At 38.9% G+C, this 72,089-nt stretch overlaps 2 protein-coding genes and 1 long non-coding RNA gene across 8 annotated transcripts in view; 1 reads left to right on the plus strand and 2 right to left on the minus strand.

The window, feature by feature from the left end:
- Positions 1–6,498, minus strand: part of PRKAB2 (protein kinase AMP-activated non-catalytic subunit beta 2) — a 17,023-nt gene extending 10,525 nt beyond the window's left edge. The window contains exons 1-5 of one of the 4 annotated variants that reach the window (XM_036859004.1): positions 6,387–6,498; positions 5,944–6,126; positions 2,243–2,409; positions 1,354–1,447; positions 997–1,117 (exon numbers count right to left, since the gene is read on the minus strand). In XM_036859004.1, the coding sequence (XP_036714899.1) occupies positions 997–1,117; positions 1,354–1,447; positions 2,243–2,409; positions 5,944–6,099 (538 nt within the window). In that variant the 5' untranslated portion in view covers positions 6,100–6,126; positions 6,387–6,498. The other 3 variants (XM_036858993.1, XM_036859012.1, XR_005020715.1) reach the window with 3 other exon arrangements.
- Positions 6,499–6,525: 27 nt separating this feature from the next.
- On the plus strand, positions 6,526–13,965 carry LOC118898536. Its single transcript, XR_005020722.1, has 4 exons — positions 6,526–6,912; positions 8,722–8,775; positions 8,852–8,961; positions 13,797–13,965. It is a non-coding gene; the product is annotated as an uncharacterized LOC118898536 (long non-coding RNA).
- A 12,543-nt stretch (positions 13,966–26,508) lies between these two features.
- On the minus strand, positions 26,509–56,494 carry LOC118899550 (flavin-containing monooxygenase 5). Of its 3 annotated transcripts, none has more exons than XM_036861333.1 (9): positions 56,430–56,494; positions 56,022–56,199; positions 45,455–45,643; positions 43,327–43,489; positions 41,027–41,169; positions 38,048–38,247; positions 34,527–34,879; positions 28,799–28,871; positions 26,509–27,230 (listed from the first exon to the last, which is right to left on the minus strand). In XM_036861333.1, exons 2-9 carry the CDS (start codon positions 56,154–56,156, stop codon positions 26,885–26,887), a joined length of 1,602 nt encoding a protein of 533 aa, XP_036717228.1. In that variant the 5' UTR covers positions 56,157–56,199; positions 56,430–56,494; the 3' UTR covers positions 26,509–26,884. The 3 variants fall into 3 exon arrangements, with proteins under 3 accessions (XP_036717228.1, XP_036717223.1, XP_036717233.1); XM_036861328.1 differs by having other exon boundaries at positions 56,354–56,489; XM_036861338.1 differs by lacking the exon at positions 45,455–45,643 and having other exon boundaries at positions 56,354–56,489.
- Positions 56,495–72,089: the final 15,595 nt, after the last annotated feature.

The raw sequence follows: 72,089 nt of genomic DNA on the forward strand, positions 1-72,089 counted from the left end.
TGAGTATGGATAGCAAATAACTTTTCTGGTATTATAGCTAAGGTAAGTAGAGATGAAGGCCTTGGAAAAAGCATTGGGAGAAACAAAAGGATACAGGTCTTTTCCTCTACGAAGGGATTTTTTTTTTAACCCAAAACTTACAAAACTTCAGTTAACATATAGACAAAAGAAATGTGAGGTTTTGGAACTTCCCTGGTGGTCCAATGGGTAAGACTCCATGCTCCCACTGCAGGGGGCCTGGGTTTGATCCCTGGTTGGGAACTAGATCCTGCATGCATGCCACAACTAAGAAGCCCACCTGCTGTAATTAAAAGATCCCACATGCCACAACAAAGAGCCTGTGTGCCGCAACTAGGACACGGCATAGCCAAAATAAATAAATTAATTTTTAAAAGAATTAAAAAAAAAAAAAAGAAATGTGAGGTTTTTATAACCCTTTTTCCCCCAAAAACTGCCATATATGTAGGGCCCTATAAAATTATAGAACTGCCAACTGAGCTATCAAACTGGCAGGATTAAGCTGAGGCAGCTAAACAAGGCATATGAGACACAGCTAGCCCCTGCTAGTTGATACTCTCAAAGGTCAATGAAAAACTTGAAATATTACTAGAAATAGCTTTTTAAACTATAGACCATAGCCCATTAGTGGTTTATAAAAAGAAGGATAAAATAGAAAATAGAGTGCTTTACATGCAATAAAGGCAAACATTATACTGTAAGACTTGTGTTACTGTTGTGTGTGTGTGTGTGTGTGTGTGTGTGTGAGTGTGTATTGGGTTACAGTGTAAACCTACTGGTTAAAAAGTTTGAAATCAAATACACTAGACAGATTTTTTTCTTGAAGACGGGGACCTAATGTTTATGGGAGAAACATATACATACAATTCATAGGATTCCTAAGGAGAAAATGAAAAAACACAAACAAAAACCACTCTTGGGAAGAAACATGCATTATAAGAAAAACAGATCAAGAAAGAGCAAATACTACAAAATTACCTCGACAAGATGTCTCTGAGCTTTCCATTGAATCTAGCTTTAAAGCATCAAACACCTCAAAATCAGATTTCTTGACATGGATCAAATTGTTAATTGTGCCAAGCTGACTGGTAACCACAGGCTGAAACAATGAATGGAAAAAAAATTCATGAATCCCCATTTCAAATACATCTGTTCTATTCAACTCTCCTCTTTTTAAAAGGGATCATACTTGGCCCCACCATCTTTTATCAAGAAAGAAATCCAACAGTATAGGAGCCTATCAATCCTGACTGCAATGATGTTTGACACCAAGGGGAATGATAGTTTAAAGGAGACTGTTAAGTCAGTGGTTACCCTCAGAGATCAAGGCCTTACCTCTGATGGATCATGAACCCACTGTCCATCCACAAAGAACTTGTACTGGTGCTCTCCCTCAGGGAGGTCCAGGATGGCAACAAAGTCATTATGGCTATAGAAGAAAACAGAAAGTTAAATAGGCCAAATTTCTATTAGAAGACAGAATATAAATGTAAAAACCACGAGGCAATCACAATATCATACCAATGATCTCCCGCATTCTTAAGTGACTGCAACCCCTGGAGTAAAAAATAATTTATAAACCCATTCTCCTTTTTTATATCACCTTGAGCATGTATTTGCTAGCCCCTCCCAATAACTTTAGTTCTTAACTAATATCTGGAAAAGAACAATAAAGATGTTAATCCTCCCGAATGTTCCACCTTAGTACAACTATTTTGCTTCAGCAAAACGGATCCCTCATGAATGTAAATAAGATAGCAAGTAGGTTCAGGATAAGAAGTGCCTCAAGGTACCCTTCCATATTTTGGGGAGCAGATTCTAGAAAATTACCTTTATACAAAGGGCCATAACCAGTTACATAATTCACTGTTGCTCTGCAAGCAACAAACAACATTACTACCTAGAACTTTACAGTGTGTTTTGTTTCAGTGCAGAAGTCAAGAGCAACTGGACTCAGGCAGTTATGGAAGACTTCCCACAAGCATAGAAAGGACTTGTAGTAACACAGTCCTAAAGAAAATGACATTCTAAGTGGTAAAACATCTCTGACTCACTATGAGGTTAGAAAAAAATGTCACAGATATAGTTATTGGTCACAGAAAATGTTCTAGAGAGAGTCCCTAGCAGGTAGAGAGGAGTAGTCCAGCCAGGTCTCTCTCCTGAGAAAGGAAATCAAGTCTCTACTCCTGGACCCTGTAGACTCAACCAAGACACTTGTCTTCACCTCTTAATCAGTGGAATCTTGGTGCTCCAATTGTTGAAGGACCCAGAGATGAAGACCTCCTTGCCTCCTTCAGACCAGCGGATAACAGTGGGCCGGGCCTGCTGGGTGGGCTTTACGGAGTCCTCCAAATCCTGCTGCCATGATACAAACTCTTTGTCCCCAGGGAGCTGTAAGAAGGATTAGGTCATCCCTAAATTGTGACCCAGGAATTCTGAAAAGGTCACTCTCCTCCCCAGGGCAGAGAGGGGTGCTATGTTTCTGCTAAGGACTAATAAGCCTTGAAATTAGCAACTAAATCAGATTTTGAACAAACTATAGAAAAAGAACTCATCTAGGACCAAAATGGTCAACTGGCTTATGCTCAAAGGCTACCCAAATCACAGCCTAACTTCTGAGTCTGCATATATCACTCATTCTTTCAGAACCTTAGGATTTCCCTTAAGAAACAAACAAACAAAAAACCTTACTTCCTCTTACCAGATTAACTCATAGGCAGACAATTATGATATGCTTCTGAGTGTCTCTTAAGAGAAAAAATATGAAAATAAAGTATGGTTCTACAAAAAATAACTAAGTTAACCATGTATTTTTCACATGCAAATATGAGCAGCTCTCAATTTATCAGTTATAATAGAAATTAGAGATGCTAAAATTCATAAGTAATTCATAACCTCCACTTTAGTTAATAGGTTACAAAAGGACATTAAAAATGTAAAAATCAGATCATTGGTTTCATAAATTTTGAGAAATGGTTATGAAATCTTACTTGTTCACCTATGCCAGGTTTATACTAGTTATTTCAGGAGTAGGGATGAAAATTCTGGAGCTCAAGAAGCATCATATCAAAAACACAGTTTCCTTTAAAAAAGTGGTTCCAATATCAAATGAAGTATGTAGGGTTCCGGAAAAAAAACTGACTCCTTACTTAGTTTCTTTTCATTACCATCCTTCAGAACAGGAATTGGCAAACTATGGCCAGTGAGCCAGGTGCTTTTACAAATAAGGTTTTATCAGAAAATAGCCACACTCATTCACTTACTCATTTTCTACAGCTGCTTTCATGCTACAATGGCAGAAGTGAGTAGTTGTGACAGAGACCGTATGGTCCGCAAAGTCTAAAATATTACCTATCTGGCCCTTTATAGAAAAAGTTTGCTCACCCCCACTTCAGATTGGCTTAAATGACTTTGGTAAATAAGACTATATGGTACCAAGCCAAAATATTACCAAATAAAATAATGTGGGTTAAAAAAAAAAGGACTAGTTTATTCATTTGGGCTTTACTTTCAAAATGGCTGAGGCAGACTACCTTCCATACTGTCTCTCAATATTCCTCAAAACTACACTATGAGATACCAGTAGCAGCATAATCCAAAGCAAGCAGAGAAAGAGAATTGAAGGAACTTTCACATTATATAAGGAAGTGGCTTAAGAGAAAAGTTTGATCTCCATTTTCTCAAAGCAATGAACTCTTATTTGTCAGGCTGCATTAGAATTACAGAAATGTTTACATATGCCTAACAATTACATATGCCTCAGATTCTGATTCAGATATAAGGCCTGGGAATCTATTTTTAAAAAGTTTCCCAGACAATAATACTGAAATTATATTAAAAATAAAGAAAGAAACCTCATCTTTAGAGATACATCCTAAAATATTTACAGATAAAGTAATATTTGATATGATGGTCTGGGATTTGCTTCAAAATAATTGGTGGGGGAAGAGTGGATTGGGGTATAGGTGACATAAATTCATTCATGATTTGATCATTGTTTAAACTGGACGACAGTTATATAGGAGTTCATTACACTGTTCTCCTGACTTTGAAACATGGAAAATGTTTCAAATTTTCTATGCAGTGTTCAAACAAATCTCAGGTGAGTCTAATGTGCAAATAGGACTGAAAACCATTGAATTAGTCCACCGAAGAAGGCTGGCATTTGAAGCAATGTAGGCCCGCCTGCCACTGTTTCTATTATTTACTTGTATGATTTAATAGTTTCAGTTTAGAATTTGAAAGCTACAAACTATTAATATGCCTAGCTTTGGAAGAAAGCCCTTCCACGTATGACATGACATTTCTGTGGTAGGCATGAGTGCAGCTGACTAGCAAAAAGATTGTTTACTCCAAGTTAAATAGTCAGCAAAATCATCAGGAAAAGAGGCAAAACAATTAGAATTATAATTGAAAAATGTTTAAGTGAAACATTGAGGGAAGAAATAGATTGAGAACTATAAAATCTTAGATTTGGAAGTGACCTTGGGAATTATTTGAACCAATTTTCTTATTTCACAAATGTCAAGATTGAGGTAAGGGAAAGAATGATCCAAAATAGGCTCCATTTCAGATAGAGCAACCTGGCTTTTATTCAGGACGCCGATTACTGCAGTCACAGCTTGACAAATACACTGTACTTAAATCCTGAGTCATCAATGTAGGAAATTGGTAAAAATACAATCACCTTGAGAAAGCTCTGAAGAAGTAAATTCAGATGGCTGAGGAGAGGGCCCAAATGTTGAGGAAGAAGTCCTGAAGTGGGAGAAGGAAGAAAGGAACGAAGAAGAAACCCCAAGAAATCACCCTCACTTCTCTTTGTGATTATGTTCTCAATTGTGATCCAAGAAAATAAACAGTAGAATCCACATTTCATGTGTTATCAACCTGGCAAATTATTCTCTGTTTACAAGAGTAAATAAAATAAAACCCCAGATGGGTGGGACAGGATGAGTGATAACATCAAACCTACCCCAATCTCCCCAACCCCTCCATTTTTCTACTTCATTCTAGTCAGACTACTAGGAGGAATTAATGTATTTAATGCCTACAGCTCTGAAAGTGATTAGAAACATTCGAATGGTAATTACATTGCTGTCAGCTCCATCTATCCTTTCTGTAGGGTGAATACAAGTTGCCACTTTCCTGAAAGTCCTTGATTGACAGCAAGGTCTTCAGGGCAACTGTGGGTTGTCCATTTTCAGCCGCGGTAACATTATGAAGTACTACCGGAAATTAGAGAAATCCTGGAATTATTTGCTCTCCCACTTGAGAAGCAGCTGGATGTGAAAGAAGCAGCTCAGCCAAGACAACTGTAAAGTATGAGATGAAAACTAAGCAGTCAACCAAATAATGTCCTTTATTGATCCCCAAGACTAGAAGAAAGTATTCATATAAGCAAGTGGTTGCTGCTCGCAGCCGTGCCAAAGGGGAAGAGGATCTGAAGTGATGAGCTCTCAGAAGGGCAAAAATGATACTGATACACAACAGTTATCAGGAAAAAGAAATTCATTTACCTACCTCAAGGCAAATGTGAGGAAATGCCGCCTATGGTCAGCAACTCGGGTAACCTACCCTCTGAAGTTTTTCACCAGGGCTCACAACCTACAAATTCATCAGTACTCTAGAAGAGGGCACCCGTGCCTGTTAGGAGAACCAAGGGCGACCGGGCGGAGGTTTGTTGGCCTCATCCTAAAAATGTGGCCAAAAGAGTAGTCGAGTAACAAGAACTCCGCCTCTATCCTATTTTGAGACAGCACCGCGAAAGGAATTACCACTCAATATCTCCGTCCCCGAAAAAAGCCTTTAATTCTAAAAACCGTAACCCAGGTCAGTGTGATAAGAAAAAATCAAAATAGGGAGGAGGAGCCCTGACACCCAGACTACTGCAGCATCGCCACCAACTGGGGGCGTGGGGACACTCACCTTGGAATCCGGCAGGCTGAAGACGCTGGGGTCATCGGTGCTCCCCACCATGATCTTATGTTCCTTGCCCGGGGCATGGCCGCCGGCGCCCTCAGCGCGCGCAGCCTTGGCGCTGTGGCGCTCCCCGGCCACCCGGTCGCTGGTGGTGTTTCCCATGGCGGTGCAGCTCAAGTCGGGGGCCACCTGCCGTGGGGAACAACACGGGGCTAGGGACACCCCGGCGGTCGCGTCTGGGGAGCCCCTGGCCCCGCCCCTGCGTCTGGGGACCCGGGCAAGGGAATCCCCGCCCCAGGAAAGCCGCGCGCGGGGGAGCCCTCCCTCCCTGGCCTCCAGGAACCCCCGGAACCCCCAATCCCAGTTGCCTGCTGCTCAAGAAACCCGCTTTCGGAAACTCCCCCGCACGCCCCGCGCTCACTGCCCAGGGGCGCTCCCACCCCAATCACCTCCCGCGATGCTGTGCCTTCTCCCGGGACCAATGGTGATAAGGCTGTTCTGCAGATAAGGCCACCAATAAAGTTATTGAAATTGAAGCCACGCCCCGGGCTAGCGACCCGTGTTTCCTCCTAAAATGGCTACAAGGCCAGAGGCGCGGGGTCGCCCCGCGCGCGTTCCCTGCGGCCGCGCCGCGGCAGCGCCCGGGGCCCGCCGGCCTCTCTAGCCACCGTCGCCTCGATGGTGGGCAGCCGCGCGCAGCCTCCAGTGCCAGGCGGGGGCGCCGGTTCCGCAATCCGCTGCGTGCGGGGATGGGACTGCTTCGCTGGCAAGACTGCGCCGAGATCTTCGGTTGCTTGAGCCTCAGGGATTGCCATCTGGTGGGGACGGTCACCGAAGGACACGGGGTCCCCTCACGGGCTCTGGTGCTCCGCACCCGGTGGAGCGGCATTGCTTTTTCCCCCGCCCCCTCACCTGGCCTCAGGTTCGCCAAACGTTTTCATTTTGTAGCGTCTTTTCGACAGGCATCCCGGAGAGGTGAGTTCCTATAGGGAATAAGAAAACGGACTTGCAACTGATAGCTAAGGAAGTAGTAGTGGTAATTGCTCGAGGTTAAAACTAAGTGCTATGGGGAGCAGTCAGCCTGACTGGGTCCCCAGGGAAGAGGGAATAATTAGGAGATAAATTTTTTTTTAATTTATTTTCATTTATTTATTTTTGGCTGCATTGGGTCTTCGTTGCTGTGCACGGGCTTTCTCTAGTTTGGGTGAGTGGGGGCTACTCTTTGTTGTGGTGCGCGGGCTTATTGCGGTGGCTTCTCTTGTTGCGGAGCATGGGCTCTAGGCGCATAGGCTTCAGTAGTTGTGGCTCTCCGACTCTAGAGCGCAGGCTTAGTAGTTGTGGTGCACGGGCTTAGTTGCTCCGCGGCATGTGGGATCTTCCCAGACCAGGGATCGAACCCATGTCCTCTGTATTGGCAGGCAGATTCTTAACCACTGCGCCACCAGGGAAGTCCCAGGAGATAAATCTTGACAAATTGTTAAAATTAGTATAAGGAGAAGGAGAAAGCTATTCTAGGCTAAGAAACAGCACTTGCAGTGAGCAACCCCAGAAGAAATGAAATTCAAGAAAGAGAGCAACAGAAGCATCAGAAGGAATACTTAGGTAGAAAAGGGCAACGACAGTCTTGTTGGAGCAGATTCAGGTTTCTACTGATAATTAATGGGACTTCTGTGGTATTTACTAATTCTTACTTTGTATTATGACTATAGGCATGTCTCACTACCTACTAGAAACCCTTGTCACTCAGCATGTGTTATAGTGACCAGCAGCATTGGCATCACCTGGGAGCTTGTTAGAAATGCTGAGTCTGAGGCCCCATCCTACAGAATCAGATTCTGCATTTTAACAAGATCCCCAAGGGAATGTGTATACACATTAAAGTGTAAGAACCACTGCATTGACAACTGGCAGAGAGCAAATCTAGGTTTGATTCTTCTTCATGTTCTTGCATGCACCTTGTACAGAGTAAACTTTAAATTAACATTTGCAGAATGAAGGGTACATGAATACTGTTTACTACATTTATAACAGGATAATTGCACTTAGTCTTAGACACAGCCAGTAATGGGGAACCCCAAGTCACAAAAGGCCACCCTTTCTGCATGAGCAGCTCTGTTAAAAAGTTCATTTTATATTAAGTTGAAAACCCATCCGCTTAAGTCCAACAAATCCGCTGCTCCCCCTTTTGTTTTTGCTCTGCCCCTAATAAACTCAGTTATTCTGTAGCTCTTAACCAAAGACAGTTTGCAGAAAAAAAGGTACATTTTTTTTACTGCAACCTTTTGCTCACCCCTCCAAAATCATTACTGTCTAGTTACTTCCTTCTTGGATAATCTTACCCACCCCCCCTTATTCCCCGAGTTCCTTTCAATCTTTCCACAGGACTCTGAAGCAAGGCCCTTGAAGGACTAATACAATAAACATTAACTTGTGTACTGTTCAGCTTTCTAGCCCCAGGGTGGTTTCTCCATGCCAAGTAATATGTCCCTAGTACGTATTTCCTTACAAGCGTCAAATCAGCATAGGAGAAGCAAATCTGCTTTGGGGATTATTCATGACACTGTTCTGCTCTAATAGCATTTATAAATCGGTCAATAGTTAATAATAAAAGTCAACTTGGCATATTGTGTATTTTAGACATAAGACAAAAGTAATTTGACACTGTAGGAAGGATTAATTGCTTCTCCCTAGTCCCATGTTTGTTTGTTTTTTCCTTATACTCAGGAAAGACTAGGTAAAGAAACATGATCTCTTAACCAACACCAGTATAATTTCTCTCTTCAGGCTTAATGCTGTTGCCCCAGTGTCCTTCCTTCTAGAGGGAAGGAAAAGAAGAAGGTAATAGGCAAAATAATTGGTGGGGGTTCTCTTGATGTTACTGTATCTCAGATGTCATTGCCACTTGTCTCCTCAGATAAGCCATTCTGCCTGATAAACTGAGGCGAATAATGGAGAGCACAGGAGGCTTCACAACACAGTATACTTGTATGCATGCTGCTAAAGGTGTCCTACTTCCTCTGAGAGGTGAGGATGGGGGAATGGGGGAAGAATATATCGATTTTACAGAACTGGATGACAGGTTAGATTAGGCATCTGGAGCTGTACTTTCCTGTCTGCTCCCCAGTTTGCATCCCCACTTGTGATCAGGAATGAGTGTGACATCTCATCTTGGTGATTTCCATTTCAAAAACAATCTGATCTTTTTTATAAAGTTAAACATACACCTAACATGCAGTTTAGTAATCCCACTCTTAGGTATTTATTCAAGTGAAATAAAGACAGGTTTACACAAAAACCTGCACATAAATATTTATTTGTACAAAACATATGTGGCTTCACTCATTTTCACCCCAAAAGGTAAACAACACAAGTGTCTTTTGCCTGGTAAATCTATAAACAAAATGTGGTATAGCCATAAATGGAATACTGCTCAGCAATGAAAAGGATTAAACTCTTGATACACACAACATGGATGAATATCAAATGCATTATGGGAAGTGAAAGAAGCCAGAGTCTATTTACATGACATTCTGGAAAAAGCAAGACTTAGGGTCAGAAAACAGATCAGTGCTTTCCAGGAGTTGAAGGTGGGAAGAGGGGTTGACTACAAAGGGGCCTGAGGAAATTTGGGGGAGTTATAGAATACTTCTGTGTCTTGATTGTAATGGTGTTATGCATCTGTCAAAATTTACAGAACTGTACACTAAAAAGGGTGATTTTATTGTATGAACATTATACCTCAATAAAAAATAAAAACAATTTAATACCATTTAAAATATCAGCTTTAGGAAGAGGAATGATACAAGTTTATACACAAAAGAGACTACTCAACCATTGTGGAAAGTAATTATTTTTAAAAACAAATACCATTGATATTAACTTTTTCCAGCTTTATTGAGGTATAATGATAAAATTATATATATTTAAAGTATGCAGCATGATGACTTGATGTATGTGAACACTGTGAAATGATTCCCACAATCAAGGTAATTCACATCTATCACTTCACACCTCTGTGTGTTTGTGTGGGAAAATGCTTAAGATTTACTCTCTTAGCAAATTTCAGGTATATAGCACAGTATTATTAACTATAGTCACCATGCTGTGCTTATTCATCTTATAACTTAAAGTTTATACCCTTTGACCAACATCTTCCCATTTCCCCTAACTCCTGACCCCTGGCAACTATCATTCTACCCTCTGTTTCTCTGAGTTCAACTTTTTTTTAGATTCTAGGTATAAGTGATACAATACAGTATTTGTCTTTCTCTGACTTATTTCACTTAGCATAATGCCCTCAAGGCCCATCCATGATGTTGCACATGGCAGGATTTTCTTCTCATGGCTAAATAGTATTCCATTGTGTATGTATATGCTACATTTTCTTTATCCATTCATCTTTAGACAGATACTTAGGTTGTTTCCATATCTTGGCTACTGTGAATAATACTGCAGTGAACATGGGAGTGCAGATGTATCTTCATTTCCTTTGGATATATACCCATAAGTGGGATTTCATTTCCTGTGGATATATACCCATAAGTGGGATTACTGGATCATATGGTAGTTGTATTTTTTAATTTTTGAGGAATCTCCATACTGTTTTCCACAGTGGCTATACCAGTTTACATTCCCACAAAAGCATGCAAGGTTTCCCTTTTCTCCAAGTCCTTGCCGACTCTTATCTCTTGTCTTTTTGGAAATAACCATTCGAACAGATGAGGTGATGATATCTCATTGTAGTTCTGATTTACATTTCCCTGATGATTAGCAATGTTGAGTGCCTTTTCCTGTACCTGTTGGCCATTTGTATACCTTCTTTGGAGAAATACCTATTCAGGTCTGTGATATCATGGTTTATAATAGGAAACATATATTTGGTCTTTGTCCCTCTTTCTGAAATCCCAAAACCCTTGGCATTTCCTAAGTGATGAGAGCATTAAAGGTGTTTCTTGTTAGGTTAATGAAATGCCTTTTGGACTGAACCTAAGAATGGGGGCTGTTGTCAGGAAAACCAAACACGTGATGAGAGGGTTGGAACTTTCAGTCCCACACCCCGACCTCTGGGGAAGGGAGAGGAGCTGGAGGTTGAAACAGTTGCCAATGGACAATGATTTAATCAATCATGCCTGTGTACTGAAGCCTCCACAAACCCCCAAAAAGGACAGGAATTTGGAGAGCTTCCAGGTGGGTGAACACATGCAGATTCATGGAGAGTGGCTCGCTTGGAGAGGGCATGGAAACTCTGAGCCCTTTCCCCATACTCTGCCCTCAAGGAGATGGATCGTAACTGTCTACTCCTTAGGTATGGGCGGAGCATATTAACTTCCTTCCAAAGAATACAATATAGAAAAGGGGAAAAAAGGATAACTTTACAGTGGAGAAACTTAATAAACACCACCTCAGCCAGCTTAACATCATTAGGGGAAGTCAGTAGCAGTACCTTTGATATAAGGTGATGAGAATAGCACTTTACCTCTCTAGTTTTCCTCCTGACAGCCCAAACCCCTAGACTAATCATGAGGAAAAAATATCAGACAATCACAAATTAAGGGATAGTCTACAAAATACTTAACCAGTACTCCTCAAAGCTGTCAAGATCATCAAAAACAAGGAAAGTGTAAGAAACTGTCACAGTGTAAAGCAGCCTAATGATAAGGAGTAATGTGATACCCTAAGTGGGAGCCTGTGATAGAAAAAACATTAGGTATAAAGTAAATAAATCAGAATAAAGTATGGAACTTAGTTCTTTTCAAATTGTCAAGGTCCTGAAAGAAACAAAACACTGAAGAACTGATGAAGATTAGAGGAGATTAATGATACATAACAACTAAATGCAATATAAGATCCTGGAACAAAAAAGGGAAATTAGTGGGAAAAGTGGTGAAAATTGAATAAGTGATTTAGTTACAGTTTTATATCAATGTAAATTTTCTTGTTTTGATAATTGTTGTAATGTTATGTGAAGTCTTATCTTTAGGGAACCTGGGTAAAGCTTATACAAGAAGTCTTTGTATTATTTTTGCAACTTTTCTGAAAGAATGAAATCAGTTCAAAATAAAAAGTTTAAAAAATTACTAAAGTAATCCAAATAGCAAAACACATGAGGAAGCCCAGTGACATGATCTTGAGTCAGAAGACTTTTTTTTTTTTTTTTACTTTTTGGCTGCGCTGCGCAGCATGTGGGATCTTAGTTCCCCGACCAGGGATCAAACCCGCATCTCCTGCATTGGAAGCGCAGTCTTAACCTCTGGACTGCCAGAGAAGTCCCAGAAGACTCTTCAAATGAGAGCATTTGCACCCAAAGAAATAGAGAAAAAGAATACTCTGAAGAGAGCTTTAAAATAAGTTTATTTAAAATCCTCAAGGAAGGGAAGATGCTAGTTTGAATACACCCCAGCTCCACACCACTCTCATCCCAGCCCAATTTTCATAACTCAGCATCTGTTGGTTCTGGTAGATAGTAGAGACCTCAGAATCTGTTCAAGTCCTGACAGAAAGAGCAATTACAGGTCTTCCTCACCTTTTGGCTAAATCAGTGGTTCTCAAACTTTACCATGCATCAGGAGGGCTTACTAAAACACAGATGACTGGTGACTGGAACTTCTGATTCAGTAAGTCTGGGATGGGGTCTGAGAATTTCTATCAAGTTCCAGATGATGCTGATGTTTCTGGCTCAAGAACCAAATTTTGAGAAACACTGGGGCAGGCAACAGTCTGGAGACTAGTATGGGAGATCCCTAATAAAAGGCAGGGTAAGGAAAGAGTTAGCCGACTCTTGGAACCATAATAGTGCTTCCCATATCTCCAAAAATAAAGAATTAAAACCAACCAGAATATGGGGAACAAATCTATACAGAAAAATCCCACATGTATGTATATATTGCCTTCTCAAGGAGGTGGAGCATAACCCCAGGCCTGAGGTTGCTTGTCCTTCGGAAGGCCACCTCGCATCTTTGGCCGATGGCTGGTGTCTGGGAATTTGGATTTTGGGAGGGTTCTTACCACCCCAACTGGTAAGAGTGGCTCTCTGTGCCTATACTGTGTAACTGTGTGGTTTATACTGAACACCTGCTCTCCTTCTGGGAGTCTGGAATTTTGATATGTGCTGGCAGAGGGTGCCTATGTGACTAGCCCTCATTACAGACCTTGGGCACAGAGTGGAAAGCTGTGAAAGTCTTCTGACTGCTTCTACTTTCTTAGAGAAAAAAGAAACAAGGTTTAGTGGTCATGAATTTAAGACGTCAAATGAGCACAGTGATATTTTTGTCTTGCCATATTTAAGTGTTTTAATGCAGGCACATAACTAAAGGTAATGCTTAGCCAAGCAAGTATGGAGGAAAGGGCTAAGGAATTGAGAGTGCATGGTAGGATATGATTATGATGTTGGACCATGGCTTATAGACCATGTAGGCTAGGAAGTGAAGATGGAGCAGGTTGATGGAGGGCATGAAGTGGAGTCAAAAAAGTGGAGTTAGAGTACTGGAGTGAATGTGCTGAAAAGATAAAAGGTTTTGGAGAGTGGGTTGCTTGAAATCGAGATTTTGGTGGTAATGACATAGGTAGATTATAAAATCATTGGAATGAGAAGGTCATTGAAGTGAGAGGCCAAGTGGTAAAGGTCTGCCTCAACACTCATACTCATTCTCCCCTCCTCCTTAATAACAGAACCTTGATTTTCCCTGGACACATTGCCTCTCCGTATAAAGACACGTTTCCTAGCCTCCCTGGATATATGCTAGATATATGTGACTAAATACTTCCAATGAGATCTAAGTGGAAATGTTATATGGAACTTTTAGTAACTTTCCTTAAAGGGGGCGTGGCCTTCTTCTATATTTCTCTTTTCTTCTGTGTAGAATGTCCATATAATGGCTGGAGCTCCAGCAGCCGTCTTGGACCATAAGGTAGAAGCCACATGCTGATAGTGGAGCAGAAAGAGATGCTGTGGAGCTATTATACCATTTCAGGACTATCTTCCTCCAGACTTTTTCATATGAGAGGGAAATAAACTTTAACCTTGTTTAATCCATTGTTACTTTGGGTTTTTCTATTATATGCAGTTGAATCTAATCCTAACTAATACATTGGATTGGTGAAAGTATTACCTACATAGATGTGAACTACAGAATAATGCTGCACATCCATGTTCATAGCAGCATTATTCACAACAGCCAAAACATGGAAACAACCTAAGTGTCCATCAGTGGAGAAATAGATAAAGAAAATTGTGGTGTATATACACAATGGTATATTATTCAGCAAAGAAATGAAGGAAATTCTGCCTTTGCAACAACATGGATGGACCTTGAAGGCATTATGCTAAGTGAAATAAGTAAGACAGAGAAAGAGAAATATTGTATGCTCTCACTTCTATGTGGAATCTAAAAAACAGAACAAAGCACCTGAACTCATAGATGCCAGAACAGATTGGTGGTTGGCAGAGGTGGGGGGTGGGCAAAATGGGTGAAGGGGGTCAAAAGGTAAATACTTCCAGTTAAAAGATAAACAAGTCCTGGGGATATAATGTACAGCATGGTGACTACAGTTAACAATACTGTACTGTATATTTGAAAGTTGCTAAGAGAGTAGATCTTTAAAGTTCTCATCACGAGAAAAAAATTTGTTAACTATTTGTGGCCATAGACATAAACTAGATTTACTTTGGTGATCACTTCATAATATATATAGAAATTATTGTATGGTACACCTGAAATTAATATAATGTTATATGTCAATTATATATCAATAAAAAGTTGAGGTTAAAAAAACTGCTGAAAAAATTAACTACAGGAGTAGTTATATATAGAGAGAGGTGGAAAGCTTGGTGCTAAAATCTTCACTGAATGAAGAGGAGTAAACGGGAGGTCCGTAAATAATTTCAAACAGGAGAGGTAGTGGGTGCTTTAAAGAAGCTGGGGAATTTGAGAAAGCAGGGAGAAACAGCAGTGAGGACCAAGGCAGCAAGGAGGATCAAGGAAGACACGCACCCCACCTTCGTTCCTGCGCTAAGATATTGCCTTTTTAAATCCTGTGTTTGACTGAGGAAATAAGTTATGGATAGGACATGTCACTTGTGTTTCAAACCAAACAGAATATTAGCGATGACATACTGACTCAGATCAATGATCTATCCCAGAATATTTTGTGGAAGAACATGCTTGCCCCACAGACATTTCAAAATGTTAAGTACCCCATAATCTCAATAACTTTTTAATAAAATAGTGAAGTATTATTCTCTATTTTATTTACTCCTTTAAAGACTCATCCATATTTTTATCTCCCATGTTGAACTTAATTAATTAATCGTTTAATTAATCATTGATTTACTGAGGTCTTACTGTGTTTCAGGTACTATATTAGGCACTAGGAACATACAGATTAATTACAAAGTATCTTCCTCAAAGAAATTTACTAGTTCAAGGAGGAACTAGGTGACAGAAACAATTGACATTATATAGTGTGACAAATGATAGTCACCACATATAATTGAGCAATATACCAGGTGCAGTGTGAAGCATAAAGATAGGTCACCTATTTCATCCTGGAGATTTCTAGAACAGATAACAGATTACGTGAATCTTGAAGGTGAAATAGGTTGGGCAAGTGGAAACATAAGAATGTATGTAGAAACATGGAAAAACACAGCACTTTGGGAAATTCCAAGTAGGCAGCTTGGAGGATGTTTGTATAGTATTATACATTATATTACTACTGACAAAAGTAACCATGCACAGATCCAGTATTGAGTAAAATTATCTCATTCATGAATGTACTTGTTATTAATATACCATACATTTTGCTAGTGGAGACTATTGGCTTAATGTGCTCAGCTATAAGAACTTATTTAAGTATTTTAAGAAAATGTGTCTTTTGACCTCATATTACCATTTTCTCCTCTCTATAACTGTAGTCTATACTTATTCAACAAAGGAACAAAATTGCTATAGTAAGTAATAGTATGCTTTATTAGAAGAACTTAATTTGTAGAGTAATCAAGGGAAAAGAGAGTAATTTAAATGAATGGTACTATCCTATATTCTTCCTCTTCTGAGAAAATTCCACTAGACTATGCCTCTGGGTCAAATCCTGAACCAAAAGAATACATTTCTTTTTTTTTTAAATAATTTTAAAATTTTAGAATAGTTTTAGATTTAAGAAAAACTTGGGAAGTTAGTACAGAGTTCCTGTATATCCCACACACAATTTATTTTATTGTTAACATCTTACGTTACAGTGCTACATTTGTCACAACCAATAAACCAATCAGTACATTGTTATTAACCAGAATCCATACTTTATTAATATTTCTTCAATTTTTACTTAATGTCTTTTTATGTTCCAAGATCCCATCCAAGGTACATTGCATTTAGACATCAGGTCTTAGGCTCCTCTGTACTGTGACAATTTCTCAGACATTCCTTTTTCTTTGATGAGCTTCACAGTTTTGAGATGGTCAGGTATTTTGTAAGATATTCCTGAACGTGGGTTTGTCTGATGTTTTCCTCATGGTTAGACTGGGTCATGGTTTTAGGGAGGAAGACCACAGAGGCAAAGTACCCTTCTCATCTCATCATATCAAGAGTACATACTATCCACATGACTTTACTGTTGATGTTAATCTTGATCACCCAGTTGAGGTAGTGTTTGTCAGATTTCTCCACTCTAAAGTTATTTTTCTCCCTTTACCGCTCTTTGGAAGGAAGTCACTCTATACAGCCTACACTTAAGGAATGGGGAGTTATGCTCCAACTCCTGGAGGGCAGAGTATTTATATAAATTGTTTGAAATTCTTCCATATGGGAGTTTTCTCTATTCTACCCCACTTATTATTCAATCACTTATTTATACCATTATGGACTGATGGGTATTTTTTATACTTTATATTATAAACCAATACTAAGTTATTTATATTGTTCAAATTGTTCCAGCTTTGGCCATTGGGACCACTTTCGGTTGGTTCCTGTGTCCCTGTGACATTCCCCCATCGATTTGCTTTTTGAGCACTTCCTTACTTTCTGGCACTACAAGAAAGCATTTTTCTGTATAATATAATTGGGAAAATGATACAACCTTTTAATATAATTACAAAAGTAAGATGTGGTAAATTGATGATTAATACACATTCATCAGTAACTAGGGCTTTGTATCTTGAGTTGTTTTGAGTTCACTTTCCTATTCACATCTTACTTTTACCTTGGTTTAGAATTTAACCAATGATTTTTTTTTTTTTTTGGTAACTTTTCATATTATAAGGAAACTGAGAGAGTCAATGAGCTTAGAATTACATGCTTTTTATTTAAAGAGGAGACTGGGGTACTTATTACTGATAAGTAGGAATTACATTATCAAAGGACTTTAATTCAACAGACTTACATGCTGAAAGAGGCAAATTTATACGTTGAAAGAAGGAAATGGAAAAGAAGCGGCTTTCAATTTAATTTTGAACTAGAATAGTCTGCAGATTAAAAGATACTAGGTCCATTTTAATAGAGGGTAAATCCCCAGTATCATAAAGATTATGGAAGAAAAAAGACCTTCCAATTCTCAAAAAGCATGTCCACAGGCAAAATTAGGCGAAATAGCAGGGAATTCTACAAATAGTTATATGATTAGGAGGAGGTTGTTGTTCTCACGTTTCTGGTTCTCTTATTTACTGTACATTGGGAAAGATAATGATTTCTAATGTTGTTCTTTCAGTTGTTCGAATTTATTCTTGGGTAAACAATAGGTAGCAATCCCAAATGTATTACACCACAGCTTATTTATTAACACACTTGGCTGGTAAATCCAGTTCCTTTCTTCATGAAATTAGGTGTGCCGGACATCTAACACTTAGTTAACTACTCTGACAGACAAGAACAGAGCAAAACTTCTAGGGATGAGAAAACAGAATCAACAGCAGCACTTGGACATAAACTGGAGTCCTTGGTTTCATTTCATTTGCTTTGTCTTTCATAACTACAGTGTGCGACACAAGAAGAACTATTATAAGCAGAATACCCCTATATTTAGTTGTTATCAATCCTAATTTATTACATAACTGACCTCTTTGAATACTTATTACTTAGACTCTCTGTGTGGGAGGGTGAGGAGGGGAGAAAGTAGGAGTTGGGGGGAGAAAATCCAATCACATTTGTAGGCTACACCACAGCAGTTGATGACTACTTATCATAGTTCCTAAGATAAAGTCTTGTATCCTATTATAGGAACTAAGAGATCAAAAAAGACTGGACATCTCATTTAAAATCCCAATTTTTCCAGCCAAGTTGAACCTGCTGGAAGCTGCTAGATTGTTAAAATGATCCATGAGCCTAGGAAGTTGGAGGTAGTTTCTTCATTGAGCAAATAGAGATGTGTTGCTTAGAGGAAAAGAGTGAAAATGACCAGGTATCAGACACACTAGTGAACAGCTAGTGAAACAAAGTGTTTAAGTATCTATATATCTTATCTTAGATATATACAACTGTTATAAGACCATTATTTCTCTTATCTCTGAGGAAAAATACATTTAGTTACAATATTAAAAACAAATTAAAGATTAAAAGTCTAGTAGAAAACCAAATCCTGTCAGAAGCACAGTTACATGGAATCTCCCATTTGTTATGTAGATATTGGCTTATGCTCCCCACCATAATATTTGATAAATGACAGCAAACATTTATTAAGCACCTACCACAAGGGTGGAGTCAAGATGGCGGACTAGGAGGACGTGGAATTCACATCTCCGCATAACTAGGGCACCCACCAGACACTGGTGGGGGACCACAGACAACTATGGGGAATGGGAGGAACCCCCAGTGATGGGGTAGGATGTGGGGCTTGGGGGGGGGAGTGAGGGAGGAGGAGAAGTGGAGGTGGGACAGGACTGGTGCCCCTGAGGGGTGGCTGGGGGAAGGGAAGGGATCCCATGCCCGAAGGGGGAAATTGGGGGACCATTGGAAGGGCAGAGGATCAAAAGGGAGCATGCCCAAGTTTCCCCTGCCCTCTTGGGCCTCTGGGAGCCTGCTGAGATCCCGGGCCTGATCCTCTGCCCACCGAGGCCCCCTCCAGCCATGCGGGTCCTGACGGAGTGGGAGGGAGGGAAGGGGGAGCAAAAGTAAAGGCTGGACCTACAGGACCGGCACCCCTGAGGGTTGGCTGGGGGAGGGGAGGAGTTCCTACTCCCAGTGGGACCGACCCACGGTTAGGGGGATGGCAGTTGGGGGGACACCCTAGAGGGTGGTGTGGAGGAATGGAAGGGAACGTGGCCAGCGCTTTCCCTGTCCCCTTAGGCACCAGGGAGCCTGTTGGGCTCCCAGGCCTAATCCTCTTACTTCGGAGCCTCCTTCCTGCCGTGCAGAGCCCAAGCCTGGCCCCTACACCCCACCCAGGGACCTACCTCTACACTCGGAGACCCCCTCTGAGAGCCCCTCCAACCGCACTGGGCCTAAACCCCACCCACACACCCTCACCCAGGGCCTTACCTCCAAACTCTGGAACTCCACACTCCAGACGCCCCCCTTTGGATGTGCTGCCTCTCCCCTTCTGCGCAGACCCTAAGCAGAGCCCCTGCCCCACGTTTGAACGTAGCCCGCCTAGGCCCCGCCCCCAAGGCCTTTTCCAGCTACATGGGTCCTGAGCCTAGGCCCTGCCCCACGCCCAAAAGTCACCCATCTCTCGCCTAGTTTCCCCCCCCCACCCTAAAGCCCACCACTGCCTAATTTCCACCTGCGCCTAAACTCTGTGCCCCATAGCCAAGGCTTTTTTCTTTTCTCTTTTTCCTCTTTGAGATTGAGGTTCCGTTTTACCTTGATTCATTCTTGTTGATTCATGTATACTTTTATTTTTTCTAATAAATCTTTTATTTAGTTTAATTTTATTCTTTATACTTTGTTATTGTTCTGCTCCTTTCGGCTTGTTCCCCCCTTTTTCTTTCCCTTTCTTTTTTCTGTTGTGGTTTTGTTTTATCTTGCTGCAGTTGTTTCAATTATATTTTTATTTTTCCTAATATATTTTTTATCTTTCTAATTTTATTTTGTTTTTTATTCTTTGTTCTTGTACTGCTTTTTTTTTTTTCTTTTTTTTTTGCTGCGCCATGTGGCTTGTGGGATCTTGGTTCCCAGGCCGGAAGTCAGGCCTGACCTCCTGAGGTGGGAGTTCTGTGTCCAAACCACTGGACTAAGAGAGAACCTCAGACCCTAGAGAATATTAATTGGAGTGAGGCCTCCCGGAAGTCCTCATCTTGTCACCAAGACCCGGCTCTATCCACCTGCCCGCAAACTCCAGTGCTGGATGCCTCAGGCCAAACAACCAGTAACACAGGAATACAGCCTCACCCATCAAAAAAAAAAAAAAAACAACACACACACAAAAAATGTGTTACAGACGAAGAAGCAAGGTGAAAACTTACAAGACCAAATAAATGACGAAATAGGCAACCTACCTGAAAAAGAATTCAGAGTAATGATAGTAAAGATGATCCAGAATCTCGGAAACAGAATGGAGAAAATACAAGAAACATTTAACAAGTATCTAGAAGAACTAAACAGCAAACAAACAGTGATGAACAACACAGTAACTGAAATTAAAAATCCTCTAGAAGGAATCAGTAGCAGAATAACTGAGGCAGAAGAATGGATAAGTGAGCTGGAGATAAAATAGTGGAAATAACTGCCAGGGAGCAGAATAAAGAAAAAAGAATGAAAAGAATTGAGCACAGTCCCAGAGACCTCTGGGACAACATTAAACGCACCAACATTCAAATTATAGGGGTCGCAGAAGAAGAGAAAAAGAAAGGGTCTGAGAAGATATTTGAAGAGATCATAGTCAAAAATGTCCCTAACATGGGAAAGGAAATAGTCAATCAAGTCCAGGAAGCACAGAGAGTCCCATACAGGATAAACCCAAAGAAAACCATGCTGAAACACACATTAATCAAACTATCAAAAATTAAATACAAATAAAAAATTTAAAAGCAGTAAGGGAAAAGCAACAAATGACATACAAGGGAATCCCCACAAGGCTAACAGTTGATCTTTCAGCAGAAACTCTGCAAGCCACAAGGGAGTGGCAGGACATATGTAGAGTGATGAAAGGGGGAACACCAACAACCAAGATTACCTGGCAAGGATCTCATTCAGAATTGATGGAGAAATCGAAAGCTTTACAGACAAGCAAAAGCTAAGGGAATTCAGCACCACCAAACCAGCTTTACAACAAAATGCTAAAGGAACTTCTCTAAGTGGGAAACACTAGAGAAGAAAAAGACCCACAAAAACAACCCCAAATCAATTAAGAAAGTGGTAATAGGAACATACATATTGATAATAACCTTGAATGTAAATGCATTAAATGCTCCAACCAAAAGACACAGACTGGCTGAATGGATACAAAAACAAGACCCTTATATATGCTGTCTACAAGAAACCCACTTCAGACCTAGGGACACATACAGAGTCAAAGTGAGGGGATGGAAAAAGATATTCCACGCCAATGGAAATCACAAGAAAGCTGGATTATAGAGAAATGGAAATAAAAACAAAAATAAACAAATGGGACCTAATGAAACTTAAAAGCTTTTGCACAGCAAAGGGAACCATAAACAAGACCAAAAGACAACCCTCAGAATGGGAGAAAATATTTGCAAATGAAGCAACTGACAAATGATTAATCTCCAAAATTTACAAGCAGCTCATGCAGCTCAATAACACAAAAACAAACAACCCAATCCAAAAATGGGCAGAAGACCTAAATAGACATTTCTCCAAAGAAGATATACAGATTGCCAACAAACACATGAAAGAATGCTCAACATAATTAATCATTACAGAAATGCAAATCAAAACTACAATGAGATATCATCTCACACCAGTCAGAATGGCCATCATCAAAAAATCTAGAAACAATAAATGCTGGAGAGGGTGTGGAGAAAAGGGAACACTCTTGCACTGTTAGTGGGAATGTAAATTGATACAGCCACTATGGAGAACAGTATGGAGGTTCCTTTAAAAAACTAAAAATAGAACTACCATACAACCCAGCAATTCCACTACTGGGCATATACCCTGAGAAAACCATAATTCAAAAAGAGTCATGTACCAAAATGTTCATTGCAGCTCTATTTACAATAGCCAGGACATGGAAGCAGCCTAAGTGTCCATCATTGGATGAATGGATAAAGAAGATGTGGCACATATATACAATGGAATATTACTCAGCCATAAAAGGAAACGAAATTGAGTTATTTGTAGTGAGGTGGATGGAGTTAGAGTCTGTCATACAGGTGAAGTAAGTCAGAGAAAAACAAATACAGTATGCTAACACATATATATGGAATCTAAGGGAAAAAAAAAAGGTCATGAAGAACCTAGTGGTAAGACGGGAATAAAGACACAGACCTACTAGAGAACGGACGTGAGGATATGGGGAGGGGGAAGGGTAAGCTGTGACAAAGTGAGAGAGTGGCATGGACATATATACACTACCAAATGTAAAATAGCTAGTTGGAAGCAACCGCATAGCACAGGGAGATCAGCTCGGTGCTTTGTGACCACCTAGAGGGGTGGGATAGGGAGGGTGGGAGGGAGGGAGATGCAAGAGGGAAGAGATATGGGAACATATGTACATGTATAACTTTGTTATAAAGCAGAAACTAACACACCATTGTAAAGCAATTATACTCCAATAAAGATGTTAAAAAAAAAAAGCTGGATTAGCAATACTCATATCAGATAAAATAGTCTTTAAAATAAAGACTGTTACAAGAGATAAGAAAGGACACTACATAATGATCAAGGGATCAATCCAAGAAGAAAACGTAACAACTATAAATATTTATGCACCCAACATAGGAACACCTCAATACATAAGGCAAATGCTAACAGCCATAAAAGGAGAAATCAACAGTAACACAATAGTAGTGGGGGACTTTAACACTCCACTTACACCAATAGACAGATCATCCAGAGAGTAAATAAATAAGGAAACACAAGCTTTAAAAGACACAATAGACCAGATAGACCTAAATGATATTTTTAGGACATTCCACCTGAAAGCGGAAAAACACACTTTCTTCTGAAGTACACATGGAACACTCTCCAGAATAGATCACATCCTGGGTCACAAATCAAGCCTTGGAAAACTTAAGAAAGCTGAAATTGTATCAAGCATCTTTTCCAACCACAACGCTATGAGAGTAGAAATCAATTACAGGAAAAAAACAGTAAAAGACACAAACACATGGAGGCTAAACAGTGCGCTGCTAAATAACCAAGAGATCACTGAAGAAATCAAAGAAGAAATCAAAAAAATACCTAGGAACAAATGACAACAAAAACACAATGATCCAAAACCTATGGGACGCAGCTAAAGCAGTTTTAAGAGGGAAGTTCACAGCAATTCAAGCTTGCCTCAAGAAACAAGAAAAATCTCAATAAACAATATAACCTTACACCTAAAGCAACTAGAAAAAGAACAAAGAAAACCCAAAGGTAGTAGAAGGAAAGAAATCATAATCAGAGCAGAAATAAATGAAATAGAAACAAAGAGAATAGCAAAGATCAATAAAACTAAAAGCTGGCTCCTTGAGACGATAAACAGAGTTGATAAACCTTTAGCCAGACTCACCAAGCAAAAAAGGGAGAGGACTCAAATCAATAAAATTAGAAATGAAAAGAAGAGATTACAAGTGACACTGCAGAAATACAAAAGATTATAAGAGACTACTACAAGCAACCCTATACCAATAAAATGGACAACCTGGAAGAAATGGACAAATTCCTGGAAAAGTACAACTTTACAAGATTGAACCAGGAAGAATTAGAAAATACAAACAGACCAATCACAGGTAATGAAATTGAAACTGTAATTTAAAATCTTCCAACAAACAAAAGTCTAGGACCAGATGGCTTCACAGGCGAATTCTATCAAACATTTAGAGAAGAGTTAACACCTATCCTTCTCAAACTCTTCCAAAAAATTGTGGAGGGAGGAACACTCCCAAACTTGTTTTACGAGGGCCACAATCACCCTGTTACCAAAACCAAACAAAGATATTACAAAAAAAGAAAATTATAGACCAGTATCACTGATGAACATAGACACAAAAATCCTCAAGAAAATACTAGCAAACAGAATCCAACAACACATTAAAAGAATCATACACCATGATCAAGTGGGATTTATCCCAGCAATGCAAGGATTCTTCAATATATGCAAAACAATCAATGTGATACACCATATTAACAAATTAAAGAATAAAAATCATATGATCATCTCAATAGATGCAGAAAAAGCTTTTGGCAGAATTCAACACCCATTTATGATAAAAACTCCAGAAAGTGGGCATAGAGGGAACCTACCTCAACATAATAAAAGCCATATATGACAAACCCACTGCAAACATCATTCTCAATGGTGAAAAACTGAAAGCATTTCCTCTAAGATCAGGAACAAGAGAAGGCTGTCCACTCTTGCCACTATTATTCAACATGGTATTGGAAGTCCTAGCTGCAGCAATCAGAGAAGAAAAAGAAATAAAAGGGATACAAATTGGAAAAGACCTAAAACTGACTTTGCCAATGATATGGTACTATACATAGAAAATGCTAAAGATCCCACCAGAAAACTACCAGAACTAGTCAGTGAATTTGATAAGGTTGCAGGATACAAAATTAATGCACAGAAATCTCTTGCATTCCTATACAGTAACAACGAAAGATCAGAAAGAGAAATTAAGGAAACAACCCCATTTACCATCACAACAACAAAAATACCTAGGAGTAAACCTACCTAAAGAGGCAAAAGACCTGTACTCAGAAAACTATAAAACACTGATGAAAGAAATTAAAGATAACATAAACAGTTGGGCAGGTATACCTTGGTCCTGGATTGGAAGAATCAATACTGTGAAAATGACTATACTACCCAAAGCAATCTACAGATTCAATGCAATCCCTATCAAATTACCAGCGGCATTTTTCACAGAACTAGAACAAGAAATTTTACAATTTGTATGGAAACACAAAAGACCCCAAATAGCCAAAGCAATCTTGAGAAAGAAAAATGGAGCTGGAGGAATCAGGTTCCTTGACTTCAGACTATACTCCAAGGCTACAGTAATCAAGACAGTATGGTACTGGCACAAAAACAGAAATATAGATCAATGGAACAGGATAGAAAGCTCAGAGATAAACCCACGCACATAGGGTCACCTTATCTTTGACAAAGGAAGCAAGCATATACAGTGGAGAAAAGACAGCCTCTTCAATAAGTGGTGCTGGGAAAACTGGACAGCTACATGTGAAAGAATGAAATTAGAACACACCCTAACTACAGACACAAAAATAACCTCAAAATGGATTAAAGACCTAAATGTAAGGCCCAGATACTATAAAACTCTTAGAGGAAAACATAGGCAGAACACTCTATGACATAAATCACAGCAAGATCCTTTTTGACCCACCTCCTAGAATAAGGTAATTAAAAACAGGAATAAACAACTGAGACGTAATGAAACGTAAAAGCTTTTGCACAGCGAAGGAAACCATAAACAAGACCAAAAGACAACCCTCAGAATGGGAGAAAATATTTGCAAATGAAGCAACTGATGAAGGATTAATCTCCAAAATATACAATCAGCTCATGCAGCTCAATAACACAAAAACAAACAACCCAATCCAAAAATGGGCAGAAGACCTAAATAGATATTTCTCCAAAGAAGACATACAGATGGCCAAGAGGCACATGAAGAGATGCTCAACATCACTAATTATTAGAGACATGCAACTCAAAACTACAATGAGGTATTGACTCACACCCATTAGAATGGGCATCATCAGAAAATCTACAAACAATAAATGCAGGACAGGGTGTGGAGGAAAGGGAACCCTCTTGCACTGTTGGTGGGAATGTAAATTGATACAGCCACTATGGAGAACAGTATGGAGGTTCCTTAAAAAACTAAAAATAGAACTACCATATGAACCAGCAGTCCCACTACTGGGCATATACCCTGAGAAAACCGTAATTCAAATAGAGTCACGTACCACAATGTTCATTGCAGCACTATTTACAATAGCCAGGACATGGAAGCAACCTAAGTGTCCATCAACAGATGAATGGATAAAGAAGATGTGGCACATATATACAATGGAATATTACTCAGCCATAAAAAGGAATGAAATTGAATTATTTGTGCTGAGGTGCATGGACCTAGAATCTGTCATACAGAATGAAGTAAGTTAGAAAGAGAAAAACAAATACCGTATGTTAACGCATATATATGGGATTTAAAGAAGCGGTACTGATGAACCTAGTGGCAGAGCAGGAATAAAGATGCAGACATAGAGAACTGACTTGACACCGTGGGGAAGGGGAAGCTGGGATGAAGTGAGAGAGTAGCATTGACATATATACACTACCAAATGTAAAATGGATGGCTAGTGGGAAGCTGCTGCATAGCATAGGGAGATCAGCTCGGAGCTTTGTGAAGAGGTAGAGGGATGGGATAGGGAAGGTGGGAGCGAGGCTCAAGAGGGAGGGAATATGGGGATATATGTATACATATAGCTGAATCACTTTGTTGTATAGCAGAAACTAACACAATATTGTAAAGCCTTTCTACTCCAATAAAGATGTGAAAAAAAGAAAAGAAAGCACCTACCACATGTCAGGAACTCTGCTAAGGACAAAACAAAGATGACTAAAAGAGTATCTGAGCTCACAGTCCAGGAATGACTGAAAGGAAAAAGTGATGGGTCCTAAGAGTAAGGGTGGTAAGTCAGTACAAATGAAAAGGTGGGATTTCACTGTAGGGAAAAGAGGAAAAAGGATTAATGCTTTGGAAAGAGAAATAAAAGTAGATTTCTGGGCAATGTGAAGCTGAGAGTTGTTCAATCTTGTCAGGTTCTGAAGGCATCTCCAGATCCAGCTTTCAAAGAAAACTGGGACAATGACAATGGAACAGCTAAAAATAGGTCATAATTATAGCAAAGAAAGCCACAGCCAGCATAAACCTGGCCATTGTTATTGTTGAAGTTGTGGAATTGCTGCTTTCAATTACTCTTGTCATTAGCGGCTTCCTGATACGATCTTCTGTGGTGAGGATAGCTTTTCGAGCTCCATCCCACTTTCCAGGGCCTTGTAGCCGATACTGGATTGGAGTACAGGGTCCCCAAAATAACTGTAATGCCAATTTGGGGTCAGTAAAGGCCAGGGACAGTAGATTAGGCCTGACGCCCACCAGATCAGCAAGCTCATCCATGGTATCTATATAGTCTCCCTGAATGGTATGGCGTTGGCTGTCCACATACCTGAAGCAGAGAAGACAGAAGGCATGCCTATTAACAATTCAGTCACTCCATCAATTAATCAATGCTTTCTCTCTGCTCTTGGCTCAATTTTGGGCTAGGAGCTGTAGAAAATAGAGAAGAAAGAAAAGACATGTCTATTCTTAAGGGCCTTATAATCTACTGAACTAGATAAGATAGATACACATGAAACAGAGAAGGTAAGACTTCACATGAAACAGACAAGAATATAAGACTTACGGTAAACCACGTGGTTTTAGACTGCTAAATAGAAATGTAGAAGTTGTTAGTTAACATAGAGCTATGATAAGTCCTTGAAGGATGTGGAAGAAATAGATAAGCTGAGAACAAAGAGGAAAGTATTACAAGTCAATATATATAATGTAGAATATATATTGTAGAAGTTTGGCAGTGAAAGGAAGGAGGAAAATAGGAGAGCACCTAGAAAGGGTATCAGGGTTAAGTAAAAACTGTCTTTCTCCTCCTTGCAGAAGGGAGAGTTATGCTGGTATAATCAGTTGAAGAAAACCACATCTTTGGGCATGGGATGGTTGTGCCTCTGACTTCTCCACAAAAATCTAGGAACTTCATCAACATCAACTTTGTTCAAATAAAAATCACCAGTGAATAAGCTCAAGTTCTGAAATTCAGATTGCTAAATGTGTCCACCCAATCACTAAAATACTAGCTGATGGTACCACCTTCCCAGATCCTATAGATTACTCATACTAAGAGCCACTGTGACCTAAGTATGCTGTCACATGACAGCCAGTAAAGTGGCCTCTGCAGATTTGTAAATCTACCTACAGATTTGTAATTTAACCATATCTACCTCTCATTAATTCATCATTGCCCTTCCTCTGGCAGCTCTAATAGCCCTTCATGTAATCCTTGCCAAAATAATATACCAGGTTTTCTCTCCATGTGCTTTTTCCTACTTGAGTTTTCTTTTAGGCCCTAAACGTAGAATTTTCTTAAGGTTTTCTCTCCTTTCCCATCCATATTCAAACCACTTGGTGGTAATTCTCTATTCTATTGTCACAAACTATTATTTCCTTTTCCTTCAAAATATAATCTAAATCCTTAAACGAACACAAGGACAATAAATACAGTACAACATTGCTCTTATTAAGAAGTAAGTTGGGGGACTTCCCTGGTGGTGCAGTGGTTAAGAATCCGCCTGCCTATGCAGGGGTCACGGGTTCGATCCCTGGTCCAGAAAGATCCCACATGCTGTGGAGCAACTAAGCCTGTGTGCCACAACTACTGAGCCCGTTTGCCACAACTCCTAAACCCCATGCACCCTAGAGCCCATGCACCACAACTACTGAAGCCCACACGCTCTAGGGCCCACATGCTGCAACTACTGAAGCCCACGTGCCTAGAGCCCATGCTCCACAACAAGAGAAGCCACCACAATGAGAAGCCCATGCACCGCAAAGAAGAGTAGCCCCCTGCTCTCCAGAACTAGAGAAAGCGCACACACAGGAACGAAGACCCAATGCAGCCAAAAAAAGAAGAAGAACTAAGTGGGGAAAATTAACCACCTGTCTTCCTGGGAGTACTCTTACCTTTTGCCCATATCCTCTTGAACCTTAGCTATTTCTTTTATCATTTCATTTTGTGAGGGTAATGTCTTTATCCCTAAAGAGAAAAATCAAAATTTTAAGTGTAAAATGACCTCAGTATGAACACTAATCCTATTAACAATTACCATGCTATGGAAAATTCAAAGAAATACAGGCTAGTTGTCTGTAGCAAGGGGGTTACACCTTCACTTGATCACCTTAGCCTACCACCACCAAAATATAATCATATTAACCTCAGTAACTTACTCTTTTCTACTTTGTCTTTGAAAGATATTTCTCCTAATCTGCTTTCCAACCAAAAGCTGCCTCCTCCCTAACATAGTCTTTCAATTGGGAAATGAAATCTGGACATGAGGAAATGATAAATGGCCTTAAAAGTATATGGAAAATGAGGTACAAAGTAAAACGAGGGGGGAGGATTGGAAACACACATGTACTTGTACTCTTAATAACAAAGAGGCTTTATACCACAGGGAGAAAGAAGTAAAAGTAAACTCTCAGTCCTATTGTATGCCTAAAGTTCCATGGAAGATAAGCCTTACTTTCTAAATTTTTTATTTGGTGAGAGTGAGGGGGAAGGTCAAAGGCAACTCATAATACCCAATTTTAACAAATAAATTTAAGCACTAATGCACAAACAGTTCCAGTAGCAGGAATTTAACACCAAGGACATGGCTAGACAAAGGTAGAATAGTATTTAAGTCAACATAGACAACTCTTAATTTAAATGATTAGCTTTATGCCCGGATTTACAATCACTATGCCATGTAGAAAACTTTAGCCACACCCAACTCTAAAGTGTTATTCCACAAAATTCTGGAACGTGTAATTTTAGAATGGGAATATATCTTACCTAATACGATCCTTCTCTCTACAAGTACTCTCAAGTGGTTATCTCATTCCTCCTTAAATATCTCTGGTGATGGGGATCTCATCACCTGAGGAGATGATTTAATTGTTTGGCTGCTCTACTTGCTGGAACATTATTCTTTTCATTGACCCCAGAACCTGGCTCCATGCAACTGGCACCAGTGGACTTAGCTCTGCCTTCTGGAGCCAAGGAGTCTAGTATTAACAAATGACAGCCTTTGAACCATTTGAGAACCACTGTCATAACTTCTTTAAGTCTTCCCATTATCAGCCTTAAAGCCTTAACAGTTCCCCATATAACAGGTTTCACGTTCTCTGCCCCACTGTTTGCCTTTCTCTGGGCACACTCCAGTAACTATCCTGGTGTGTCCCTCTTAAAACATGAGACTCAAAATTCAGCACTCAAGAAATAGCCTTCTGTGTTTTGCCATGTGTTCTTTTCATTTTAGCCTTGGGAATTATGATATGCATAAGTCAATGAGGAATCACTGAAACGCTTCATTTGAAGTTAATCACAGGTCTTAAGATGCTCATGAAACACAGTTTGAAAGTTGATTTCCAAATTATTTCTCATAGTAAAACCGTAATTTTTACTTCTCTTAACTAGAAACATTATGGAGGAGGAGGTGATTTCTTGCCTGTGAGGCAGCCAATTCATCCAAAAAACAAAACAAAACAAAAAACAAAAACCCAACCAAACAAAAAATCACTATAAATTAGATAGGTAGATAGATAGGAATATATAAAGATGTGTACTGTATCCGGTGGTGCAGTTCTTAATTCATCGATACTGTTGTTGCAGTGTTTCCTCATTCAGGCACATGTCATTTTTACCATATGTATCTCCCTCCTTCCTATCTTGCTCCTCCTCTTATATTACCAGTTTACATCAATGGCCATAGCCCCTGAGCAGATTCTTTTCTCTCTTTCATCTCCAACCTACATTCCATCCAAATCCTTTCAAATTCACCAATGAAATTTCATTCAAATATTTCTCCTCGTATTCCTTTACCTTACTTTAAAGCCCTCATTATGTCTTTCTTCGACATTTGTCACAGGCTCGAAACTGACCTATTTCCCATTTCATTTCCCTCTAATACATCTTCTGAATTACAAATCTGATTTGACTCCCCATTTCCCAGTTAATCCTTCAGTTGTTCTCTATTGCCTACATTGAATGTAAACTTCTGGCATGGCACCTAAGGATTTTTCTTGGTTTTGCCTCTATAAATATCTCCAGCTTCATTTTCTTTAATTCCTATAATACTTTATTCCCCAGAATTCTGAACTCCTTGTAGTTCTCAGGACTTGGTTTATTTTGTCATTTCCTCTAACTTTGCATAAATATTACTAATTGTTCTCTTCTCTGTTATGGTCAAGATGGCCTTGTCCTTTTAGTAAAATCTTACTTTTTTACAGTGTGTTTGCAGTTGTAGGGAGAATTGGGTACTTGTTCCTTCCTGCTCCCATAGCCAGCTCCTCTACATTGTTATTGGACCCTTGTTTAGGATATAGTAAATATCTGCTGAATGAATGAACACATTAAATGTCTGTTTACTTGTCTCCCTTGCTTGACTCTGAGTTCCATAAAGATAGGAATTTTCTGTTTGGTCATATTTGCATCTAGCAGAGGGTCTGGCATATACTAAGAGGCCAGTAAATGTTAGCTGAAGAATGTTGTTGAAGAACAGTATGGAACTGAAGTTCAGATATTTCCTAAGGGTTCCAAGACAAGGTTCAAAAGGGGCGAGCCTGAATTATAACTCTGTGGAACTAAGTCTTTCAGTCGGCTCTCGGGCCTATGGCAGATTGTATTTATGTAATCCTGACTAGTCCCTGCATGTTTAATGTAAAGATAATGTTACAAGAGAAAGGAGGTGTGACTGCCATTCTGCTCTTTCAGTCCAGTCCAGCCTTTTACCATGACTGGAAATTGAGAAGGTAGTTCATAAGCTGAGATCCTCTGATAAGAACTTTCTACTGTAGAGTTTAGAAAACCTCCAAAAGTAAACTTGCAGTCATTGAATAGAGATGTATTAGCTACCTCCCATGTGCTAGGCACTGGTCTAGACTTGGAAGACAAAGGCAAATAAACATGATTCTTTTATTTAAAGAGCTTTCAATATACTACAAAGAGAGGGAGGAAATAAACAGGCTTTTCCCACACAAATAACGAGTAAAGGGGAGGAATACCAGGCAGAGAGAACAGCAGAAGCAAAGGCACAGGGTACAAGAGTATCTACTGTGTTTGCTGCATAGTGGGTAAGTCATTCAGTGCATCTAGAAGACTGTAGGATGGATGGTAAAGACCTGCAAAAGATGGGCCTGAGAAAGCAGCCTGTATCCAATTTGTGGAGGAACTTGAATGCCATGGTATGACATAATGCCTCCTTGTGATCCAGAGAATTGGTATCATTTCATACGGTTTGCAAGGGAAGAAAGTTACTAAATGAAAGTGGAACACTTGCAAGGGCTCTTGAGAGGGCTACAAGCGAGACAAAAGAAAACTAGATTTCTGCCAAGGCAAGCAAGTGGGTTCAGTGTTCTAGAAAAGGGTGGAATATTTTCTTGACAAGATAATAGTAATTCTAGAGAACAAAGGAAGTAGGGAAATGGGGTTTGGTGGCTAAAGGACAGGCCAGGGAAGAGGACAGGCTGAGTTGGGCAGGTGTGAAAGAATGGTCTTAAAATTGGCACAGTGAAGGTAGAATTCTGGGATGAGAAAGGCAAGGATTTGGTAGGCAGACAGTAGAACAAAAAACTCAGGGTTCCTTTTGGAAATTTGATAAAGTTATAGGGATTCTCTGATGATTCCTTCCTTTCAAGTGTTAAGAAGAAAGCTAGAGGGATTAGCACTAACTAAGATTTGCTAGCATAGGGAACTGAGCTTTTTGTGCATTTCCCCTAAGATCCCCTAATCCCACAGTCATAATGTGGAATCTTCCAAATACTCATTTTCCCTAATCCTCTCAATGGTTCACTTGGTCCTGGAAAAGAGTCTCCTTTTTGTTCAAAGTGTACTAAGATGATGTGGCCTATTTAAAAACAACTTTTTCCTCTTACTTTATTGACCCAATTAAAAGATCCACTTTATATGACTGGAATTAAGCCAACTTAATGGATTACTTGCATTGGATTGCTGGTCCAGTGCTCAAGGAGTACATGATCTACTGGATAGAATTAAGAGGAATTGAAAATGAAAGAATGAAGAATGAAGAAATGAAAGAACTTTGGGAGTTCCCTGGCAGTCCAGAGGTTAAGATTCCATGCTTCCACTGCACGGTGCATGGGTTCGATCCCTGGTTGGGGAACTATGATTCCCACATGCCACACGGCACAGCCAAAAAATTAAAAAAAAAAAAAAAAAAGAAATGAAAGAATTTTGGGGAATTTGGAAAAGTTTTTTATCTATCAACTCTAACATCATTGCTTCTTTTTTCTCTGCTACCATGAGGATCTTCACTAGGGAAGAAGAATCTGTAATTTCAATAAGAACGTTTTTAAAAAATATTTATTTATTTATTTGGCTGCGCCGGGTCTTAGTTGTGGCATGCAAGATCCTCTTTGCAGCATGCATGATCTTTAGTTGAGGCACGTGGGATCTAGTTCCCTGACCAGAGAGCAAACCCAGGCCCCCTGCATTGGGGATGCGGAGTCTTAGCCACTAGACCACCAGGGAAGTCCCTCAACAAGAACTTTGAATATTTTTAATTAAACATTAGTAATGGTAGCAAATTTTATTATAGTAACCATAGAATCAAAGGACTTCTTTGTTAGAAGGAACCTTAAAAGTCATCTGATTTCTCCCTATTCTGAGGCTTGAATCTGCTTCATATTGGCCTGGTCAAAGTTTATTTTTAATGTTAAGCTGATACTGTGCAAACTCTCAGAATTTCACTCCTTGCTTCTGGTTCAACCCTTTGAAGTGATACTAAGCAAATATATAAAACCTTCTGCCATGGGGCATCTATTCAAGTATCTGAAAGGAACTTTCATATCTCCCGTAAATATTATCCTCTCTAGGCCAAACCTCTCCAGCTCCTTTTGTTGTACTTCAAATGGCACATTTTCAAATCCCTTAACCATTCTTGTCTCTCTCCTTTTAATGTACTCCAGTTTCACTTTTAAAATGTCTGTGGGTGTGGTCTTGCTAGTTCAGGGAAGAACAGTTGTAAATTCCAGGACATTATAGTTTTTTAATGATGCCAGATATAGTTAAGTCTTTTGGAAGCCACATCCTTCTGCTGATTCATATTGAGCCTACTATCTCAAACCCCAAAGTTTTTTCTCATGTTTTCCTAGGCAAAACTTTCTGAAAGAGGGAACATAAAGGGGGGAAAGTAACACTTTGAGTGGCTGAATCTTTTTCATTCTGGACTAGTCTTTAACCAGCTCTTAATTTTTGTCTGAAATGAAATCACAGCACTTCTATATTTGACTTTCTCTAACTATAATGAAAGAAGATTAAATTCTTTTGCTTCACAAATATGTATCAGTTGTCTAAAATCTAGATGAGTGGATTTTAATCTGGAGTGCACGTTGGAATCACCTGGGGAACATTTTCTCAACAATCTTATGTCAGCCCCACCCGAGACTTATTAAATAAACACCACCAGGCAAAGCATGCCTATTTTCAGAAAACTTCCTAGTAGATTTTGCTATATGTCCATGGTTATAAATTACTACTTTATATTCCTTCAAAAATTAATTTTTGAGCACTAATTTTGTGCCAGGCACTGTTACAATCATACATACTGTCTCAGCTATTTATAAGCAAGAACATAAACATAATTAAACAAGCCACTAAGTAATTAGGTAGTCATCTTGCATGGTCACTTACCTTTAAATACTTGAGTGACCCAGCGTCCTTGGAGCTCTGAAATGGGCATAATGGCACCCAAGGGCTGGATCAAGCCTATGATTGCAAGAGTTGGCTTTTCTAGGTTAGGAGGGAAGACCTTTTTATACAGAGATATCTTGTTTTTGACTACTTTGACAGAATCTTCAAGAAAAGGAAAGGCAAAGCTATAGCCTGTAGCAAAGATAACAGCATCAATGTCATCTTCCCTGGAGCCATCCTCAAATATGGCCGCTGTCTCTGTGAATTCCTTCACGTTTGATTTCACCTTCACCAAGCCAGAAATTATACAATTTGGCAGAAAGTCATTTACCGTTGGATGCTGACTCAGAGCTCTGTGAATGATGATAAAGAAGGAGAAATCAAGAGAGATCATGAGAGGGAACGATCATTACCATGTAAGTAAAATTCTATTTTGATTGAGGTGATTAATCAATATGCTAGTAGTCTCCCTTTATTCATGAAATTTGGGAAAGGTCTAATGTATACCAGCTTGATAAAGATAAGGATCTCAGAGTAAAAGTTGGACCCTGGATGACATTTAAAGAGAAGATGTTGGAGAACTGAGGGAAGAATTATTTTATTTGATGAGTACGTGCATGGCTTCTCAAGGACTAATAATGCTCTCAGTGATATGATAAGTCCACAGTCTAGTAGCTTCTATCCATATATCAAGAAATATGCAGAACTGGACTATCAGCATTCTGTTGAGTCTCTTTTCCTCTTCAAAGGCCCAAGAGCTAGGCTTGGACCATCATTTTCCAAAAGGTATAATAAATTACACGTGTATAGTGACTTACAGTTATAAATTGATTTTACATACATTACCGTATTTGAGTCTCACGCAAACCCAACGAAGGAAGCAGGACAATTGTCATTATCCAGGTCTTATAGATGAGGAAACTGAGGCCTAAAGAAGTTAAGTGGCTTGTCCAAGGTCACACAGCCTAGGATTTTAGGATTTATATCAAATGGTTTTTTATGAACTCCCTTGAGATACTCTAGGCATGGTAAGTAGTGTTTCCTCGAAATAGCATAGGATAAGGTGAGAACCTTGGACCTTTCTAAAAGCAGTGTGAATACTTGGATCCTGTGTTAACAGACTCTGAGAATCCTCAGCCCATCATGTTCAGACAGAGCTGGCCTCTTCTTAGGAACAACATATGTTTAAACAGTATTACTTGTTTGCTACATTTAGTAATTCTTTGACGCAAACCTTTAGGTACAGATTCTGTTCTCATTCCAACCTCATCATTTCATCTTTCTCTCCAAACTTACTCCTGTTCACTAACAGTACCACCATCCACATTGTTGCCCAAGCCACAAAACTGTGAGTCTTACATCTGATCACCAAGGCCACCCTTTCTCCTCTTAACATCCCCAGAATAGTTTTACTTATTCTGTTTCACCTGGGCCATTACAGCTGTCTTTTAGGGCCTCCTGCTCCATCCCCTTTCAATCTATCTTCTACATCATTTTTGGAGTGATTGTTCCAAAATATATTTATTATTATGTCACTCACTTGCTTAAAATCTTTCAATGGCTCTGGGCTGTCTTCATTCTAAACTTTTTATTTAGCAGAGCATACAAACATTTTCATGTATCTGCCCAGTGAACCAGGTGATGTACTCAGTCACTCTTCCATCTTCGCCTATAGTCCAGCCAAACCAAACTATGTTCAGCCTCAGAGCATAATGTATTTTTTGCTATTCCAAGACCTTGTATTTATAATTAGAATGCTACTTCCTTACCCTGTTTGTTTGACTATGTCTTATTATTCCATAAAGCCTCAATTTATTTTGTGATCACCAAAGTTATGGATGCTACAGTTTCCATAATTGGGTGAAATAAATGGCTGAAAGGTTGGGGAACACAGTCTCAAAGTATCACCCCACTGGTTAGTTTCAAAGGAAAAAACATCTTTACAAAAGAGAAACCTGGTAGACCACCTAATCCAAGTTGTCAAATTTTACATCATTAATATGCTATAAACTGCTATCATATGGCTCCTGATGTGATCCACCAAGAAAGTACAACATAACCTATGAATATTCACACCAAAATTGTTTAACCTAAATATAATAGAGGAAGAACAACTATGAAAGTCCAAATTTAGAGACTTTCTGCAAAACAAATGGCTTCAATTCTTAAAAAAAACCAAAAATCCATGTCAAGAAAATGGAGATTTATTTCAGATTAAGAGAGATTAAAGAGATATGACAACTAAATACAATGGTGTAATACCTTACAGGACCCTGGATTTAAAACTATAAAAGCTACAGGAAATTCCCTGGCATTCCAGTTGTTAGGACTCCAAACTTTAAGCAATGCAGTGTGGCCAAAAAATAAATAGATAAGCTACAAATATTATTGAAACAATTTGGAAAATGTGAATATGCATTATATTAGATAATGGTATTTTATCAATGTTAAATTTACTAAGTGTGATAATTATGTTTATGTAGAAGGATGCCCTTTTTCTTAGGCAATATATGCTAAAGAATGTAGGGTAAAGTGTCATATAGACTGCAGCTTACTCTCAAATGTTTCAGAAAAAATTTATGAATATATGTATGTATATATGGATGCTATATATGTATGGATCTATCTATCTCCAGAGAGAGGGAGAGGGAAAAAGCAAATATAGTAAACTGTGAATAATAGGTGAATCTAAGTGAAGGGTATATGGGTGCTCATTGTACTTACTATTTTATAGCAAGTAAATCTAAACATTAAAAAAATTAAAAGCTGGAGGGGAAAACAGCATTTAAAATCAGCTTCTAGAAATGCTGTCACAGTCTACCTTCTAGGCTGTGTGAGAACTCCCATCCTTCTTACTCTCATAGCACTCCATGCATTTCTTTATCATAGTCTATTGTTTGTCTTCTTGTTAGAGTATTAAAGGAAATATCCATTTCTCGAGTCTGTCATTTATTACTTGTGTGATCTTGGGCAAATTAGTTTCTCTAAGTGTCAGTTTTTATATCTGCAAAATGGAGATCAAAATAGTACCCACCTATAGCACTGTTGTGAGGATTAAATGAGATAATGCGTGTAACTCATTTAAAACCATGCTTGTCTTATATTAAGTCCTCAAAAAGGTACGGTGTTATTATTAGTATTACTATTACTATTAGATCTTTAGTCTCAGTATTCTCATGCCAGTATAATGCTTGGCTCATAACAGATGCTCAGTTATTTGTTGGATGAATGAATGAATGATACATTGCCTGCTACTACCACTTTGTTGTTGCTATTGGGCATCATGTAAAAAGAACTGGTACCTCGGGGAATGATAAAATGGTTAATGCCAAGGAGAATTATAGCCTGAAAATTATAGACCAATAGATCTTGGACTTCTGTGGGGGAAAGGTAGAAATCTAATCTCAGATTCTGTGGATTTGCTTAAAGTACAGATAGAGGTAGCTATACTATTAGCCTATGTGAACAGTCCTTATTCTTTGCCTTGGCTGTTACTGCCCACCTCCCAGCCTGGGACATACCTGTGTTTAGGCTTCAGGCCAAATATTTCATGATCAAACCTTTGGTTCATCTTTTTTTCCAAAAATATATTTGCTAATGATTGGCCACAAATCTTCTTCATAAAATATTGAAATCGAGAAGAGTATAACACATCAAAAGGATATCCATAGTCTCCGACACGATTGAAGATCCAAGCCCCTCTTCTGGTGCTGAGGAAAACCTGAGGCATGGGGAAAAAATGTTTGTTTTTGCCATTCCCTGACTCATTTCTCTGAAGGAATGGGAACCCATTTTCTTCAAGATGAATTTCAAACTGATTAGTCTGGCTTTTTATTCCCTGCCAATATATATACATTTAAATTTCCTGCCATTTTCTTCTCAAACACTAAGCTTACAATTAAATTGGTGTAGTCACTGACCAAGACTATGCCTTGCTCTGAACTACCAGTGCATTTCTGTTTAATGTCATTATGTCTCCCTGAAAAGCCCCCTATCCCCTTCATTCTCCAAAGCCTATTCATTTTTAAGATCCAGATCAAATCTCCCTCCTCCATGAAGACACTACTGACTGTTCTGGCTGATAATTTTCTCCCCATCTTCTGAACTTCTCTAGCACTTGTCACCTGTCCAACTCATTTAAAATCATGGAACAGTAAAGCTGAAAGCAACTGGACATCATTTGATCTGAAATCTCCTGTCTTTTTTTTTTTTGCCTTTGACATTGTTTGCAGTAATAGAAAAAACTTATCATTTATATTGATATTTAATATTATATATTCTTATCTTTTATCTTTCCAAATGTGTTTTCTCCAAGGAGGGAGGTAGAGCATATACACCCTTTAGTCCCCAGCCTATCATCAGCATCACTTCCTTTTATTGAGAATTGTAACCTGTCAGTCACTGTATTAGGTCCTTTATCTATATTTTTTATTTGATCAATACAACAACCTCTTGAGGTAGGTATTGTTATGTCCATTTTATGGATGAGAAGCATGGAGAGGACGAATAACTTGCCTGAGATCATATAGCTACTAAATGGTAGAGCTGAATTTCCAACCTAAGTCTAACTGACTCCAAAGCCTGTGCTTAAGTAATGTTTCATTGATGATTTAAGGGAAAAACTGAAGATTGCAAGTAGAACCACAGGGAGCTGGTCCGTCTTTCTGTGTTATCTGCTGGCTAAAGTCCACTTAATAAAAGTTTGGTATTCAACTACCTGGCAAAAGCATCACTTTCTCTATATTATAAAACTCGCTGGAGATAGTTTCCAGGGTTGTAAGCTATACAAGACCATTGTTTTATGGTCTTTTGTCTAAGCCCTCATGTTAAAAGGTGACCTGTCTACAGAGGGATAATCATGTACTTCATAAATATATTCTCACCGATGGTGACCTTAACTGCTATCATAAATAAGCACTTTTACGTGTCACCGTTGAAAGAGCCTGTGTGTAGTCTTAGAAATCAAATGGTTTTGTGTGCAGTGTGTATAACTTTTTTAGTATCGGTTACGAGTAATGTAAATGCTCAGAGCTTCAGTTAAAAAGTTCTCTGTGTATAAAATAGTGGCAATAATACATAGGTCACAAAGCTTTCTCAGACACAACCACCTTACCTCCACCCGCTCTTGCTGCCTTGTTCTTTGGCAATTTACAATTGCTCAGTGCTTGTAAGGCCCAGCTCCTCTATAACTGACCATTTAACAAGCCAATGGTATTAAAGAAAGCTCATGCCTTCGGTCCCCACCACATACCTTGTACATTCTTTTATCATAGCACCCACATACATTTTTACCCTTTATTGTTTATATACCTATTTCCTAATAAATGCTTGTTGAATTAATTCATGGAGTAATATATGAAATCAGTTTTGTGGGGATAGATGGGGATAGACCTGAGAAGAAGTGTTATTGAATGGAGTTTGTGGGTAAAGTTCATTTCACAAAGTTGTGGCATTAAACTTCTATTTGAGGTGGGATAGGGAGGGCGGGAGGGAGGGAGATGTAAGACGGAAGAGATATGGGGATATATGTATATGTATAGCTGGTTCACTTTGTTATACAGCAGAAACTAACATACCATTGTAAAGCAATTATACTCCAATAAAGATGTTAAAAAAATAAATAAATAAAAATAAAGTAAATGCCAACCCTAAAAAAAAAATAATAATAATAATTTAAAAACAATTTGTGGAGAAGCACAGCTTAATTAAAATTACTGAAGAACAGCCAGACATTTACTTATTGCCAACAAAGTTACAATTCAATAAAGATGTGAATAACAAAATATATCAATGATGTCTTTTTCTAGGAATTTATAATTAAGATACTTTTTTCCCAGTTCAAAAGCTATGATACAAAAAACAGAACAAACAAACCAAAAAACCTCAAGGTCATAGAAATTGCTTCAGAGTGAATGTTATTCTGTGTTACCTAATGGTATGCAAAGGCTGGGGAGAGCTGCTTGCATGTGCTACAGTGTGGATGCTTTTCATACTGATACCCATGTTGTCTGTAGAAGGATTAGACTTCTGTTTTCCATTTGGGGAGTGATGAAGAGTGAAGAGGAAAATTCCCCCACCATCCTATGAGTGAAAAGCTTTCAATGACTGAGTACACTTTCCTTCAGATAAGAGCATAGCACTTCTGCTGGCCAACAGGTGATCCACACTCCAAATGCTGCATTCTAACAAGTTCTCCCAGCAATCACTTGGTCTTCTTCAGAGCCAGAGGCACATTCTGAAGAGACAGCTGAGTGAGGTTATGAGCACAGTCTGTGGTCATGACCAAATTCCTTAGTGTGAGGCCAAATGAATGATGAGACTCTAACTTGTAACCTTGGCTCCATCACATCACCAATCATAATGTTGCCAACTGAGGCAGTGAAACCAAGCCATGCATTTGCCATTGGCACTGATGGGCTGTGTGCAGGTATCCATACACTCTGTTGGGTCCACCTGCAGCTTCCTTGGTGAAGCAAAGTAAATAATTTACTAATTCAAACCTGCTTGGCTGTGTGGCTAATTTCCACAGCCAAATCGCTTCCAGAATTCCCAAGGCCAATTATAATGACTCTCTTTCCAGTGAAACTCTCTGAATTCTTATAATCTCGACTATGGAAGTATTGTCCTTTGAACTTCTCAATTCCTGCAAGAGAAGGGAAAATAATTATTGGGTGATGGTTTATCTGATATCATTTGTTAAATCATTCATTTTTTTGCAGTGTGTAGAGTTTATGCATATATTCTCCATATGTTCTGCTTTTACTCAGGTGCACTCTTACCTTTCTGAATATTTTGCCTGTTTCCTTTTCCCATAGCCTAAGAGTGGAACCTTGTGATTTCCTTATCATAAGTAGTCTGCTTAACTCAGGATCTGTTAGTATTTTGGACCTGTGGACTCACAAATCCAAACTGCTTCAGAAAATCTCCATTCGCTTTTGTCTTTTCATCCTGTTTATTTTTTTTTAATTGAAGTATAGTTGACATAATATTATATCAGTTTTTGATGTACAACATAGTAACTTGATATTTTTATAGATTATGCAACATACAAAGTTATTACAATGTTACAGTATTTTGACTATATTCCTTGTGCTGTATATTACAACCGTGTGACTGATTTATTTTATAACTGGTAGTTTGTATCTCTTAATCCCCTTCACCTATTTTGCCCATCCCCCACCCCCTCTTTTCATCATCTGTAAATACCTACTTACATTCCAATTGGAGTATATATGTTCTTATATACTCTAAACTATACATAGAGTGCTTTTTTCCCCAAAAAATGAAAATCCAGGTCAAAGACTGTAATTAAACTCTTTCTTTAAGCTTTATTTTCTTCCTTAGAAACCCAGTATTTCTGTTTGTTTCCTCGATTGCTAAAAAAGCCCTCATTCAGGTTGAAGAAGATGTGGTAAAAATATACAATGGAATATTACTCAGCAATAAAAAAGAGCAAAATAATGTCATTTGCAGCAACATGGATGGACCTAGAGATTGTCATACTGAGTGAAGTAAGTCGGAGAAAGACAAATATATGATATCGCTTATATGTGGAATCTAAAAAAAATGGTACAAATGAACTTATTTAGAAAACAGAAATAGGGGCTTCCCTGGTGGCGCAGTGGTTGAGAATCTGCCTGCCAATGCAGGGGACACGGGTTCGAGCCCTAGTCTGGGAAGATCCCACATGCCGCGGAGCAACTGGGTCCGTGAGCCACAATTATTGAGCCTGCACGTCTGGAGCCTGTGCTCCGCAACAAGAGAGGCCGCGATAGTGAGAGGCCCGCGCACCGTGATGAAGAGTGGCCCCTGCTTGCCACAACTAGAGAAAGCCCTCGCAGAGAAACGAAGACCCAACACAGTCATAAATAAAAAAATAAACAAAAATTTAAAAAAACAGAAATAGACTCACAGAGGTAGAAAACAAACTTATGGTTACCAGGGGGGAAAGGTGGGGGGGACGCCTAAACTGGTAGACTGGGATTGACATATACACACACTACTATATATAAAATAGATAACTAATAGGTACCTACTGTATAGCGCAGGGAACTCTTCTTAGTACTCTGTAATGAGCTATATGAGAAAAGAATCTAAAAAAGAGTGTATATGTATATGTATAATGAATTCACTTTGCTGTACAGCAGAAACTAACACAACATTTTTTTTTAAAATAAATTTATTTATTTTTGGCTGTGTTGGGTCTTCGTTTCTGTGCGAGGGCTTTCTCCAGTTGCAGCGAGAGGGCGCCACTCTTCATCGCGGTGCGCGGGCCTCTCACTGTCGCGGCCTCTCCCCTTGCGGAGCACAGGCTCCAGACGCGCAGGCTCAGTAGTTGTGGCTCACGGGCCTAGTTGCTCCACGGCATGTGGGATCTTCCCGGACCAGGGCACGAACCCGTGTTCCCTGCATTAGCAGGCAGATTCTCAACCACTGCGCCACCAGGGAAGCCCTTACACAACATTTAAAATCAACTGTTCTCCAATAAAAATTTAAAAAGAAAAAAAGGCCTTATTCAATCTAATGCGGATCAACTTTTTATCCTTAAAAAAACTAAAATTATTGTAAAACTAAATATAGAACCTTCTAATTTTCCTCTAGTCCCCCAAATTACTGTTATCTCTACATCCTAAATAGCATTAATACAAGTTACCCCGACATCTTTCAGGAGAATATGCAGAATTAAGATAAGCCTTATTTCATCCCAAGGTAGGAATCACTCAGACCACAGTCCTCCCATTCTTTAGGGATCAGGTCACAGGCATGGTTCAAGTGTCTTCCTTCCTTGTAGGCTACTTACCAGGGAAGCTTTCCAAGGGTAAGTGAGCATTGGTGTGATGGCCAGTGCAAATCATAACTCCATCGAAGACATTCACCTCCTTTTTCCCTTCAGATTCCGTGAGCACCTCCCATTGGCCTGAAGTGGAGAAATCAGGCTGCTTCTTCACACAGCACACGGTGGTCTGAAAAGAAAAGGGGTAGCCACAGGAGACTATAACCACAGCCTATATAGTGGACATCTTCCCTGACAGGACTCTCCTTGCAGAGGGTAAACAAAGGGCTGATACCACATAATAGGCCTCATGCAGGGATATTTGATTTTCATACTCCACAAATCAGAACTTTTTTGTTTGGGGCTGTGGTCAGAGTGAGAAAACTTCCATGAGGCAAGCTAAATAAAACAGAGTTGGCAGACTAATGTTGCACTCTCCTCTGCTTCTAGAAAAGTGCAAATTACTAGTTCTCTTGGACCATACCCTAAGGCAATGTGATACTTGAATAAAGTTTGGGCTTCTCTTGTGCTTCTGAGACACTCCATGCACTAAATGCCTATTCCTCCCCATATCCCCAGACATCCTGAGACTCTCTGATGCCTTCTTACCTCAAGTCCTGTTCTCACTGTCTGGCCTTAAACTTGTGACTGAGCTAGAGGGCTCCCTTTCCTAATAGAGTAGAAAAACATCTCAGTGGCTCATATTTTATGTAAATGAACCTCTCTTTGACTCCCATAAATGCCCATTTTACAAGTAACTATAAAGAAAGGAGGTGTGAGGTGGGGTAGTCAGTGGCACAATTTTTAACTTTAAAAAATAATCATAAATATGGGTTACTCTACCCAGCTTAAGGAAACATTAAAAATGTGTTCCTGTGCTTCTAGGGTTTATGACCATAATGTCTTGGTTGACTAGTAGAGATACCCCTCTTGTACACCTGAGACATCCTATACTATTTATAGTTCCTCTCTATCATGTTCTTATTTTTACACAAGCTGGTGCTTCTGCCTGGATCATCCTTTTACTCTTTCTTCATTTGGAGATACTCACCCTTCAACATTTAGCTTGGTATTATCTCCTCTAAGAAAAATTCCCAGGTGCCTGATGCCTCATGCCCTGATGGGCTGTGTCCCTCCTCTGAGCTGCAATGTATAGATTTCAGTGGCATTTATCACTCTGTAGCTCTTTATTTTTATAATTATGTTTACAATGAAATTTCTTTTCATTATTCTATCTCCTTAACTAGACTGTGAAATCACTGTTTTTTTTTTTGTTTTGTTTTTGTGTCTTCACTGCTTAGTATGGTAACAAACCTGTTCAATAAGTGTTTAAAGAAGTGAAGAGAAGGACCACTAGGCTGTAAATGACTGACTTTGTAAGTCATCACTGGATATTGCCATTTTAATTTTGTTGTTAAAGAGAAAGAGTCATGATTTAGTAGAATGATCAGAAGGTAGAAGATTTCAGCTTTTTGCCAGCTGTTAGAAATATCGATTATTTTATGGTCGTGGTTTAGAATGATAGAAATAACGCGGAAGACTTTATAGCAGGAAGGAATCACTGACGTGATCTAGTACAATCATCTTGTTTTACAAATAAACTTAAGACACATCAACATTGAGGAACTTACTTGTCTGAAGTCACAAGTTGATTAGTGGTAGAGCAAAGACTAGAATTCAAGTTTTTGTTTCCCAATTCAATGTTCCTCCCTCTACACCAGAGTTAACTTATTTGTTCTCTCATAACTTTTCAATATCTACTTTACTGGGTTGTTGTGATCACATAAATAATGCACTGGAAAGTACTTCAGAAAGTATAAAAGGGCTAAGCAGGAAGTTGTGGAACAAGTTGTGGAACCAGAAGGTTTTAAAGTTCCCATACCTGTCACTTCCCTTCATTGTTTTATTGTAATCAAATGATATAGAATGAAGGCAATGAAATGAAGGTGGCTTCCTAGATCTGCAGTCAAAATATATAGAAGAGGGACCTTTCCATGAATATTTTCAGACACAGAGAAGACATAGAGTAGAATCTGTCTGGATAGGATAGATACATGAGCATATCAAACCAATCTATACATAAGCACTGGTAAATGAGAACAGTTATTCATTTACTTGAAACTCTGAACACAGAGATACCCACGAAATTCCCTACCTTAAATCGAATGTACTTTAGAAGGTCAAATTCTTTGGCATACATCCTGAAATACTCCAGGACCTGGGAGTTGTGCATGAAGTTAGGATAGTGATCTGGGATGGGATAGTCACTGAAGCACATCATCTCCTTAGAAGTGTTGATGATCAGTGACTTGTAAATACTGGCCCTTCCTTCTTCAGGTTCTTCCTGCAGTAAATAAAAAGCATTCATAGCAACTTGAGAATTAAGGTCATGGTTTATAAACAGCCAACAAACATTTGAAAATGTTTTCTGAAAGAAATGCCAATTAAAGAAAAGTCCCCTCCCCACAACCCTTCACATCTCCCAGTATTTGTGCCTTCATGCAGTCTCTTCCCCTTGAATCTAAATTGTCTTTATGACTTGCTTTTGACCAACAGCATGCAGTTGGAATGATACTGAATGGCTTCCAAGACTAAGTGATAGGTAGTCTTGCAGCTTCTGTCTGGGTCTCTTAGAAAGCTTGCTCTGGTGGAAGTCAGCAGCCACGTAAGAAGTCCAGCTACCCTGAGACCACCATCCTGTGAGGAAGCCCGAGCTAGCCACATGAAGAGAATGTTTGGGATAGAGAGATGTGCAGCCAGCCCCCAGAAGTTCTAGTTATCCCAGCTGATGTTCTAAATATGTGAGCAGAGAGGTCACAGCACACGTCCAGTCCCAGCTGTCACCTGAGTGCCATGACATAAGACTCCAAGTGAGAACTGCCCATCTGAGTAATAGTCTTTTAAATAGTATATATATATTTCAAAGCTTAGGGAAGTTTCAAGAGTTTCATACACTTGCCACATTGTTCTCCAGGAAACACTGTACTAACTTATATTCTGTCCACTATGTGTTCCCATTTTACCTCGTTTTTACTAAATTAAAAGACAATTACTCAGTGTTAGCAAAAATGAGGTGAAATGAGATCTTAGTACAATGTTTTCTGGACAGCAGTGTGGCAAGAATATGAAACCCTTGCAACTTAGCCTTTTAAAGAAAGATTCAGCATTGTAGACAAAGATTTATGTTAAAGGATGTTAATGATAGCATTATTTATAACATAAAAATGAAATAAGCTAAATGCCTGCAATATTGTGATTTATAGGAAATATATATTTGGTCATCCAGATGGTCAAAATATATTTCTCATATATATTTGGTCTTTCTCCACAGTTCTTAGCTCAGAACTCCCAAAACTCTCCTAGTTTCCTAAGTGTTGAGAGTGATAAAAAGTGCCCTTTGTTATGTTAATATGCTGACTTTTAGAAAGCAACTAAGGATGGGGGATGGTTGCCAATGGAGCAAACCCTGTGATTAGAGGGTTGTAACTTTCAGTTGCCTATCCCCTGATCTCTGGGGAGGGGACAGGGGCTGGAAGTTGAATCAATAGCCAATGCCCAATGATTTAATCAATCATGCCTATGTCATGAAGCCTCTATAATAACCTAAAAGAATGGGGTTCAGGGAGCTTCCAGGTTGGTGAACCGAAGAGATTAGGGGAGAGTGGTGTGCCTGGAGAGTGTATGGAAGCTCAGTGTCCTTTTCCCTATGTATCTCTTTCATTTGCCTGTTCCTAAATTATATTCTTTTATTACAAACCGGTAACCTAGTGAGTAAATGGGTTTCCTGTGTTCTGTGAGCTGCCCTAGCAAATTAATCAAACCCAAGGGGAGGGGGTGGGGGGTCGTGGGAATTTCTGATTTATAGTCAGTTGGTCAGAGGTATAGGTAACAAACAACCTGGACCTGAGACTGTCATCTGAAGTCCAAATCCAAGGAGGGGGTCGTTGGAACCTCCAATCTGTAGCTGGTTGGTCAGAAGCCCAGGTAATAACTTGGGCTTATGACTGGTGTCTGAAGTCGGTTCGAGGGGGCAGTCCTGTAGAACTGAGCCCTCAATCTGTGGAATATGACGCTGTCTCTGGTTAGATAGGCATCAGAATTGAGTTGAATTCTTGGACATCCTGCTAGTGTTGAGAATTGTTTGCTGGTGTCTGGGGACCACCCGCCACCCACGCACACACACACACATTGGAATTGGTCTCAGAACCATTTAATGCCCAACAAAATTCACTGTAATTTTGAGAACGCACTGCTCCAGATCTTTGCTACCTAAAGTAGGATCTGTGGACTAGCAGCAGGGGCAGCACTTGGGAGATTGTTAGAAATGCAGAATCTCAGGCCCCACCCCAGACCTACTGAATCGGAACCTGCCTTTTAACAAAGTCCTCAAGAGTTTCAGATGCATCTGAAAGCTGAGAAGCATTGATCTAGCTGTTATCAAACCCCAGTTCACTGTTCTTCCCCCATCAAGTTTAACTTCTTTGCTTCCTCAAAAACTTCTAATCACTACCTCATGGGAGTGTTGTAGTGATCACATAAAATAAAGCAGTATCTACCCAGATTGTTATATTAGCCTGTCACTGAGATATCACAAACCATGACTTTTCAACTCTATTAGACTTTTTAAAAACTGTTTTGAGGGCTTCCCTGGTGGTGCAGTGGTTGAGAGTCTGCCTGCCAATGCAGGGGACACGGGTTCGAGCCCTGGTCTGGGAGGATCCCACATGCCGCGGAGCAACTGGGCCCGTGAGCCACAACTACTGAGCCTGCGCGTCTGGAGCCTGTGCTCCGCAACGGGAGAGGCCGCCATAGTGAGAGGCCCGCGCACTGCGATGAAGAGTGGCCCCCGCTTGCCGCAACTAGAGAAAAAGCCCTCGCACAGAAACGAAGACCCAACATAGCCACAAATAAATAAATAAATAACTTAGGATTTCTTTCTAAAAAAACTGTTTTGATTATGGAAAATTACCTTAACCAATTTGGACCCCCTCTTCTCTTTCTGTTCCAGAAATAGATATTTGGATGCTGGGTATTGTTGATCATTAAATGGCCACAAAGGAGAGTGTTCACTGGCTTTGCCCACATTAGAGATGATTTTCCTCCCATATTTAGAGAAGAATTTTTCAATTTCAGAATCCTGAATTGATCATTCCCATTCCTCTGCCCCATCCTTCAGGATCTCATTCCCTTTGGCTGCTAATGATGTTTTTACAAGTCTCTTCTAATCTATCCTACCGACTTCAAACAAAATGTTCTTTCTAGGGTATGGTTATATCTCTGTCCTAATTAAAATTTTGGATACTGCCCCATTTTCTCTAGTGTATGTTTTTCAGCTTAGGATTCAAAGACCTCCATAATGTCTTATAGTCTATTCCTTATCTCCCCAACTAGATTGTAAGTCCCTTTACTTGTATTCATGATCCTTCCTACAGCATATAAAATTATAAATAGCACTTAGTAGATATTTAATAGACGTATGTTGAATTATATTGAGAAAGGTACATATAGAAACAGGAAGTAAATTTACATAATGCATAACAAACTAATGAAATACATCAAAATTCATTTAAAAACAGTTGAATAAGATATTTTAATCTTATTCACAAAAATTTGTTGTAAGGAAAATTGCAAAATAATATAAAATCAAATGCATAGAGATATTCATTTTATAGTATTTAAAATACCTATTAATTAGAAACCACTTAAAATGCCCCCCTCCCCCAATAGGAAAAGAGTTTAGTAAATTATGGTATCTCAATATGATTCAGAATTTACCTTCTACACCACTCCTTAAGTATACTGCTAAATTCAAAGCAGACCCTGTCACCCCACTGCTTCATGGGCTCTACTGATTCCATTTGGAAAAGCAAATTTCTTATTTTGAAACTCAGCATATTTCACAATCTATTCCAATCTACCTTTTTATCTTCATTTAGTTAACTTCAAGCTTCTGAGTCATTAAATTGTTGTTGAAACATTCCAGACTCTTTCACAACTTTAAACTTTTGTAACACTACAGTACTGCTTCTTCATTTGGAAAATTCCTATCTATCATTCAAAAGTTACATCAAATGTCACTTCTTTGGAGAAGTATTTCTTGCTCTCTCCACTGAGTTAAATGCCCCATTCAACCTCCAAGCTGCCAAAACTCTCCACTCATATTTCCATCAAGGCAACTTAGAACACACGATATTCTGCATTTGTTTCTATGACTGTGAGGTACCCAAAAGTAGAATTTGTGTCTTATTTTTTGCATCTCTATCATCAAAACAGTACCTCATATATAGTGGATACATAATAAATGCTTTGAAATGAATTAATGGGTGAATTATAGAGATTGAATTTGGAGATACTTAAAACTATGATTTTGAAATCTGTGTAGAAACATTGAAAATGGCCTATGATATAACTTTAAGTGGAAAAAGTAATATTACAAAATTCAGGTCACATTCCAATCACCAAGTATATAATATTATGTATGCCTAGGGCAACTGTATACCTATGTCTACCCATATTTATATAATTACACATTGTATAATCTCTCCCCTGTTATACGAGTATATTTTATTTATTTTAAATCAATAAAACTTGAAAGTAGGAAAAACAAATTGATTTATTAAGGAGGTATGATTTTTTCTTTAATTTTTTAGAAACGTTGTTTATACTACACCTTCATGTTAAAAACCTTCAGCAAACTAGGAATAGAGGGAAACATCTTCAATTTGATAAAGAACATCTACAAAATACCTGCAGCTAACAGCATACTTAATAGTGAGAAAATGGACAATTTCCCCATAAAATTGAGAACATGTTAAGGATAGCCTCGCTTACACTTCTATTCAACACTGTACTAGAAATCCTAACTAATGTAATAAGATAAGAAATGGAAATAAATGTATACAGATTGGGAAGGAATAAATAAAATGATTTTTATTCACAGATAATATGACTGTCTATGTAGAAAATTGCAAAGAAGTAAAAAAAAAAATTCCTGGAACTAATAAGCAATTTTAGCAGGGTTGCAAGATACAAGGTTAATATACAAAAGTCAATTACCTTCTTATATACCAGAAATGAAAAATTGAACTTTGAAATTTAAAAAAAAATACTATTTATAATAACACTACCCAAATTAAATGCTTAGGTAAAAAACTAACAAAATATGTGTGAGACTTACATGCAGATACCGTAAAACACAGAAGAAGAAAATCAAAGATATAAATAAATGGAAAGATATGCTGTGCTCATAGATTGGAAGACTCAGTATCATTAAGATGTCAATTTTCCCAACTTGATTCGTAGATTCAACGCAATCCCAGTCAACATCCCAGGTAACTATTTTGTAGATATTGACAAACTAATTCTAAAATTTATGTGGAAAAAAAAGAGGCTTAGAATAGCCAACTTTGACCTTAAGTGTGGACTGTGCATAGTGACTTTCTTCCAAAGAGTATAGTATGACAAGGGAGAAAAAAAAGAGCAACTTTACAGTGGCAAACACTGATAAACACCATCTCAAGCCAGGTCGGCAAGGTTAACATCAATCGGTGTGATAAGTTTGATAGTATGTACCATTGATATGATGTGATAAGAATAGCACTTTACCTCTAAGGTCTTCCTCCCCAAAATTCATAACTCCAGTCTAACCATGATGAAAACATCAGGCAAATCCCAGTTGAGGGACATTCTATAAAATACCTAACGAGTAATCCTCAAAACTGTCAGGGTCATCAAAAACAAGGAAAGTCTGAGAAATTGTCACAGCCAAGAGGAGCCTAAGGAGACATGACAACTACATGTAATGTGTTGTCCTGGATGGGAACAACTGGAACAGGAAAAGGCCATTAGGAAAGAAACCTAAGTAAATCTGAATAAAGCATGGACTTCAGTTAATAATAATGTATTAATACTGGTTCATTAATCAGGACAAATGTGTCATGCTAATGTAAGATGTTAATAATATCTGGGCATGGGGTATATGGGAACTCTGTACTATCTTCCTAATAATTCTGTAAATCTAACACAGCTCTAAAATTCAAAGTTTATTTAAACATGTTGTTTGTACATAGCACGTTTTTTAAAAAAAATTAAATTAATGAGTGGTAGTGTCCTTTTGGAACCAAGATGTTTGAGGGGGCAGGGGTAGACACATTCCTAACTATTAAATTTGACTTCATTCATTCATTCAGTAGATATTTCTAAAGTCCCTCTGTAATAAAAACACTATATTAATGCTAAAAAATACAAGTCTGTCCCTGTTTTCCAAGGGTTCAAAGTTTAGTACAAGGAGTAGAGCCATGCTTTCCACAGCAGGTCTGTTGGGGTCACTAAGCTAAATGAATCACAGATCTTACCCCGTGACAATAATCATATATTTGTATTCTTTTTCAAGTAACTAAGACAACGAAGTGTTATTGTGTGTCAACAAAAACCTTCAAGCCCTTCCAAACACCTGATTGGATCCTAGGTGGTGTTCATCACTGTCAACTCACTGCTTTATAAAACAGAGTGAGGGCAGAGCAGTACTGGGTCAGTGAGTGGAAAAAGAAGCTTCTGCTCCTGCATTTTAGTATTTCCTACCATCAGCGAATAATCTGACCTCTAGAGATGTGCCTTGATTCTATTTCCTGCCTAAGCACATGACTCGCATTGAGTAGGAAGTCCATATGAGAAAAGAGAGAACCAGGGACGTAGGGTAGTGTAATTGGAACTGAAGGGATTGGAGGCAATAGTAAGGGCAGAAGAAAGGAGAAAAATGACTCCCCTTCAGTGGGAGGAGTGAGAAGAGTGTGGAGCTTCTGTTGCTTTGACAGACTCTCAGAATCCCGTGGGACAGAAGCTGTCTTAGGACTGTTGTTCACAGCATTGTCTTCACACTGGACTCATCTGGGGAACTCTAAAATACTAATGCCTGGTCCTTACTCCCAGAGACCCTGTTTTAATTGCTCCTTGTCTAATGTGTAGACAAGGTTGAGATCTGCTGGTAAGAGGTGGTGTGCTGGCCCCAGAAAGCTCAGGGCACCAGAGTTTATCCCATCCACCTCAGAAGTCCTTTCTCCATACATCCTTAGCTAAACTGCAGAATGCCTGAGGGCAGTGGCAGGAGGTTATATAACTCTGTATCTCCACACCCTCTAACATAGTCTGAGCTTCAGAAATGTTTGTTCAATGAACTGTTATCGATTTTGTTTTAAAGATGCAATGTCATCCTCATTAATCACCTGGGAAAGCTGGGGTAAAAGCTGAAGGGCAAAGGTTTCCATGTTGGCTGCACATTAGAAATAACTAGTGGAGAGCTTTATTGGCACCCAGGCCAATAAAACTAGAATCTGGATGGACTGATATCAGTATTTGTTAAAGTTTGTTAAAGTTCCCCAGGTGATTGTTCAGTGGTGCAGCCAAAGCTGACAACCACTGCTCTACAGTTACCCTCTTTTAAGTATTTTTGTATCCATTCAGTTGTCTTTTTTTGGGGGGGGGGGTGGTTGATATTTAAGAATTAAAAACACCTATTCATCTAAGGGTGTTTATTACGTAATTTTATACTTTAAATTAAAATGTATTAAATATGCCTCATTTTACATTACATTGTATCCGTGTGGTACCTTTGTATCACGTATACACTTCAGAACCTCACTACGTGAACTGTAGTTATCAGATCAGCAGCATCAACATCACCTGGGGCTTTACCTGAAATATAGAATCTTGGCACCACCCCAGATTAATGAATCGCAATGTACACCTCAGCAAAAGCTCCAGTGATTCATGTGCACGTTAAACTTGGAGAAGCACTGCTTTGGTATACTTTAAGGATTTTTAAAATTCAGATTGACTAAAGAATATTAAACATTATTTTCCAGCATTACATACTTCTTAAAACCTCAGCATTTCATAAGGATTTATCATTTTAAGCTATTTCATTCATAAAGTAATATTGTAGTATGAAAATTGAAGTGATATGTCTCACATTACTACTGACTTTTCACCATCAGTCTGGTCTAACATTAATGAGGAGATCAAGAAGAAAGAAATTTATACTGAGTCCCTGAGACCTGTTAAAACAAAGAGAAAATGGAAGCCTTGAGTTCCCAGTGGCTTACTGGACACCCGGTAGCAATGGTGGAATTCCAAATTGCTTGGGATGATCCTATATATGAAACCCCCAATGAATTACAGAAAATTTATGGGGTGTAGGATGGGGGAGAGGAAGACTCCAAATAACAAGCAAGGGGGTCATAGAAAAGCAGATCTCAGAGGCAATTCTTGAGGAAATCAGCATCAGCATGTAAAACATGTTTAATCTGCAATTAATGGATGTTTATAATACCTCAGGCTCCACAACTGTGTAACTGTGGAATATGTGAGAATGAAGGTCTCTATTTCCACAAGCATTCTAAGCAGCCACCCAAGATATTTTGCTTCTCTAGGATTCATTTATAAAATGTAAATATATTTGGTGCCTAATATATGCCAGGCACCACCCGTGGCTCTAGAGATATAGTGGTGTTTGTGTGTGTGTGTGTGTGTGTGTGTGTGTGTGTGTGTATAATATATGTAAAATATATGTATGTTATATATAATATATAGACACAGATGTGGTCTGTCTTAACAGAAGTCAGAATGTTATAATGAAATATAGCTTATTTATTTTCAAGGAAGCAGTTTATAAGGTGTTGAAATTTTACCAAGGGTATAATCAGAAAAAACTCCAAATTGGGTCTTTAACAGAGAAGAAGTTTAAACCACTTTGGAAATAAAACCTGATAATCAGGTAGGATGGTGGACCCTTCACTAATTTCATGCGTGGTCAGTAGTTGCCAAACCTGGCTAGGATGCTTACCAGACACCAAATGTGTGGGCCACACTCTAGGCCTACTGAGTAATAACTGATGTTTAGCAATTATTGTGCCACTGTTATTAGTCATGACATAATTATTCATTCACTTAATCCCCACAATAACTCTATGAAGTGGGTACCAGTTTTTAAGATGACAACACAGAGGTACAGAGAGGTTTAATGGGTTTCCCCAAGGTCACAGTAGGATTTGAACCCAGACAAAGTAGAGGTGCTCTTAACCTCTACACTATGTTGTGCTGGATTTCAAAAGTAAAATTTTCTATTGATTATAAAATATTTATTAACAGTCTTTTCAGCCCATGCCCAAGACTGATTATGACCGATGCATGGGTGGTGTGCTAAGGGGTATCCGCCCTAGATCCGAATAAGGACGATTGTCAAATAGAGTTAGTCCCCAAGGCAGAGCCAAGATGCAAAACAACTGTACTGCTGTTCTACTAAGGAATGCTATGAACGAATGAAACCACTTTTAAGTAGCTGGCCAACACCGTGTTCGTTTTGTGAAATATGAAACAAATCTAGACACCTTAATACCATTCACTGGCTTAAAAAGTGAGTTGAAAAGCAAACCCAATGGATGTTGCTTTGGAGATCAGTTAAGGAGGGTGATATTCTTTGACATATAATAAGCTTAACTATCATTTAAGTAAGAAGATACCTTAACTGTTAGTAACAAGTTGCAGGGCTGGGTGTGCATATTAAAGCAAGTCAACTTTAAAACTGAGTCTGTGCAAGGACAAGAAAACCCAGCTGCAGGTGCCCTCTGCCCTTCCCTGAAGACAGGACTACTGCTTTGATTTCTCAAGTGAAGCAAAAGTGCAAAGCAAGGAAGGCAGCCAGATTTTATATCCTATTCAAGCACTAGAATCATTAGAGAACTGTTTAAAGTAAAGAAGGAAGGAAGCAACAAAGGAAGGAAGGTAAGAAAGAAAAGAAAAAAAAAACAGTAAGGTTAGAAGAGATTGAAAAGGGGGATTCCTGGAAGGAGTTGTAAGCAGTATTCTAGATCACTTCCCGATGAACGCAGACCAAGAGCAACCACTTTACATGTCTGCCATTCTGCTACACCCCCCCCCCCACCAAAATTGTTACGCTTTTCTGGATAGCGGCAAAACTCACTACAGACAGTGCCCAACTTGTGATTTTTTGACTTTACAATGGTTCAAAAGCAATACACATTCAATAGAAACCACACTTCGAATTTTGAATTTTGATCTTGTCCCCGGTTAGCGATATTTTGTATCATACTTTGGTGATGCTGGGCAGTGGCAGCTTCCAGTCAGCTGGAAGGATCAGGAGGGTAAACAGCTGATAGACTTACAACCATTCTGTACCCAAACAACCATTCTGTTTTTCATGTTCAATACAGCATTCAATAAATTACATGAGCTATTCGACACTTTATTATAAAATAGGCTTTGTGTGAGATGATTTTGCCTGACTGTAGGCTAACGTAAGTGTTTTGAGCACGTTTAAGGTAGGCTAGGCTCAGCTATGGTGTTAGGTAGGTTAGGTGTATTAAATACATTTGTAACAGGATATTTTCAATTTACGATGGACTTATCAAGATGTAACCTCATTGTAAATCAAGGAAGATCTGTAAATGAAAATGATCTCTGTGCCATTTTCACAGACCTCAGTAAAGGAAAAAACGAGTGATACCTGCGTCCCATTTTGCTGCCAGCGTAGGGAAAGAGGAACCTGCATAGAACCTGAGGTGATGGCTGCTGAGAGGAAGTCAGCAGGTTGAAGTCTGGCAGGTTTAATCACTGTGAAGCCCGTCATACTTCCTGACACGAGGTAAAATATCTTATGCACCTAGTTACGGCGAGAGTTCCAAGTATTAAGGAACCAGGAGATTTACCTGAAACCTCCACAGCCCTCCGATGTCATCAGTCCCTTCAAAGCAGACGGGCTCCAAGCCTTCTTCCAGGCAGCACTTGATAGACGTGAGCCCACTCACTCCTCCCCCAATCACAGCAATTCTTTTCTTAGTCATGGTCTCCAGAGATCTTCACCAGGCTGGGTCAGTGTAACCGGTCCTAAAGAAAGGATGACAAAAGACAGAAAGCACACATCAGTTAACACCTTTCAAAGAAGAGCTTGAATGTGGCATTTAGATAAATGCTGCAACAGCAGGTGCCTTTGGGGAACCCAGATCCCAGTGTCCTCGTGGACCACCGGGAACTACTACACCTTGGATGGGTGAGCCCTGTGCCTGGAAGACCCAGAGCTGAGACCCAGAGCTGAGAACTCTGCTGCGGTACCCGACCTCGCTGCCTTTGCCCCAACACTGGCAGATCCTTCAGCTGCGATCTGGAGGGCACTGCACTTTCAGCTCTTTGCAAAGAAATGTAAAGCAACAAAGTACAAACAGCAGCAATAGCCAATGTGGAGGGGCTGTTCAGCTCCACCTCCTTTCAGCCAACACACCGCCCACTCAGCAGCACCCATTACCCCCCCTCCCAGGGGATAAAACATGGGCCAAACCTGCTCTGGGCAGGAAAAATTAACACTATAACCTCTCTGCTTTTCACCTGCAGTTGCCCACACTCTGAGCTACTCTCAGGGGAGACCCTAGGGGTCGGAATCTCCATCACCCGCCCTTCCCATTCACTTTTAACTTCCTGGTGTTGTCTTATAGTGACAAACTCCTACTGGTGAAGGGAAACTGTCACCAACAACCCCGAAGCAAGTCTTGCTCCAAAAGCTTAAGTGGAGAACATCTATCTTTCAGGAGATCTGTTAAAACACATCCCGGCCCCTCATCCACCTCTCCAACACAACCCCCAACCCCACAAATTGGATCTTTGGTTCTGTGCTACGGGAAGAAATTTACTTTAAAATACCCATGCACTGAGCTGGGTGCTGGGGTACGGTGGGGAGTGAGGGCATTAAGTTTCCTACTTAGACGAGTTTATAGTTTAGTAGAGAAGACTGAAACACAAACATAATTTCAAAAAAATAAAAATACTGTAAAAAAGAACTTTCCTCACACAGTTGCCTGTGTGATTACAAACACAAAATATCCACTTTTAAAATGTAACAAATTTTTCAAATTATTCAGAAAAGACCAATGTAATGGATATAGGATTTCATACACTGGGTCAGAATCAGGGCTTATTCAACCCAGGAGTCTATTTTGACAGGTGTAAGGGGCTCTGGGAGAGCTGGGTTGTGACCGATGCCATGCATCTTTGTGCGCCTTATATTACTCCCTTAGTCAACCTTGCTGAAGATGATTTGATGCCAATAATTCCAGCACTGGGTTTTGACTTACTGACCTGGTTTTGACTTAGTGACCTCACCCCGAAAGTATCCTTCCAGACCAATGGGTTATTTCTCAAGGGTTTACCTTATATGGTGCAAAAGATACAATGGGAATGGATCGTATCTTTTGGGAATGCACACATGTAATCCTCTCGGCAACCCCATGAAGAAAGGACTGTCAAGTACTTCCAAGTACTATCAAGTAAGAAAAATTACTTGTACTTTCAAGTAAGTACTATCAAGTTCTTACTTACTTGCAAGTAAGTGAAAAGGCAGGTAAGTACACCTGGCAGTCTGGCTTCAGGCCTGGGCTTCAATCACTATATATACTCTTCTTTATGAGAATATTTTTACATCTTATTTAGCCACAAGTCCTTTGTCCATTTCTCATCTCTCTGTTGCATCCCTTTTCTTTGCCTAACTCCTGCCTTTACAGTTTACACTTTAGTTGAACTGCTTTTAGCTGTTGCCTTATTTCAACTACTTTAAAGTATGTTTAAAAATAGATCTTTGGTTTTGGAAATCACTTGGCTCCATCAGGAAGACTCCTGCTCAAAATACGGTCTGAATTATATGAACACACACACACATAAACACAGACACACAGTGGGGAACACAGGACATCAACATAGCCTAATGGGAGAATAAAGGGAAAGAAGCTTAAGGATGGAGTTATATATATTTCTCAGTAATTTAAAAAAGTGTTTTTGTTTTTCGATGTGGTTCTGTCTTTTTGATATGGTTCTTATTTATCAAAATGTCATTAATCTCTCAATAGTCATCTCAAGACGAGCTAATCAAAAAGTTCGTATTTTTCTTTAAAAAAAAGCTACTATTTACTTTTGTTCTGGATTCTCTTCTCACTTTGCTCCAGAAATCCCTTATTTAACTAGTGTCCTCACCATCAAATACCATGAAATAGAATGTCTTTTGTCACCAAATATCTTTTGTGCTGTCTAAGGCTACTTTCTCCTAGAAAGAAAAAGCAGGGTATTTTGGGTTTTTTCCAGTTACCTCTTGTCTTATCCCTCCCCAAGATTTATGGCAGTGGAAGGGCCACCGAATACTAAAGAACAAGAAGTTCTCATATAACCATCTTGTTTCTATTAGACCATGGTTTATCGGGTGTTGGAGAAGTAAGTGACTTCCTTTGAGTTAATGAGTTGCTGGACCACAAAAAGCCAATCTGAGTCTGAGGGCGATGATTGCAAGTCACCCAGAGATCCCAGAATTTGAGCTGGATGTAGCACCTGGATGGAATTTGGAGTTGTCTCCCTTGGGGAGGGTATGAGCATATCAGGAGAAGGATGAACACAGAATTCTAGTGGCTAGAGGGGTGTCAGACACTGCTAACTCTTCATTAAAATCTGTTTTCCTCCTATTACAGCATTATAGGACTGTAGCTGGGATGGGGCTGCCCAAATAGCAACAGTATTTCCCAGTTTCCCTTGCAGCTGCACGTGGCCATATGACTAAGTTCTCACTAAGTTCTGTCTAACCCATTTAAAAGACAATGGTTTGCCCTGGACTTCTGCTCACTCTTCTTTCCTGTAGCCTAGAATAATGATAACTAGAGAGGTGTTTGGGGACTATGTATTGAAGTAGGTCCACTATCAGATTGGGGCCCTAAATGACTGGATCTTCTAATCTGGATCTATTAATCTTGGACTCTTACATGAGAGATAAGTAAATTGCTATTTTGTTTGTGCTATTGAGCTTTTAATTTTGCTTTTTACAGCTGTTTAGACAACCCTAATTAATATTAGTATCAATATTCTTTGGACCTGTAACTTTTTAAAGACTGATATCTTTCATAAAAGTTTTCAGTTATAGGGCTTCCTTGGTGGTGCAGTGGTTAAGAATCCACCGGCCCGTGCAGGGGACACGGGTTCGAGCCCTGGTCCGGGAAGATCCCACATGCCGCGGAGCAACTAAGCCCGTGCGCCACAACTACTAAGCCTGCGCTCTAGAGCCCTCAGTCCACAACTACTGAGCCCACGTGCCACAACTACTGAAGCCCACGCACCTAGAGCCCGTGCTCCACAACAAGAGAAGCCACCGCCATGAGAAGCCCGCGCACCACAACAAAGAGTAGCCCCCACTCGCCGCAACTAGAGAAAGCCCACATGCAGCAACAAAGACCCAATGCAGCCAAAAATAAATAAATTAATAAAAAAGGTTTTCAGTTATAAATGTGAACTTATACTATGATAATACTTTTAAAAATAAAATTCTGAAAAGAGTGTTTTAATGCAACCATTTTACATATTAGAATTTTAACTTATAAATGAATTACTTGAATAATTTTAATGTATTAGAGATGCCTAGTTATAGGAAAACTGATGAATACTTTTATAAACTGAATATTAATCTCTCCCTACTGAATCAGTTTTACAATTTCAGAACAATACAAGAATTACTTTTAAAACTTCATATTTTAAAATGTAATTTTAATGCTCCACTACTTTAATTGTGTTTTGTAATTAATTACTTTTAAACTTGGCAAATATGTTTTATGTTGTGTTTAAATTACTTGTAAAATGTTTTAAACCTTGACTCAAATTTTCTCTGTTTAGGCTAACTGCAAATTTGCAAGTGAGTATATACAGGCTCAACTTTGACTAAAGTTTTTCTACAGACAAAAGGCAGGCAGAGGACATGGTGGGTGGGGGGAGGACCGTAGGGTCCTGCTGCATTTCAGCTGTGCTTCCTGTGCAACCAGTGCTGCATGCCGTGCTCTAACACACAAACACAAGTAATGGAAGAGCCTGCCCTGCGTGATTTTCAAAGATGATTGGAAATACAGAATATAAACCCATTAAAAAGACTTAGAGATACTTAAAAATACCATAAAAAACAAGAGGAAAATCTCCAATGAAGAAATGACTGGGTTCCAAAAGTTAATCAATTTTAACAATTTTAATCAATTGTTGAAAATCAGAATACATTTTCCCATAGAAACAATGTCATTTTCCATGGTTAAGGCAGTGGAAATATTGTAATAACCAATGGAAGCTCAAAAGAAAATCAGTTAAAATTCTGGATCAGTAGGAATGGAAGTCTTGTGGTAATGGCTCATTCACATAGAGAAGAACAACACTCATATCTGATGAGTCTCTGGGGGCTCTTGTCCTCCCATTCGCTCCTCAGGCACAGGGTCCTTCTTGTGGCCTGCACATCAGAGACAGCTGAGACTTGGCCTAGGGTGGGGACAGTGGAGATCATGAGAAGGAGATGATTCTAGGTATGGTTCAGAGGTAGAATGACTGTAATGACGGATGTGGAGCAGAGGTGTCATACAGAGGGTTTTCTTGTGCACTTTCCCAGCCAATATCCACCTCCAGAGGTAAGCATTGTTTCCTTTTGTTTTTGTTTGTTTTTTATGACTGAGGTATAACTGACATGCAACATATTAGTTTCAGGTGTACAACACTTGTGCATCTGAATGATATTTGTATATTGTGAAATGATAACCAAAATAAGTCTAGTTAACATTTGATGCTTTTATTTGTTCTCAAACTTCATATAAATAGAATTATATAGTATGTACTCTCTGTGCTTGGAATTGTTACACAATGTAGTGTTTTTAAGATTTATCCAGAAAAAAAAAACAAAAAACATTTATCCAGGTAGTTGTGTGTAGCAGTAGGTTGCTCTTTTTATTTGTATGAATATATAATTTGTTTATCCATTCTCCTATTGATGAATATTTGGATTATTTCCACTTTTTGGTGTAATGAAGAAGGTGTTTTATTCTTGAACAAGTCTTTTTTGTGGACGTCTGCTCTCATTTTTCTTGTGTGCCTAAGAGTGCAATTGCTGGGTCATAGGGTAGGTTTATGTTTAACTTTAGTTGAAACTGCCAAAAAGTTTTCAAAAGAGGTTGTGCCATTTTATACACTCACCTGTAATATATAAAAGTTCCAGTAGCTTCATAGCCTCTCAACACTTGGTACTGTTAGTCATTCTTGTGGGTGTGTGGTATTATCTCATGGTGTTTTGGGTTTGAATTTCCCTGATGACTTATGACATTGAACCTCTTTCCATTCAATTTCTTGGCCATTTGTCCATCTTCTTTGCAAAGTGTTTGTGAAAACGTTTTGCCTGTTTTTTAAAAGCTGAGTGGTCTTATTATTGAGTTGTAAGAGTTCTTTGTACAAGCCGGTTACAAATTCTTTGCAGATATATTTATTTCAAAATATTTATTTATTTATTTATTTATTTTTGGCTGTGTTGGGTCTTCACTGCTGTGCGCGGGCTTTCTCTATTTGCAGAGCGTGGGGGTTACTCTTTGTTGCAGTGAGCAGGCTTCTCATTGCGGTGGCTTCTCTTGCTGTGGAGCACAGGCTCTAGGTGCATGGGCTTCAGTAGTTGTGGCATGCAGGCTCAGTGGTTGTGGCTTGCGGGCTCTAGAGCACAGGCTCAGTAGTTGTGGCACACGGGCTTAGTTGCTCTGCGACATGTGGGATCTTCCCGGACCAGGGCACGAACCTGTGTCCCCTGCACTGGCAGACGGATTCTTAACCACTGTGCCACCAGGGAAGTCCCTCACTTTCTTAATTGTGTTTATTGATGAGCAGAAGTTTTAAATTTGGATGAAATCTACTTTGTCATTTTTTTCCTTTACGGTTAGTACTTTTTGCTCTTATTTAAGAAATCTTTGCTTACTCCTCATATAGTCATATAGTCTCCTGTGTTTCCAGCTAGATTTATATTTTAGATTTAACATTTAGATCTGCAATCCATTTTTTTAAAAATTTATTTTCTTTATTTTTTGGCTGTCGGGTCTTAGTTGCGGCATGCGGGATCTTCACTGAGGCATGCGGGCTTCTCTCTAGTTGTTTCTCTCTAGTTGTGGCATGTGGGTTTTCTCTCTCTAGTTGTGGCGCTTAAGCTTCAGGGCGCATGGGCTCTGTAGTGTACGGCACGCAGGCTCTCTCCTTGAGGCTCGAGCTCAGTAGCTGTGGCACTCGGGCTTAGTTGCCACATGATCTTAGTTCCCTGACCAGGGATCAAACCTGCCTCCACAGTATTGGAAGGTGGATTCTTTACCACTGGACCACCAGGGAAGTCCCCTGCAATCCATTTGAAATTAATTTTTTTGTGAATGGTATGAGTGTAAGGGTCAAGGTTTATTTTTTTCTATCTGGATGCTGTATTCTACCAACACCATTTATTCTAAGACCTTTCTTTCCCTATGAATTGCATTGGTGTCTTTTTCATTGGTCAAGTAACAATATACGTGTGAGCCTATATCTGGACTCTATTCTGTTCCATTGGTCTATTTGTTTATCCTTATGCCTATACCATACTGTATTAATTACTTGCCTTGATAGTAAAATTAGAAAATTGGTAGCATAAATCCTCCATCTTTATTTTAAAGATGATTTTGACTTTCTAGGGTTTTTTGCAATTGCATTTAAATTTTAAAATTAGCCTATCAATTTCTACCAAAAAAGCCTGCTGGCATTCTGATTAGGATTGCATTGAATGTATAGACCAATTGGGGAGAAGTGACATCATAACAATTAAACCTTATTCCATGAAATAGGCTATTTCTTCTTTTATTAGGTCTTCTTTGATTTCTCCTTGTTTTATGATTTTCACTGTAGAATCTTCTACATTTTATTTAGTCCTCTGTACGTTATTATTTTTTAAATCCTATTGTAAATGGTATTATTTTTACATTTTCATATTTCAATTGTTTGCTGCAAGTATAAAGACATATAGCTGATATTTGTATATTGACTTTATATCACATGGCCTTGCTAAATTCACTTATTACTTCTAGTAGTTTGTAGATTCCTTGGATATTCTATGTACACAATCATGTTATTTATGAATAAAGATAGTTTTACTATTTCCTTTGCAACAAAAATTTTTTTTTTCTCTCCTTATTGCACTGGCAGGAACTCCAATACAATGTTGAGTATAAGTGGTGATAACAGACATCCTTATCTTGTAAGGGCGAAGCATTCACTATTTCACCATTAAGTATGATATTATTTGTATGTTTTAGGTAAATAATCTTATCAAATTGAGGAAGTTTCTCTCTATTCTTAGTCAAGTAATAGCTTTTATTATGAATGGGTTCTGAATTTTATAAAATGCTTTTTCTGTATCTTTTAAGATGATGACATTGTTAAAATAATATTGAATGACTTTTTAAGTGTTAAGCCAGCTATGTCTTTCTGGAATAAACTCACAAGACCATGATGTGTTTGGTTCTTACATAATACTGTATCTGATTTGTTAGTATTTCATTTGGATTTTTTTCCCACATGTATTCTCAAGGGATATTACTCTGTAATTTTTTTTTTCTTGTAATGTCCTTGATAGATTTTGGTATCAAGGTTATTCTGGCCTCGCTGAAAGATTTTGTGTAGAATTGTTCATCTTTTTCCTTAAAAGTTTGGTAGCATTTATCAGGGTAGCCATCTGGATCTGGTGTTTTTGTTGTTGGAATGTTATAAATTATGGACTTAATTTCATTAAAAGATACAAGATTATTCAAAATTTCTGTGAGTTGTGTTTTTCTAAAAAGTTGCCCATTTCATCTAGATTGTCAACTTCATTGACATAAAGTTGTTCATGAACCCTCATATCATTTTTTTAATGTATGTGGCATCTATAGTGATGTTGCCTCTGTCATTCTTGATATTAGATACATCTGTTTTCTCTCTTACTCTTTTCATTGATCAATTCTGTCAATTTTATTAATCTTTTCAGAGAACCATCTTTTGGCTTCATTGACTTTCTCAGTTTTTCAAATTTTTGTTTTAATTATTTATATTTGGCTGCATTGGGTCTTCGTTGCTGTGTGTGGGCTTTCTCTAGTTGGTGGTGAGCGGGGGCTACCCTTTGTTGCAGTGCACATGATTCTCATTGTGGTGGCTTTTCGTGTTGCAGAGCACAGGCTCTAGGCACGAGGGCTGCAGTAGTTGTGGCTCGCGGGCTCTAGAGCACAGGCTCAATAGTTGTGGCGCACGGGTTTAGTTGCTTCGTGGCATGTGGGATCTTTCCAGACCAGGGATGGAACCCATTTCCCCTGCATTGACAGGAATATTCTTAACCACCGCGCCACCAGCGAATTCCCTGACTTTCTCTGTTTTATATCTCTTTTCTATTTCATTAATCTCTGATTTTATTTCTTTCTTTCTACCTTCTCTTTTTTGTACCTTGTTGAGATAGATACTTAATTCATCAAATTTCCATCTAAGAACTACTCTAGCTGTGTCTCACAAATTTTGATATGCTGTATTTTCATTACTGTTACTTTCAAAATGTTTTCTAATTTCTATTGTAATTTCGTCTTTGATGAATCAGTTACTTAGACGTAAGTTACTTAATTTCCAGATGATTTGGGATTTTCTAGATATGTAACCAAACAGGATCCTATGGGTCCTTCCCCTGAACAGACCTCTTCCCTATATCCTCTGCTTTAGCTCCTCTGAAGTATTGTACTTAGATGATTGTATCCGACACACAGTTCCTGAGTTGTTTTATAGATGCTAAAACCCGCACCAAATGGAGGAAATTAACTACTTGATGACTGTGAGCACGTAGCCCGCAGACCTACTGGAGCCTGAGGATTGATAATGTTAACCCCTGTGACACCGCCCTGTTACCTCACCATCAACCAATCAGAGAATTCGGCAGGAGCTCATCACATACACTGGGATGCCCCTCCTTCACCTTGCCTTTAAAAATGCCTTGCTGAAACCCATTGGGGAGGTCAGGCTTTCTGAGCACTAGTTGTCCCGGGTTCCTTATATGGCGCCTTACAATAAATGCTGCACTTTCCCTCACCACAACCCACCAGGCTAGTGGACCCACGTTTTAGCTTGGTAACAGATATCTTATTGTTATTGATTTCTGGTTTAATTTTTCTGTGGTTAAAGAACATATTTTGTATAATTTTAATCCTTTGAAATTGATTACTAGTTTTATGGCTCAGCATATGATATATTTTGTTCATTGTTCCATAAGCACTTGAAAAGATGGAGCAACCTACAGCTGTTGAGTACAGTTTTCTACAAGTGTCAGTTAAGTTGCTTAGTATTGTTGCTCAAATGTTCTATATCCTTACTAATATTTTGTCTTCTTGTTCTATTGATTACTGAGGAGGTATGTTAAAATCTCCAATTCTAATTCTATATTTGTCTTTCCCATACAGTTCTGTCAATTTTTTGCTTCATAAATTTTGAAGTTATATTATTAGGTGCATATACATTTAGGATTATGTATTTCTCCTATGGAATTGATCTTCTAATTATTATGAATTTCCTTTTTTTCTCTGTTACTTCTTCCTTAACATCTATTTTGACCATTAATAATATAGCCATATCAGTTTTCATATGGTTACTGTTTTCACGGAGTATCTCTTCCCATGTTTTATTTCCAATTACTTATATTTAAATCAATTATGTTTAAGGTGTATCTCTTGTAGTCAGGATATTGTTGGTTCTTTTTAAAAATATAGTCTGACAATCTTTTTCTTTTAAAGAGTGATTAGTCCCTTTAAATTTTTTGTGATTACTGATATGGTTAGCTTTAAATATATCATATTTGTGTTTTTAATTTGTTCCATCTGTTACTTGTTTGTTCCTCTTTTCCAGCTTTCTTTCAGGTTAGTCAAGTATGTTTTAGTTCTCCATTTTTCCTCTTTTATTGTCTTTTTACATATAGTTCTTATATATTTAGTAGTTACCCTAATGATTACAATATACATCTTTAATTTATTACTATCTTGAATTAGTACTTAATTGCTTCACAAACAACATAAGAGCCTTACAACCATATAATTCTAATTTTATGTATCTTTCCTGAATTTTGTGTTATCATTGTCATATATGTTACTTCAACATGTTATGAACCCCATAATACATTGACAGTATTATTGTTTTAAACAGCAAATAGTCTTTTAAAAAGAGTATGAAGTGAAAATTTTTAAATTTTAAATTTCTACCATTTATACCATATCAAGATATCAAATTCCTGGGAATAAACCTAACCAAAGATATACAAGTCCTCTATGCAGAAAGTGGGAAAAAATATTGGAAGAAATTAAAGAGACCTAAAGTAATGGAGTGAGATACCATGTTTATGCGTTATGAGTCAATATTGCAAGGATGTCAGGTCACTGCAATTTAGTCTTCAGATTCAATGCAAGGCCAATCAGAATCTCAATGTGTAGTGTGTGTACACGTGTGTCTGTGTGTGTGTAGCTGATTTTAAAATCTTAGCCAAGGCACCTGAAAAAGAACAAGGCTCACCAAAGAAGATATACAGCTGGCAAATTCTAAGACTCACGATTGAAAAGCATATGAAAAGATGTTCCACATCATATGTCATCAGGCAAATGCAAATTAAGGTGACAGTGGCATAACACTACACACCTATGAGAATGGCCAAAAACCAAGAACACTGATGACACCAAATGCTGGCAACGTTATGGTGCAACAGATACTCTTTCACTGCTGGCAGGAATGCAAAATGGTACAGCCACTTTGAAGGTTTCTTACAAACTTTACATACATCCAGCCATCAGCAATTGTGAGTCTTGGTATTTCCCAACGGAGTTGAAACTTATGTCCATATGTAAACCTGCACTCAGATTTCCACGCCCCACCACCCAGCTTAATTGAGGTATAATTGACAAATAAAATTATATATATTTAAAGTGTACACCACGATGATTTGCTACATTTATACATTGTCAAATGATTACCACAATCAAGTTAATTAACACATCCATCACCTAACATAGTTACCTTTTGTGTGTGTGTGGTGAGAAAGCTTAACATTTACTTCCTTAGCAAATTTCAACTATCCAATACAGAATTATTAACTATAGCCACCATGCTGTACATTAGATTCTCAGAACTTATTCATCTTATAACTGAAATTTTATACGCTTTGACCAACATCTCCTCATTTCCCCTACCTTCTAGCCCTTGGTAACCACCGATCTATTCTGTTTTCATGAGCTCAACTTTTTTTTTTTCAGATTCCACATATAATAATTCCACATCCTACTATTTGTGATAGCATACAATACTTATCTTTCCCTTCTGGTTTATTTCACCTAGCATAATGCCTTCTAGGTTCACCGATGTTGTCACAAATGACAGGATTCCCTTTTTATGGCTGAATAATATTTTATTGTATGTATATATAACATAGTTTCTTTATCCATTCACCTTTTGGTGTACACTTAGGCTGTTTTCATATCTTGACTATCATGAATAATGCTGTAATGAATATGGAAGTGCACATATCTCTTCCAGATACTGATTTTGCTTCCTTCAGATACATACCCAAAAGTGGGATTTCTGGATCTTATCATAGTTCTATTTTTAATTTCTTGAGGAACCTCCAATCTGTTTTCCATAATAGCAGTACGAAATTACATTCCCACCAACAGTGTACAAGAGTTCCCTTTTTGCCACATTCTTGCCAACATTTCATTTGTTATTTCTTACATATATTTCTTTTGATAATAGCCATTCTAACAGGTATGAGGTGATAGCTCATCGTAGTTTTGATTTGCATTTCCCTGATAATTATTGACGTTGAGCACCTTTTTATCTATCTGTTGGCCATTTGTATATTTTCTTTGGAAAGATATCTATTCACATCCTTTGTCCAGTTTTTAATCAGATTATTTGTTTTCTTCCTATTGAGTTACATGAGTTTCTTATATATTTTAGATATCAACCCCTTATCAGATATATGATTTACAAATATTTTCTCCCATTCTGTAGGTTGTCTTCTCATTTCCTTTATTGTTTCCTTTGCTGTACAGAAGCTTTTTGGTTTGATGTAGTCCCAGTTGTTTATTTTTGCTTTTGTTGCTTGTGATTTTGGATGATCTAAAAAAATCATTGCCAACGCCAATGTCAAGGAGCTTTTCCCTATGTTTTTTTCAAAGAGTTTTATCGTTTCTGGTCTTACATTTCAGTCTTGAATCCATTTCAAGTTAGTTTTGTGAGTGGTATAAGGTAGGGGTCTAATTTCATCCTTTTGCAATGTGGATATCTAGTTTTCCCAACACCATTTATTGAAGATAGTATCCTTTTCCCATTCTATATTCTTGGCACCCATGTCAAAGATTAGTTAACTGTATACATATGCATTTATTTCTGGGCTGTCCACTCTCTTCCCTTGGTCTATGTGTCTGTTTTTTATGCTTGTATCATACTGCTTTGATTACTATAGGTTTTTAATGTAGTTTGAAATCAGGACATGTAATGCCTCCATCTTTGATCTTTTTTCTCAAGGTTGTTTTGGCTATTTGGAGTCTTTTGTTGATACAGATGTTTATAGCAGCTTTATTTGTTTGTTTTTCATTTTTAAATTATTTATTTATTTATTTAGGCTGCGCTGAGTCTTCGTTGCAGCACGTGGGCTCTTTGTTGCGGCATGTGGGCTTCTCTAGTTGCGGCGTGCAGGCTCTAGAGTGCACAGGCTCAGTAGTTGTGGTGCATGGGCTTAGTTGCGGTATGTGGGATCTTAGTTCCCCGACCAAGGATGGAACCCTGGCCCCCTGCTTTGGGAGCATGGAGTCTTAACCACTGGACCACCAGGGAAGTCTCTATAGCAGCTTTATTTGTAATTGCCAAAACTTGGAAGCAACTTGGATGTCTTTCAGTAGGCAAATGGATAAATAAACTGTGGTACATCTGGACAGCAGAATATTATTCAGTGTTAAGAAGAAATGAACTACCAAGCCATAAAAAGACATGGAGGAAACTTAAATGCATGTTACTAAGTGAAAGAAACTAAAATGAAAAGGCTACTGTGATGGTTAATTTTAAGTGTCAACTTGACTGGGCTAAGGTATGCCCAGATAGCTGGTAAAACATTATTTCTGAGTGTGTCTGTGAGGGTGTTTCTAGATGAGATTAGCATTTGAATTGGCAGACTGAGTAAAGAAGATCACTCTACCCATGTGGGTGGGCATTATCCAATCCATTAACATCCTGAATAAAACAAAAAGGTGGGGCTTCCCTGGTGGTGCAGTGGTTGAGAATCTGCCTGCCAATGCAGGGGACACGGGTTCGAGCCCTGGTCTGGGAAGATCCCACATGCCGCGGAGTGACTAGGCCCGTGAGCCACAATTGCTGAGCCTGCGCGTCTGGAGCCTGTGCTCCGCAACAAGAGAGGCCGTGATAGTGAGAGGCCCGCGCACCGCGATGAAGAGTGACCCCCACTTGCTGCAACTAGAGAAAGCCCTCGCACAGAAACGAAGACCCAACACAGCCATAAATAAATAAATAAATATTTTAAAAAAAAAGAAAATATTTGTATAATCTGGGAGGAAAGGAAGGCATTTATAATAAGTAAGAGACCAAAATCCAAGAACAGTGAAGGAGAAGTCTTACACATGCAAATTCAAAACTCTGTATATAAATAATGATAAATAAGGAATTCAACAAAAGATTAAAATTCAAAACGCATGAAGAACTTCACACAACTATTAAAAAACGACAAGACAGTAGAAAAATAAGCAAATGATATGAACAGTCCATTCAAATAGAAGGAACTAAAAACGGCCAATTAGTTTATTCAGACATGTAACCAAAGAAATTTTAGGTAATATTATATCTGTTTTCCTCATCAGATTGGAAAACAAAACAAAAAGATTGGTCATATTCAGAACTGGAGAAGTGATGGAAGTGGGCATGCTCATCTACTGTGGGTGGAAGATAAATTAATTAAGCTTTCACGTGTAACAATTTTATCAAAACTGTGAGTTCCTTTTACCACCAATTCCCTTCCAGGATTTCCTGCAGAAATAGTTACATGTGTATAAACAAAGATGTTTATTGTAGCATTGTTTGGGGTATTGCTTAGGTGCTGGAGCCGGACTATGTGGACTCTACCACTAACTACTTTTCTGACCTCAGGCAACTTAATATTTTTGTGGCTCAGCTTTCTCATCTGTAAAATGAGGAATAGAATATTACCTACCCTGTACATTGTTGTGAGGAACAGAGAAAATAATATATATGTAAAGTGCTCAGCACATGGCCTGGCACATCGAGTTCAAGTATCAGGTGGCATTAATAGTGAAAAATTTGAAATAACTTCATAAATGTTCATCAAGATGGTCAAGGATTCTATTATGGGACACCATACTGTAGACTAATACAGTGGTCCCCAGCCTTTTTGGCACCAGGGACTGGTTTCGTGGAAGACAGTTTTTCCACGTATTGAGGGGATAGTTCAGGCGATAATGGGAGCTATGGGGAGCGATCGGCAGAGGCAGATGAAGCTTTGCTCTCTCGCCCGCCTCTCACCTCCTGCTGTGCAGCCGGGTTCCTAACAGGCCATGGACCGCTACCAGTCAGCGGCTGGGGGGTTGGGGACCCCTGGACTAATACATACATATATATATATATATTTTTTAATTAATTAATTTATTTATTTATTTATTTTTGGCTGTGTTGGGTCTTCGTTTCTGTGCCAGGGCTTTCTCCAGCTGCGGCGAGCGGGGGCCACTCTTCATCGTGGTGTGCGGGCCTCTCACTGTCACGGCCTCTCTTGTTGCGGAGCACAGGCTCCAGACACGCAGGCTCAGCAGTTGTGGCTCACAGGCCTAGTTGCTCCACGGCATGTGGGATCTTCCCAGACCAGGGCTCGAACCTGTGTTCCCTGCATTAGCAGGCAGATTCCCAACCACTGCGCCACCAGGGAAGCCCCATACATATATTTTTTTAAAGTATATTTTTAAGAATTTATTTTGAATGAGACGAATTTATTGTACTGACATGGGAAGATTAGGAAAGAGTTTAACCAGCACAGCCCCTGTTTGGTTTCTATAGCTCTCTTGGCAAAGGGTAGGAACAATTTAAGCAAGCACATTTAAAGCTTTAGCTCATATAGAGTACATCACATCCACTTGCATTCCATTGACCAAAGCAAATCATATGGACCCTGCCTATTGGGAGGCACTGAAGTCTATTAGCTAAGGGCTGGATGTACAATCATCTTATAGGGGAGAAAGTGAATAGTTGGGAACAGTAATACCATCTATCAAAGCTGGGTATCCACGACCCCACGACCCCACCATTGAGTAGACATCCCACACTCTATGTGTGAGTGTGTGTTTTTATTTACCTTCAGAATCCGTATCTATGGGCCACACATATGAGAAAAACACTATGGAACATTTGCCTGTGGATTCCCCGAGCAAATGAGGTTACAATGGGACCTCAACAATGAGAGATAAATCCTGATTTCTCGTGTCTCCACTGGTAAGATGTAGTAGATACTTAGGTGATCACCAGGCTCATTCCCAACTTAACTTTTTTGTTCCTTCACAATATCCTGGACATTCAAATTTGTGTTTAGTTCCTTGTAAAAAATTATTTCATTTAATTTTAACAACACCATTATGGGGTAGCTATTTTATCCTCATTATAAATTATTGTGTATCATAGGCCTTCCAGAAGCACTCTCTTATTGTTAAAACTCTTTGATTATGAGTATTAATTGTGCATGACAATTTTGAGCAGTTTGGGGGGATGGTGTTGGGAGAACTCCCTGGCATCAGTGTTATAACAGTGTCTCAGGAATACATGTCTGCAGCAGGTGTGCTCATTTTTCAAACCTAAGACCCAGCTTTGTGGGGTTAGGGCATGAGTTGGCTTTGGGC

This window comes from Balaenoptera musculus, chromosome 1 (assembly GCF_009873245.2).
Source record: "Balaenoptera musculus isolate JJ_BM4_2016_0621 chromosome 1, mBalMus1.pri.v3, whole genome shotgun sequence".
Classification (NCBI taxonomy): domain Eukaryota; kingdom Metazoa; phylum Chordata; class Mammalia; order Artiodactyla; family Balaenopteridae; genus Balaenoptera; species Balaenoptera musculus.

Coding starts and splice junctions, on each gene's coding strand:
- LOC118899550 (XM_036861333.1), bottom strand. CDS start 56,156: ATGACTAAGAAAAGAATTGCTGTGATTGGGGGAGGAGTGAGTGGGCTC. Junction 41,170..43,326: donor ACCCTTGGAAAGCTTCCCTG/GTAAGTAGCCTA, acceptor CTTCTCTTGCAG/GAATTGAGAAGTTCAAAGGA. Junction 27,231..28,798: donor CAAGAGGATATGGGCAAAAG/GTAAGAGTACTC, acceptor TCTCTGCTTCAG/GTATGTGGACAGCCAACGCC.